The following is a 72,089-nucleotide window of genomic DNA, read 5'->3' on the forward strand; positions in this document are numbered from 1 at the left end:
GTGGCGGAGGGTACCTCGTACCACAACTAGCATCTTCTCTCCCTGTTCCACTCCCAAACAGAACGAGGCAAAAATGACTGCCTATATGCCTCTGTACGAGCCCTAATCTCTCTTATCTTATCTTTGTGGTCTTTCGGCGAAATGTAAGTTAGCGGCAGTAAAATTGTACTGCAGTCAGCCTCAAATGCTGGTTCTCTAATTTTCCTCAGTAGCGATTCACGAAAACAACGCCTCCTTTCCTCTAGAGACTCCCACCTGAGTTCCTGAAGCATTTCCGTAACACTCGCGTGATGATCAAACCTACCAGTAACAAATCTAGCAGCCCGCCTCTGAATTGCTTCTATGTCATCCCTCAATCCGACGTGATAGGGATCCCAAACGCTCGAGCAGTACTCAAGAATAGGTCGTATTAGTGTTTTATAAGCGGTCACCTTTACAGATTAACCACATCTTCCCAAAATTCTACCAATGAACCGAAGACGACTATCCCCCTTCCCCACAATTGCCATTACATGCTTGTCCCACCTCATATCGCTCTGCAATGTTACGCCCAAATATTTAATCGACGTGACTGTGTCAAGCGCTACACTACTAATGCAGTATTCAAACATTACAGGATTCTTTTTCCTATTCATCTGCATTAATTTACGTTTATCAATATTTAGAGTTAGCTGCCATTCTCTACACCAATCACAAATCCTGTCCAAGTCATCTTGTATCCTCCTACAGTCACTCAACGACGACAACTTCCCATACACCACAGCATCATCAGCAAACAGCCGCAAATTGCTGTCCACCCTATCCGAAAGGTCATTATGTAGATAGAAAACAACAGCGGACCTACCACACTTCCATGGGGCACTCCAGATGATACTCTCACCTCCGATGAACACTCACCATCGAGGACAACGTACTGGGTTCTATTACTTAAGAAGTTTTCGAGCCACTCACATATTTGGGAACCAATCCCATAGGCTCGTACCTTAGTTAGAAGTCTGCAGTAGGGCATCGAGTCAAACGCTTTCCGGAAGTCAAGGAATATGGCATCCGTCTGATACCCTTCATCCATGGTTCGGAAGATATCATGTGAAAAAAGGGCGAGTTGCGTTTCGCAGGAGCGATGCTTTCTAAAGCCGTGCTGATGCATGGACAGCAACTTCTCTGTCTCAAGGAAATTTATTATATTCGAACTAAGAATATGTTCGAGAATCCTGCAACAAACCGATGTTAAGGATATTGGTCTGTAATTTTGAGGATCAGTCCTTCTACCCTTCTTATATACAGGCGTCACCTGCGTTTTTTTTCAGTCACTTGGGACTTTACGTTGGGCAAGAGATTCGCGATAAATGCAAGCTAAGTAAGGAGCCAATGCAGTAGAGTACTCTCTGTAAAACCGAATTGGAATCCCATCAGGACCTGGCGATTTATTTATTTTCAACCCATTCAGCTGCTTCACAACCCCAGGGATGTCTATCACTACGTCCTCCATACTGGAATCTGTACGAGACTCAAACGGCGGTATGTTTGTACGATCCTCCTGCGTGAAGGGTTTCTCAAATGCTAAATTTAAAATTTCAGCTTTCGTTTTGCTGTCTTCCGTTGCCAGGCCAGACTGATCAGTTTCTGACTGGATGTAAGCCTTCGAACTGGTTACCTATTTTACGTAAGACCAGAATTTCCTTGGGTTTTCAGCAAGATCTTTTGCTAAGGTATGACGGTGGTAGTGGTTGAATGCTTCGCGCGTCGCTCTTTTTACAGCAGCACGAATTTCTGCTAACTTTTGCCTGTCCTCATTCTCCCGATCTTTGTTATACCACTAGTGCAACTGCCTTTGCTTCCTGAGCATTCTCCGAATTGCGCTGTTAAACCACGGTGGGTCATTTCCGTCCGTAAGCCACTTTTTCGGCACATACGTGTCCAATGCGTGGTTTACAATGTGTTTAAAATTTGCCCATAATTCTTCCACGTCCATCGTACCGGAAGTAAATGAAGTCGATTCATTTACTAAGTAGGGTGCTAACTACTGCTTATCTGCTCTTTCTAGTAAGAATACTCTCCTAGCCTTCTTGACCGACTTTTTAACTTTCGTAACCATAGTCGTAATGACAACATCATGGTCACTAATCCCTGTCTCAACACTGACACCGTCGATGAGGTCTGGTCTGTTCGTGGCTACCAGATCTAAAATATTTCCGTTATTCGTTGGCTGTCGATTTAGCTGCTCAAGACAGTTTTCGGATAATGTGTTCAAAAGTAATTCACACGACGGCTTGTCTGTAACACCTGTAATGAATCCATAGACATCCCAGTCTATACTAGGTAGGTTGAAGTCGCCTCCGACTAATATAGCATGATCCAGGTACTTCTGCGATACAGAGTGTAGACTCCCTTTGAATGATTCTAGAACTGTCACGGTGGAACCTAGTGGCCGGTAATAACACCCAACAATTAACTTTATTTCTCATAGCCCTGTTAAATGTGTCCAGATAACTTCACAATCACGCTCTACTTCGATCTCAGTAGACACAATATTTTTGTCAACTGCAAATGAAGACATCACCTCCTACGGTGTCTAATCTGTCTTTCCGATATACGTTACAACACTTACTAAATATTTCAGAACTTCCTATCTCAGGGTTCAGCCAGGTCTCAGTCCCGAGAATAATTTGCGCGCCACACGCTTCCTGGAGGGCAGTAAATTCAGAAACTTTATTCCGAACACTCTGAAAATTTACTGCTAATATCTTGATAGCTGAAGTGTCTACACTGAGCGCGTCCTGATTTCCCTGCATGCACGTCGACTGGCGAGTGTTCATCGGAACACCTCGCACTACTGCCTAGCCTAAATATAAACCATGTGCACGCCACAAGTACTCTGCTACCCGAGTAGCCGCTCCCTTTGTGTAGTTCACCCCTATCTAGGGGCGTCCTACAATTCGCCACCCAATAGCGCAAGTCTAGAAATCTGCAGCCAATACCGTCACAAAGTCGACGAAGCCTCTGGTTGAGACCCTCCACTCAGCTCCAAACCAAAGGACCCCGATCCACTTTTGGACCGATGCTGCAAATAGAGAGCTCTGCTTGCACCCAGCGTGCAAGGCCACCAAATCCGCCAGCCACCTGTACGAACTGAGGATCGCCGCAGAACCCAAGCGACAAGCATCATTGGTGCCGACGTGAGCAGCTACTTGCAGACGACTGCATCCCGTACGCTCGACAGCCGCAGGCAAGGCCGCCTCCACATCTTGGATGAGCACCCCAGCAGACAAACTGAGTGCACGTTGGATTTCTTTCCAGCCCTATACCCTATTTCCCTAAGGGGCTCCATCACCCGCCTAACGTTGGAGCTCCCAATAACCAACAAGCCTTTGCCCCCGTGTGCCTGCTCGGGCCCTGCTGAAGGAGCGGCCACCTGCCCACTGACAGGATGGTAGGTGGACCAAAACAAAATGTCCAGACACTCTGTGACCAAAATGGTACTGAAACAGAGGATGACAGACTAAAGGCCGAAATACTAAATGTCTTTTTCCAAAGTTGTTTCACAGAGGAAGACTGCACTGTAGTTCCTTCTCTAGATTGTCGCACAGATGACAAAATGGTAGATATCGAAATAGACGACAGAGGGATAGAGAAACAATTAAAATCGCTCAAAAGAGGAAAGGCCTCTGGACCTGATGGGATACCAGTTCGATTTTACACAGAGTACGCGAAGGAACTTGCCCCTCTTCTTGCAGCGGTGTACCGTAGGTCTCTAGAAGAGCGTAGCGTTCCAAAGGATTGGAAAAGGGCACAGGTCATCCCCGTTTTCAAGAAAGGACGTCGTACAGATGTGCAGAACTATAGACCTGTATCTCTAGCGTCGATCAGTTGTAGAATTTTGGAACACGTATTGTGTTCGAGTATAATGACTTTTCTGGAGACTAGAAATCTACTCTGTAGGAATCAGCATGGGTTTCGAAAAAGACGGGCATGTGAAACCCAGCTCGCGCTATTCGTCCACGAGACTCAGAGGACCATAGACACAGGTTCACAGGTAGATGCCGTGTTTCTTGACTTCCGCAAGGCGTTCGATACAGTTCCCCACAGTCGTTTAATGAACAAAGTAAGAGCATATGGACTATCAGACCAATTGTGTGATTGGATTGAGGAGTTCCTAGATAACAGGACGCACCATGTCATTCTCAATGGAGAGAAGTCCTCCAAAGTAAGAGTGATTTCAGATGTGCCGCAGGGGAGTGTCATAGGGCCGTTGCTATTCACAATATACATAAATGACCTGGTGGATGACATCGGAAGTTCACTGAGGCATTTTGCAGATGATGCTGTGGTGTATCGAGAGGTTGTAACAATGGAAAATTGTACTGAAATGCAGGAGGATCTGCAGCGAATTGACGCATGGTGCAGGGAATGGCAATTGAATCTCAATGTAGACAAGTGTAATGTGCTGCGAATACACAGAAAGATAGATCCTTTATCATTTAGCTACAAAATAGCAGGTCAGCAACTGGAAGCAGTTAATTCCATAAATTATCTGGGAGTACGCATTAGGAGTGATTTAAAATGGAATGATCATATAATGTTGATGATCGGTAAAGCAGATGCCAGACTGAGATTCATTGGAAGAATCCTAAGGAAATGCAATCCGAAAACAAAGGAAGTAGGTTACAGTACGCTTGTTCGCCCACTGCTTGAATAATGTTCACCAGTGTGGGATCCGTACCAGATAGGGTTGATAGAAGATATAGAGAAGATCCAACGGAGAGCAGCCCGCTTCGTTACAGGATCATTTAGTAATCGCGAAAGCGTTACGGAGATGATAGATAAACTCCAGTGGAAGACTCTGCAGGAGAGACGCTCAGTAGCTCGGTACGGGCTTTTGTTAAAGTTTCGAGAACATACCTTCACCGAAGAGTCGAGCAGTATATTGCTCCCTCCTACGTATATCTCGCGAAGAGACCATGAGGATAAAATCAGAGAAATTAGAGCCCACATAGAGGCATACCGACAATCCTTCTTCCCACGAACAATACGAGACTGGAATAGAAGGGAGAACCGGTAGAGGTAGTCAAGGTACCCTCAGCCACACACCGTCAGGTGGCTTGTGGGGTATGGATGTAGATGTAGATGAAGATGTAGGATGAACGGGCGGGGCCAGCCGGCCAGCCTCCACATTGGCCCTCGGCCTCGAGCGAGCCGAACGCGTTGCAGTCCGCCACTCACCCTGAGGTGAGGGCGGCGCCAACGCGCCGGGTACACTAGAAGGTGCCCCGGCGGCTGAGTCAGCGGACACAGCAAGCGACACCTGGGGTGTCTCAAGCGGCGCGCCAGACCCTCCGCCGTCGCTGCACCTCGAGGCAGCAGCCTGAAGGCGGCTGACCGTGGCCAACAGCACGCTCAGCTGCTCGCGAACCGCGGCCAGTTCCTCCAGCGCCCGCACACAGCACGCACTCACCCTATCCATCCTACTGCTAATATCTGACGACTCCGCGAATTTATACTCTACGGCTATCAATAAGCAATATTACTCCACTCAAATACGAGAATACGCAAGGATTTTATGTAATTAAATATGCAAGCGCACAAACACTCGGAAAGAAATTGAGAATCAAACTACAAAACAAATATGAAAGCTAAATATGCGACTCGCTACTGCACTGCTGCTGCACTGATACTTCACCAGCGGCTGCTCAAGGCTCACATAATGATCATCTTCAGTGCTTTAGCGTACAAATGAAAGCTCGTAGTCACTGGTTTCACAATGTTATTGTGATCGTTTCATAGCTTCTGTTACTGACAGTAACTAGACACCAGTGCCTATGAGCTTTAATTTGTACGCTAAAGCACTGAAGGTGATCATTATGTGATCGAAAATCGATTTTGCTGTTAATAAACCATCAAAATTACGGCCAACGCCGACCTTTCTTCTAACTTGTGTATAATGTTTCCATGTTGCAGCACAGAGAAGATCAGAAGAGGATATTCACTGATTCACAGATACGTCAGCTGTTGGAGGACACACACTCCGATACATCTCTAACCTCTGATCAGCTGCATGCGTCGCATTGTTGTCGTAAAGTGACAATACTCTTCTTGGGAAACAGGAGAGCTGAAATCTAGAGGGATCTTGTGGACGAACATTTGTGCTTATAAGATCATTGCCCGCAACATGAGCCTGAAAATGCAATTCCTTTATTGCCACTTCGATGTGCTCCCAGAGAACTGTGGTGCATTCAGCAACGAGCACAGCGAGTGGTTCCACCAGCACATTTCTGTCATGGGACAGCGGTGCAAAGGACGAGAGACTGCTGCTATGGTGGCTGGTTTCTGTGTGATACTACACAGAAATACTCCAGACACCACGAACAAGAGGGAGGCAAAGAAATGGCGTGAATAAACTAGGTAAGTGCAATTAGTGGATATATCCTAACGATTATGGTAACTATATACACTCCTGGAAATTGAAATAAGAACACCGTGAATTCATTGTCCCAGGAAGGGGAAACTTTATTGACACATTCCTGGGGTCAGATACATCACATGATCACACTGACAGAACCACAGGCACATAGACACAGGCAACAGAGCATGCACAATGTCGGTACTAGTACAGTGTATATCCACCTTTCGCAGCAATGCAGGCTGCTATTCTCCCAGGGAGACGATCGTAGAGATGCTGGATGTAGTCCTGTGGAACGGCTTGCCATGCCATTTCCACCTGGCGCCTCAGTTGGACCAGCGTTCGTGCTGGACGTGCAGACCGCGTGAGACGACGCTTCATCCAGTCCCAAACACGCTCAATGGGGGACAGATCCGGAGATCTTGCTGGCCAGGGTAGTTGACTTACACCTTCTAGAGCACGTTGGCTGGCACGGGATACATGCGGACGTGCATTGTCCTGTTGGAACAGCAAGTTCCCTTGCCGGTCTAGGAATGGTAGAACGATGGGTTCGATGACGGTTTGGATGTACCGTGCACTATTCAGTGTCCCCTCGACGATCACCAGTGGTGTACGGCCAGTGTAGGAGATCGCTCCCCACACCATGACGCCGGGTGTTGGCCCTGTGTGCCTCGGTCGTATGCAGTCCTGATTGTGGCGCTCACCTGCACGGCGCCAAACACGCATACGACCATCATTGGCACCAAGGCAGAAGCGATTCTCATCGCTGAAGACGACACGTCTCCATTCGTCCCTCCATTCACGCCTGTCGCGACACCACTGGAGGCGGGCTGCACGATGTTGGGGCGTGAGCGGAAGACGGCCTAACGGTGTGCGGGACCGTAGCCCAGCTTCATGGAGACGGTTGCGAATGGTCCTCGACGATACCCCAGGAGCAACAGTGTCCCTAATTTGCTGGGAAGTGGCGGTGCGGTCCCCTACGGCACTGCGTAGGATCCTACGGTCTTGGCGTGCATCCGTGCGTCGCTGCGGTCCGGTCCCAGGTCGACGGGCACGTGCACCTTCCGCCGACCACTGGCGACAACATCGATGTACTGTGGAGACCTCACGCCCCACGTGTTGAGCAATTCGGCGGTACGTCCACCCGGCCTCCCGCATGCCCACTATACGCCCTCGCTCAAAGTCCGTCAACTGCACATACGGTTCACGTCCACGCTGTCGCGGCATGCTACCAGTGTTAAAGACTGCGATGGAGCTCCGTATGTCACGGCAAACTGGCTGACACTGACGGCGGCGGTGCACAAATGCTGCGCAGCTAGCGCCATTCGACGGCCAACACCGCGGTTCCTGGTGTGTCCGCTGTGCCGTGCGTGTGATCATTGCTTGTACAGCCCTCTCGCAGTGTCCGGAGCAAGTACGGTGGGTCTGACACACCGGTGTCAATGTGTTCTTTTTTCCATTTCCAGGAGTGTAATTATGTGAAATTTGAAGTCCCAACATATTTATAACCCTGAGGTGTGAGACAGACAATTTTAGTTGTGCTATTTGTGTTCAGCGCACTGAGATCTGAAAAAAAAAGAAAAGACACTGCGGACCAGTGTTATTAAACCAAGTAAGTTCACTGTACCACAGTTTCTCAACATATACACGATATCTCATTCGATCGCAAGAAACGATCATTTCAGTCGTCATTTACGCCATCCGAGGTTAGCGGAGACGGATGCAGCACAGAATCACGGCGGATTCTTTAGGAGAGCGTAACACATTCCATACTGCCCGACAACGACCGAATAACTTCCCAAGTGCAGATACCTCGGCCTTATACAGTCGCTGTGCGGACGACAAAGGAAAGTCTTGCTAGAAAGTTGCTTCCAGCATCGGCAACAGTGCTCACCCAACACCTTTCTTGACTACAAACTTATTTATATCATTATCAGGTGAAGACCTACAACGATACCAATTTCTCTCTAAGTCAAGGTATACTCTCTAAGTCAAGGTATACTCTGTTTACGTTGTGTAAGATTCTGAACCCGAATACTTTCAAAGTTTATCCTTCAGAATTTTTCAGACGGAGCAGATGGTGTATAGTGGTCTCTGAATTGACTCTTTACCTGTTTTTGTATAGTGAATGTCGGTCCAGTTTCATTTTTATTTACACTGAAGAACCAAAGAAACTGATAAACCTGCCTAATATCATGTAGAGGCTCGCTGGCACACAGAAGTGCCGCAACACGACGTGGCATGGACTCAATAATATATGAAGTAGTGCTGGAGGGAACTGACACCATGAATCCTGCAGGGCTGTCCATAAATCCGTAAGAGTACGACGGAGTGTAGATCTCTTCTGAACAGCACGTTGCAAGACATCCAACATGCTCAATAATGTTCATACCTGGCGAGTTTTGGTGGCGAGCGGAACTGTTTAAACTCAGAAGAGTGTTCTTGGAGCCACTCTGTAGCAATTCTTGACGTGTGGGGTGGGGTGCTGCATTGTCCAGCTGGAATTTCCCAAGTACGTCGGAACGCAAAGTGGACATGAATGGATGCAGGTGATCAGACAGGATGCTTACGTTCCACATATCAGGGGTCCCATATCACTCCCACTGCACACGCCCCACACTATCACAGAGACCCCGCCAGCTTGAAAATACCCCTGCTGACATGCAGGGTCCATGATTCATGAGGTTGTCTTCATACCCGCACACCTCCATCAGCTCGATGCAATTTGAAATAAGACTCGTCTGACCAGTCAACATGTTTCCAGTCTTCAACCGTCCAATGTCGGTGTTGACGGGCCCAGGCTACATGTAAAGCTTGGTATCGTGCAGTCATAAAGGGTACACGAGTTGGTCTTCGGCTCCGAAAGCCCATATTGATGAATTTTCATTGAATGTTTCGCACGCTGACACTTGCTGATGGCCCAGCATTGAAATCTGCAGCAATTTGCGGAAGGGTTGTAATACTGTCACGATGAACGATTCTCTTCAGTCGTCGTTAGGCCAGTTCTTGCAGGATCTCTTTCCGACCGCAGCGATGTCGGAAATTTGATGTTTACTTGATATTCACGTTACACTCGTGGAATGGTGGTACGAGAAAATGCCCACTTCATCGCTACCTCAGAGATGCTGTGTCCCATCGCCCGTGCGCCGACTATAACACAACGTTCAGACTCATTTAAATGTTGACAATCTGCCACTGTAGCACCAGTAACCGATCTACGTAACTGTTCCAAACACTTGCAGTCTTATATAGGCGTTGCCAATCGCAGCGCCGTATTCTGCCTGTTTACGTATCTCTGTATTTGAATACGAGTGCCTGTACCAGTTTCTTTGGCGATTCAGTGTATATCAAATGCAGTGCTGGAATTTTAACTTTACATCTAATATAATAAGGTAATTTAATCAAACCAGTTTTTATTGGTTTAGGCACGAAAATTGGTTTTTACTTAATAATTCAAAATATGAAGGAGGCAGAATCATGAAAATTCTCCCAGACGTCTTTATGATAAACTGAACCAAATTCCAAAGGTATTTGATATTGCTCACTTTTAACATTTCCAGAAAGAGGATTAATTCGAAAAGTGGATAAGGTAACTTCATGAAAACCTGTACAGAATGTTTTTATAATCAACTGAACTTCATTCCAAAAGTATAATTTTCTAAGTTTAATATTACGTGGTTTTAAAATTTCGAAAAAACTGGATTTTTCAAGAATTAATTATCAGATCATGCTGAGACTCGCAACCTTTACCATTGTCTTTGTTTCACATAATCTACCCAAGTTTTGTAACCATATTCAAACATTTAATAAGAAATTACTACGCAGTCTCTTTGTTCACTCTGTTCATGACATGCATTAGGCACTGCCGTCTTGACCTTGCCCGAGCGTCGGATATAAATCAATATCTGCCACGCTACACTAGACATTTTGGTAAGTGATTGCTTCCGCATAATTGCTCGGATTAGAAGAGGGGGAAGGCAGGAGGAGGTAGGAGGAGATTAGTTTTTAACGTCTCGTCGCCAACGCGGTGATCAGAGACGATGCAGATGCTGGAATCAGGGAAGGATGGAGTAGGAAAGCGGCCGTGCCCTTTCGAAGGAACCATCCCAGCATTTGCCCTATACCGTTTAGGGAATTCACGGAAAACCTGAATCAGGATGGCCAGATGCTTTTTTATCTTTATACTTTCAGGCATCTGGGATTTGAGAAGAAACGGTGACAGAAATAATAGAAAGGCTCAGAATCGGGACTCAATTAAGGGCGAAAGGGTATGAATAATTAGATTCATTGAAGCCATTGTTATCCTTAGAGAAAAGACAGCCGAATTGGAGGACCTGTTGTATGTAATTAACAGTCTAATGAGTATAGAATACGGATCGAGAATAAAACGGAAAAGGAAACAAAAGTAATGAGACAGAGCAAAAATGAAAATAGCAAGAAACTTGGGAAACACTGACATGAAGAAGTGACATGATGACATGACATGTGTTAAGGCACCGGGGAATAAGTTCCATGGTACTACAGGGAGCCTAGCAGGGTAAAAACTGTAGAAAACGACAGAGATTGCATTACATCCAACAAATAATCGAGGACGTAGGATGCAATTGCAAGATGAGAAGGTTAGCGTGGGAGAGGATTTCGTGGCGGACCAGATCAAACGAGCCAGGACACTGATGGCACAAAAAGAGAAAAAAAATAAAGAAATGGAGGAGCATGCGAATGGCCACTTGGCAGTTAGACATGCCGGGCGCTGAAGTGCGGATGGAGTACGTACGATCTGAAATGTGGCGGCTCCAGGAACGGAAAGGTAAACAAAACGCGCGCATCACGACGACAAGTGTCGTTCGGAGCCCGAGCACGTGGTTTACCCACCGCGAGGGGCCTAACAACGCGGCGGCAGATAGGCGGCCGTTACGCAGACAAACTGCCCCCGATAACGGCGCGTCCATTCTTGCGCCCGGCGCGCCGCAGGTCCGTTCCGCTTTAAACTCCCCACACCGACGGCCACGGCCTTGCGCGCCCGAAAGAACAGCAAAGCAAGCGCGGGACGGCCGCAAACATTATTAGTCCCAAAGGTAGGGCGGCGCTTTATCGGTTATGGCGGCGGCCATTGTGAGCGGCGCGGTAATCCTGAGGGCGACAGCGCCGGCGCGGCGCGGCGCGCTCCACGCACGCCGTGGATTTACTGGACAGGGGTCGCCGGCCACGCCGCCCCCGCCTAACGGCAACTGTCACCCGCAGCCGCTGCGCCACCTAGGGGCTGTTCAAAACGTAGCCCAGTCTAATGGGATACTCATCGAGTTAGTAAAGTTGTTGGAAGCGCCATCGGCAGAGATACGTGTTGGTCCGTAAGTGCAGAACAACCATCCTAAAACAAAAACAGTCCTGTGTTTAACCATTCCAATCGCAACAACATGAAAAACATGTTATTTATCCTTGTCATCACAATAAGGAACGTCCACCCCTGGTAGCTGAGTGGTCAGCACGACAGCATGTCATAACTAACGGCCGGTGTTCGATTCACGGCTGGGTCGAAGATTTTCTCAGCTCAGGGACTGGGTGTTGTGTTGCCCATCATTTCATCCCCATCAACACGCAAGTCGCCGAAGTGGCGTCAACTCGAAAGGCTTGCAAGAGGCGAACGGTCTACCAGACGGGAGGCCGTAGCCACACGGCATTAACATTTATTTACAATAAGGAACGAATACAAGAATAAAGCGGCAAAACATAAACACTAAATTGTTTCCAGCAGGTGGCCTCACTTTGGAAAATGCTTTAAAAATGTATTACAAAGACTCTCGACCGCAATAAAACAGTTATTTACAACTGTTGCCTGTTTCAGTCAGACTGTGACCATCTTCAGACCGTGATGGTAGGCGTTGTCAGGTGTTATAGCCCCACGAACGGCAACAGCACTTGACGTCCGTGAAGTCATAAAACCTGCTCCGTTCACCGCCACGGCGAGCCATCGTGGCCTGAAGATGGTCACATTCTGACCGAAACCAATTACCATTCTAAGTAAATGTTTCATTGAGGTCAAGACTGTTTTTAATACTTTTTAAAGTACTTTGGGGCAGACCGCTCTTTCTACACGAGAAGTAGTTCAAAAATGGTTCAAGCACTATGGGACTTGACATCTGAGGTCATCAGTCCCCTAGAACTTAGAACTACTTAAACCTAACTAACCTAAGGACATCACACACATCCATGCCCGAGGCAGGATTCGAACCTGCGACCGTAGCAGTCGCGCGGTTCCGGACTGAAGGGCCTAGAACTACTCGGTCAAAGCGGACGGTATGAGAAATAGTCTCAAGAACTATTTTGGAAAATAAATTTAAAATTTTGCACAAAAGTAATCTTTAGTGCCATCGTAAGCAATGAATTCAAAAATAAATTGCGAAAAAGACAGCAATCAATTGTTTTAAGACGGTTGTTTCCTTTTGGAACCACCAGGACTTACAGTTTTCAATTACCCATCATTTCATGTTATAGGCTATATTTGAACCCAGGGAGGAGGAATAAAAACTCTGTGGTTTGCCGATGACCTTGTAATTCTGTCAGAGACAGCAAAGAACCTGGAAGAGTAGTTGAACGGCATGGGCAGAATGTTGAAAGAAGGGCATAAGATGAGCATCAACAAAAGCAAAACGAGGATAGTGGAATGTAGTCGAATTAAATCAGGTGATGCTGAGGGGATTAGATTATGAAATGAGACACTTAAAGGAGTGGATGAGTTTTGCTATTTGGAAATCAAAATAACTGATGATGGTCGAAGCAGAGAAGCTATAAAATGTAGGCTGGTAATGGCAATAAAAGTTTTTAAGAAAAAGAGAAATTTGTTAACATCGAGTATATTTGTATGGAGTGTAGCCATGTATGGAAATGAAACATGGAGGATAAACACATTAGACAAAAAGAGAATAGAAGCTTTTGAAATGTGGTGATACAGAAGAATGCTGAAGATTAGATCGGTATCACACATAATGAGGAAGTAATGAATAGAATTGGGGAGAAGAGAAATATGTGGTACAACCTGACTAAAAGAACGGATCGGTTGGTAGGACACATTCTAAGACATCAAGAGATCACCAATTTAGTATCGGAGGGAAACGTGGGGTGCAAAAATCGTACAGAGAGACCACGAGATGAGTACAGTTATTAGATTCAGAGGGATGTAGGTTGCAGTAGTTACTCGGAGATTAACAGTCTTGTACGGGATAAAGTATCATCAAGAGCTGCATCAGAGTAGTCCTTGGACTGAAGACCACAACAACAACACTTGAAACCAAATACGCATTTTTCCTAGACGCAGTCCCGCACCTTGAAACTTCTGTGAACTCATACTCCACAAAACAAATTATAGTGCTAAATAACAGACAAAAAGGGCCCTAAATTTTAATACATTTTGTATGAAAACTACATACTGCCCCAATGGATTCATTTAGAAATCACACATTTCAGCTTCAGATTAACGTTCCAATAGCTTTAAATATACTTACTTTCACAGTAAAAGATTTTATCAGTATGGCATCTATAAAAAAAATACACACATTTCGCAATCTCCTACAGTCAACATAGCACAACCACCGCGCCGCCTGTTGCGTTGAATGTAGTAATTAACTGCTACAGTGCAGCATATTCGTAGAAGTTACCTCATTGTAGCACTAGATGTCTCTACCTTGCAACTGTATCGATAGTTTCATACTAAAGACACCGGTGCCTCAAATAAATTAATTAAATTGTGGTTTTAGGCACTACACCGCAATCCCATTTTTGTGATTTTTTTTTTTGTGTTTATCATACTTGAAAGTCAGAACTCAAATATCTCTCCGCCAAAGCACTTCGACGCACCTCTCAAAAATTCTCGAGAAAATCGACTTTGAAGTCTTTTTAGAATGTTTAATATGCGAAAACCGAGTAATTTTATATATATATATATATATATATATACCAGCAGCCTGTCCGTTTGGTAGAGTACTTGCTTGTCACGTGCAGGGCCAGGGGTCGATTTGTGGCCGACGCAAATTTTTAAACAAAATTTCGTATTCTGCGTACATTTCCGTGAAGCATAGAGTACATAAAGATGGAAAAACTCGGTAGAGCTTGAGACTGGTAATTGCGAGATCGAATCTCGTTTCGGTCATTTTTTCGTTTTATTCCGTACAGTTCGAATCCCTACTGTAATATTTCCTCCTATTGTAATTATGTAGTTATGTAGTTCTCAATTCGTTCGAGCAATCAATCATTCATAATAGGAAAAACAGTCATAACTCAGTCACTCAAAATGATACAGAAATTTTACTTGTTAGAATGAAATCAGGCGATGATTCTTCTTCTCTGCAGGCTCGTGCTCTGCGGCAGTCTGCTAATCTGTACAAATAAAATGCCTCGTATTTTTGGGAGCATTGTATAATCTGTCGGGAATCCTCAGATCAAGCGGATATTTGGCTTTTATGAAGTTTAACCTTCCAAAGAGGTAATGGAGTTATGGATTATTAAATGCAGGTTCGTATCCAGTCTTTCGGAAGTTCCCTTCTGATTAACAAGTAGGCAATATATCGATGAATATCATTAATGCTCAAATGTGAAATAATTGAAATTGTTACACACCTTTTGTATGAAGGAGCAATATACACTCCTGGAAATGGAAAAAAGAACACATTGACACCGGTGTGTCAGACCCACCATACTTGCTCCGGACACTGCGAGAGGGCTGTACAAGCAATGATCACACGCATGGCACAGCGGACACACCAGGAACGGCGGTGTTGGCCGTCGAATGGCGCTAACTGCGCAGCATTTGTGCACCGCCGCCGTCAGTGTCAGCCAGTTTGCCGTGGCATACGGAGCTCCATCGCAGTCTTTAACACTGGTAGCATGCCGCGACAGCGTGGACGTGAACCGTATGTGCAGTTGACGGACTTTGAGCGAGGGCGTATAGTGGGCATGCGGGAGGCCGGGTGGACGTACCGCCGAATTGCTCAACACGTGGGACGTGAGGTCTCCACAGTACATCGATGTTGTCGCCAGTGGTCGGCGGAAGGTGCACGTGCCCGTCGACCTGGGACCGGACCGCAGCGACGCACGGATGCACGCCAAGACCGTAGGATCCTACGCAGTGCCGTAGGGGACCGCACCGCCACTTCCCAGCAAATTAGGGACACTGTTGCTCCTGGGGTATCGTCGAGGACCATTCGCAACCGTCTCCATGAAGCTGGGCTACGGTCCCGCACACCGTTAGGCCGTCTTCCGCTCACGCCCCAACATCGTGCAGCCCGCCTCCAGTGGTGTCGCGACAGGCGTGAATGGAGGGACGAATGGAGACGTGTCGTCTTCAGCGATGAGAATCGCTTCTGCCTTGGTGCCAATGATGGTCGTATGCGTGTTTGGCGCCGTGCAGGTGAGCGCCACAATCAGGACTGCATACGACCGAGGCACACAGGGCCAACACCCGGCATCACGGTGTGGGGAGCGATCTCCTACACTGGCCGTACACCACTGGTGATCGTCGAGGGGACACTGAATAGTGCACGGTACATCCAAACCGTCATCGAACCCATCGTTCTACCATTCCTAGACCGGCAAGGGAACTTGCTGTTCCAACAGGACAATGCACGTCCGCATGTATCCCGTGCCACCCAACGTGCTCTAGAAGGTGTAAGTCAACTACCCTGGCCAGCAAGATCTCCGGATCTGTCCCCCATTGAGCATGTTTGGGACTGGATGAAGCGTCGTCTCACACGGTCTGCACGTCCAGCACGAACGCTGATCCAACTGAGGCGCCAGGTGGAAATGGCATGGCAAGCCGTTCCACAGGACTACATCCAGCATCTCTACGATCGTCTCCATGGGAGAATAGCAGCCTGCATTGCTGCGAAAGGTGGATATACACTGTACTAGTGCCGACATTGTGCATGCTCTGTTGCCTGTGTCTATGTGCCTGTGGTTCTGTCAGTGTGATCATGTGATGTATCTGACCCCAGGAATGTGCCAATAAAGTTTCCCCTTCCTAGGACAATGAATTCACGGTGTTCTTATTTCAATTTCCAGGAGTGTATATATATATATATATATATATATTGTACGAATAAAAGGGAGATATATATATATATATATATATATATATATATATATATATCCCATTTAATCGTACAATTTCGTATCAGTTATCTTTTGTCATAAATCTCAATATTCAGATTACAATTCTTCAAACAGTGCTCAGGCTAATCGGCACGAAGACAATCTCGGAAGCTTTCTTCTAACAACCACCAGAGAGAGTACTACAAAGAATAATTATGCACTCATGGCATAGCTATTGTATGAAACTACTTTGCCGCATGGATTCTGCGAGTATGAAGATAGAAAATTAGTAAACGTCATTCAAGAGTAGAATTGTATCAGAATAATCCATCTAATATAAAGAGATATTACACGATGTTACTTTAAATATTATTCATCAAATATATCCTAGTTAACACATCTAACTGGCGTCTTAAGGAAAAATGCTCGTTTTATTATTTCTAAATACATGATGCACACACAAATCCAGCTTTTATTGCAAACATTAATTCGTAATTATGGATCGTTTATAAAACAATGTTAATCGTGTAACGCTGGAAATGCATATCCTCCTATTTCCATCTAATTTACTATGAATTTTTTCCTTTTATTGTTACCTGAAGATATGACATTTCTCTGTCTTTATATATTGTAATTGTTTTACTATTTGTATATATATATATATATATATATATATATATATATATATATATATATATATATATATATATGCATTTATGTCGATGTATAATTGGTTTGTTTTGTAAATATTCTTTGTATTTTTACACTGTGTCTTGCCTAGGGAAAACTATGCTATCGAACCATTACATCGATAGGTCGTGTGGAGAACCAAAGTGTTTATGATCTTTGAGAGTGTGAACTCTGCCGCGCAGAGCGCAAGCAGAGGGGAGTCTGGTGGGAGTAGGGCAGTGGAGCAGGTGTATTTTGTGACGCTCCCGCGAGCTGCCGCGCTTTCGGGGTTTGGCAGCATGTAATTGCTTGCATCGACTTGCTATGTTAGTTTCTGACATTGTGTCGCGGACGGAAGGCGTTAGCTGGCACACATCAAGAGCCCGTTTTGGCTGGAGACCGTGTCGAGAAGAAGGCACGCCAATATCCAGCTTCTGCAACAGCGCCGGCCGACAATGAGTGACTGTCGCCACCTCCTCGATCGACGACTTCAAACCTTCAGTCAACCAACAAGGAAGACTGGTAGCACGTAAGGGTTTAGAACTGTATGGAAGACCTCAGCTTTTCAAACTTTTAAAATTTTTGCATCACAAAATTACAGCAACTTAGCATGAACGTTTGTTGCTCATTGTCCCAATTGCATTACCAAGCAGGGTCCCTTCCTTTTCCGGAATGAACCCGAGTGTCGTTGAAATTCAAACGCCAGCATCATTCCACTTCACTACTTTAATTTCAAAGTTCAGTTAAAGTATTCATAGCTGGCTACAATATTCAGATTACACAAGCAGAAATTAAGAGTGTGATTTTTGTTACCGTATTTTAGCTTACCTGTGACTGCAGCTCAGCTTGGTACATACTAAATTTTACTATTGTTAATTGTTCAGAATCATTTAATTCAAGTTCAAAGTTAAATCTCTTATTTCTAAATTGCGTAGATTCAAGTAGCTTTTGAAATGATTGTTGAGGTAGCCCAAGACTAACCATATTTTACTGAATTTCGTCCAGCACGAACGCTGGTCCAACTGAGGCGCCAGGTGGAAATGGCATGGCAAGCCGTTCCACAGGACTACATCCAGCATCTCTACGATCGTCTCCATGGGAGAATAGCAGCCTGCATTGCTGCGAAAGGTGGATATACACTGTACTAGTACCGACATTGTGCATGCTCTGTTGCCTGTGTCTATGTGCCTGTGGTTCTGTCAGTGTGATCATGTGATGTATCTGACCCCAGGAATGTGTCAATAAAGTTTCCCCTTCCTGGGACAATGAATTCACGGTGTTCTTATTTCAATTTCCAGGAGTGTAACTGTTCCAAACACTTGCAGTCTTATATAGGCGTTGCCAATCGCAGCGCCGTATTCTGCCTGTTTACGTATCTCTGTATTTGAATACGAGTGCCTGTACCAGTTTCTTTGGCGATTCAAGTAGCTTTTGAAATGATTGTTGAGGTAGCCCAAGACTAACCATATTTTACTGAATTTCGATGTGCTTCAGAAACAAAGCTCACTATTAATTTCAGTCACTAAATTAACTTTCGATTTTCCGGTTTTATTAATTCTTTTGCTAAATTAAGTCAGAGTGTAGCGAAATTTATGACTTCTGACAAACTTTCAGTTTTAACACTACACGTGTCAACCTTCAGTTGCCACGCTTCTAGTGCTAATTATATGTGTAATAACCTTTCTTTTTCAGTAACTATAGTAATTGTCCTTAGGACTGTCGACCGTAATTTCCCCCAAATCTCAAATATCTAATTACCGCTAGTTAATTGTTAACGTAACGGCCACACATTTACTTTCTTTATTAACTTTACCCTTTTTCAAAGTTAATTTCCACCAGTTTCATTAGCACTTTTCCTTTCACTTAGATGTAACCCTTTCCTCCCTCTTTACCGACAGATTAACTTCGGTGACGATTGCTTTTCCCAAATTTCCATTAGGTACACGTGGTTTAATTCTTCACTGTCATTATGGTCGATAAGTGAGGGGGAGGTTACAATCGACACAGTTTATGTGGTATCGTAGATGGATATCACCCCCACCAGCGTCTCATAGTTGGCACGCTTCCGGCAGACGCCGATAACGGTCTCACTGAGACCAGGCGGATCCGATGACGCAAACCCTCTAAGCCACGCCTTCAGCAGCTTCGACTACGAGCGCTCTCTGCCGCCGCGACGTGGGATGGCTGGCGGCAGCCACGCAGCCTATCCTTAGTCCCAGTCTCCTACGGTCTTGAGTCTTCTCAGTCAGCCTTCAGTAGCTCGTTCCTGCATTAGTAGCGGGAGTCTCACATTGCACGATGCTCTTTAGTTTGCTTGTTGCAATAGCTGGAATTTATTGTTCTTTTCTAAAGGTCATTCACGACACATTGAAAAAGCTAGAAGTTAAGTGAAAAGTCTATTTAATGTATTTATGTGTTTGCTAATATTTTGGCTCCTGTGCAGCTTGTCTACGATGACAGCTGCTGCTCCTCTTTGTAGCCCACCCACTGGGTACGAAGTCGTACACAACAGTTTATATCTGAAAAAACATTACAAATTCATTTTTTCCCATCTTTCTGTATTTTACCTTTGCAGAAATACTCGTAGAACATGCACCTTAATTTGATCCTACCAATGAATCGAACCCAGTCCTCTGAAACTTCAACACACAGCTAATGGCACACTTTCTTCTTCCAGCTCACTCCCGTCAACCCTCCCTTCCTGCACCAGATTTCTCTCCCCTTGTCCACACAGTTCTCTCATCTTCCCTAGCAACTATTCTCATTTTCATTTCGATTCTCTCCTGTCTTCATTATACCTTCCATTTCTTCTAATACCAAATAAGTCTACAGAAGTGCTAAACTAATCAACATCATTCTTAATGCCTCCATTATTTTATTATTATCTGTTATTATTATTATAAATTATTACTTTTCCAAGAATGGAGATTACTATTATTGAATTTGTTATGTAAAAAATAATTAACAACATTCTTAATTTCTCCATTATTTTATGCTCATTTTCAGTATTATTATTATTATTATTATTATTATTATTATTATTATTATTACCTGCCACATTAGGCGAGAGCGCTAATGCGCTGCTTCCTGGACTCAAATAGGCACACCAGCTCCGGATCGAGTCCGCCTGGCGTATTAACGACGAGGGCCGGTGTGATGGACAGCGTGGATGTGGTTTTTTGGCGGTTTTCCACATCCCACTAGGTGAATTCTGGGATGGTCCCCACGTCCCGCCTCAGTTAAACGACTCGCAGGCACCTGACACGCATTCGCACTCTTTAATGATTTACACTAGACGCAGACAGCTGGGGTGCACTGATTCTGTCCCGGGGAGTATGGGGTGGTGACAGGAAGGGCATCTGGCCAACCCTTCAAATTAACCATGCCAAATCCGAATGTAACCATGCCGATCCTGCGGACACTGCGGGACTCAGGCACTAGTAGAAGAAAGATTATTATCTTCTTTCCTTTCTCAGACCTTAGGTCTGGTTAAAAATGGAAAGTGACACGGACCTTGATCAAGCGTGACTTCCTTTTAACTGTACGGTATATGTTACATTGCCTTTAGGAACTTTCGGGTAATTGAACATGTATCAATAATTACAGATTTCTGTAGTTGTATACATAAGTTTTGATGTAGCTGTATTGTGTTGATGTACTGGTGGATATTGTGTGGTATGACTCCTGTAGTTGATGGTATAATTCGTATAATGTCAACTTTATCCTGATGCCACATGTCCTTGACTTCCTCAGCCAGTTGGATGTATTTTTCAATTTTTTCACCTGCTTTCTTCTGTATATTTGTTGTACTGTGTATGGATATTTCGATTAGTTGTGTTGATTTCTTCTTTTTATTGGTGAGTATGATGTCAGGTTTGTTATGTGGTGTTGTTTTATCTGTTATAATGGTTCTGTTCCAGTATAATTTGTATACATCATTCTCCAGTACATTTTGTGGTGCATTCTTGTATGTGGGAACGTGTTGTTTTATTAGTTTATGTTGTATGGCAAGGTGATGTATTATTTTTGCTACATTGTCATGTCTTCTGGGGTATTCTGTATTTGCTACTATCGTACATCCGCTTGTTATGTGATCTACTGTTTCTATTTGTTGTTTGCAAAGTCTGCATTTATCTGTTGTGGTATTGGGACCTTTAATAATATGCTTGCTGTAATATCTGGTGTTTATTGTTTGATCTTGTATTGCAATCATGAATCCTTCCATCTCACTGTATATATTGCCTTTTGTTAGCCATGTGTTGGATGCGTCTTGATCGATGTGTGGCTGTGTTAGATGATACGGGTGCTTGCCATGTAGTGTTTTCTTTTTCCAATTTACTTTCTTTGTATCTGTTGATGTTATGTGATCTAAAGGGTTGCGGAAGTGGTTATGAAATTGCAGTGGTGTAGCCGATGTATTTATATGAGTGATTGCTTTGTGTATTTTGCTAGTTTCTGCTCGTTCTAGAAAGAATTTTCTTAAATTGTCTACCTGTCCATAATGTAGGTTTTTTATGTCGATAAATCCCCTTCCCCCTTCCTTTCTGCTTAATGTGAATCTTTCTGTTGCTGAATGTATGTGATGTATTCTATATTTGTGGCATTGTGATCGTGTAAGTGTATTGAGTGCTTCTAGGTCTGTGTTACTCCATTTCACTATTCCACATGAGTAGGTCAATATTGGTATAGCGTAAGTATTTATAGCTTTTGTCTTGTTTCTTGCTGTCAATTCTGTTTTCAGTATTTTTGTTAGTCTTTGTCTATATTTTTCTTTTAGTTCTTCTTTAATATTTGTATTATCCATTCCTATTTTTTGTCTGTATCCTAGATATTTATAGACATCTCTTTTTTCCATCGCTTCTATGCAGTCGCTGTGGTTATCCAATATGTAATATTCCTGTTTAGTGTGTTTTCCCTTGACTATGCTATTTTTCTTACATTTGTCTGTTCCAAAAGCCATATTTATATCATTGCTGAATACTTCTGTTATCTTTAGTAATTAGTTGAGTTGTTTATTTGTTGCTGCCAGTAGTTTTAGATCATCCATGTATAGCAAATGTGTGATTTTGTGTTGGTATGTTCCAGTAATATTGTATCCATAATTTGTATTGTTTATCATGTTGGATAGTGGATTCAGAGCAAGGCAGAACCAGAAAGGACTTAATGAGTCTCCTTGGTATATTCCACACTTAATCTGTATTGGCTGTGATGTGATGATATTTGAATTTGTTTGGACATTAAGTGTGGTTTTCCAATTTTTCATTACTATGTTTAGGAACTGTATCAATTTAGGTTCTACTTTGTATATTTCCAAAATTTGTAGTAACCATGAATAGGGTACACTATCAAACGCTTTTAGGTAATCAATGTATGCGTAGTGTAGCGACCTTTGTTTAGTTTTAGCTTGATATGTCACTTCTGCATCTATTATCAGTTGCTCTTTACATCCTCGTGCTCCTTTGCGACAGCCCAGCAACAGTAAAAGAAAGATTATTATTATTAATATTATTATTATTAGTACTGTTATTATTATTATTATTAGTACTGTTATTATTATTATTACTGTTATTATTAATACACAAAGGAATTCAGTGTTTTAGCTGCCAGTGGGCAGTGATTTATATCAAAGGGGCAAGAATTTGTGTGGCGAATTGGGATTTGGACCTGGGTTTCCCACTTACTAAGAAGTTGCGTTGACCACTACTGCATCCAGACACAGTGGTTACCATGACCACACAAAATACCCTACCATGCCTCTCATCAGACCAAAATTCTCAACTTATACCACAGACCATTGATTTATCGCCCTTACTTATTAGCCTCATTACTACTGGTATCTCATCAATACCTGTAAGAGTTCGAGTTTGGTTCGCATCTGCACTGAAGGGATCATTGGCCATCATCACCTTAACTATATATGTGGTGTATGTTCTTTCAGGCGTGTCTGAAAGAACAGACACCATTTTGATATTATTATTATTATTATTGCAAATAATTTTTATTAATACTGTAAATTATTATTATGATTGTTATGTAACATTGTTCCTGATCAGATGCAAGGGGGCCCTAATCTGGTAAGGTTAAATAAACAATAAAGAAGTAAATAAATAGAGGATATTTGTCTGGTGGATTTTTCTTAAGTATCCAGATTGTTTTCAACCAAATAAATCGTTTCTAGAACGAATTTTCACTCCGCAGCAAAGTGTGTGCTGATTTAAAACTTACTTGCAGATTAAAACTGTGTGCTAGATCGGAACTCGAACCTAGGACCTTTTGTGTCTCGCAGACCACTGCTCTCCCAATTTTGTTTCCTTCTTCTTCGAAACTAAAAGTGTTTCATTACCTCATCTCCTACCTACAAAACTACACAGAAGTTCTTACACGCACGTTTCGGTAGTAGCAGTGGATTGGCAGAAGTAAAGTCGTGAAGGCGGGTCACGAGTTATGCCTGAATACCTCAGTTGGTGGAGCACTTGCCTGCGAAAGGCATTGGTCCCAAGTTAGAGTGTCGGTCCAGCAGGCAGTTTTAACCTGCCAGAAGTTTCAGTTAAATATGTTTTGGGAAAACTGGACCTCTCGCTGATCAGTTTGATACTCTATTTGTCCATTTTTCTCTCTTCACTTGGCTTTGAAAATTCGGACAAAAATCCGTTGTATAATTTGTCCCCAAATGAGTAATTAAAGCGAAGAAAGCCAGCAAAGTTCTGTGTTCTGGCACAGCTCAGTCTAATAGATACTGACCGACCGTCCGCCATGTCATCCTTCACCAAACACATAATTAGGATGCTGTGTGGAGAGGCATGGAGTCAGCACACTTAGACATGGGGTCATCACACCACTCTCCCAATCGTTGTACTGTGTCTTGACCGTGGAACCGCTACGTCTCACTCAAGCAGCTCCTCGATTGGTCTTCACAAGGCTTGAGTGTACGCCATTCCAGTCCTTCCGCCAACGAAAAAATCCACGACAGTACCGGAGATTGATGCCGGGTCCTCCACGTAGTAGCCAGACACGTTGACCACTGAGCTACGGAGGCAGAACAAATCACTGATTATGTTTTCTTTAATTTTTTTTTTTTTTTTTTTTTTTTTTTTTTTTTTTTTTTTTTTTTTGTCATCAGTCTACTGACTGGTTTGATGCGGCCCGCCACGAATTCCTTTCCTGTGCTAACCTCTTCATCTCAGAGTAGCACTTGCAACCTACGTCCTCAATTATTTGCTTGACGTATTCCAATCTCTGTCTTCCTCTACACTCTCTCTACAGCTCCGTCTAGTACCATGGAAGTCATTCCCTCATGTCTTAGCAGATGTCCTATCATCCTGTCCCCTCTCCTTATCAGTGTTTTCCACATATTCCTTTCCTCTCCGATTCTGCGTAGAACCTCCTCATTCCTTACCTTATCAGTCCACCTAATTTTCAACATTCGTCTATAGCACCACATCTCAAATACTTCGATTCTCTTCTGTTCCGGTTTTCCCACAGTCCATGTTTCACTACCATACAATGCTATACTCCAGACGTACATCCTCAGAAATTTCTTCCTCAAATTAAGGCCGGTATTTGATATTAGTAGACTTCTCTTGGCCAGAAATGCCTTTTTTGCCATAGCGAGTCTGCTTTTGATGTCCTCCTTGCTCCGTCCGTCATTGGTTATTTTACTGCCTAGGTAGCAGAATTCCTTAACTTCATTGACTTCGTGACCATCAATCCTGATGTTAAGTTTCTCGCTGTTCTCATTTGTACTACTTCTCGTTACCTTCGTCTTTCTCCGATTTACTCTCAAACCACACTGTGTACTCATTAGACTGTTCATTCCGTTCAGCAGATCATTTAATTCTTCTTCACTTTCACTCAGGATAGCAATGTCATCAGTGAATCGTATCATTGATATCCTTTCACCTTGTATTTTAATTCCACTCCTGAACCTTTCTTTTATGTCCATCATTGCTTCCTCGATGTACAGATTGAAGAGTAGGGGCGAAAGGCTACAGCCTTGTCTTACACCCTTCTTAATACGAGCACTTCGTTCTTGATCGTCCACTCTTATTATTCCCTCTTGGTTGTTGTACATATTGTATATAACCCGTCTCTCCCTATAGCTTACCCCTACTTTTTTTCAGAATCTCGAACAGCTTGCACCATTTTATATCGTTGAACGCATTTTTTCCAGGTCGACAAATCCTATGAAAGTGTCTTGATTTTTCTTTAGCCTTGCTTCCATTATTAGCCGTAACGTCAGAATTGCCTCTCTCGTCCCTGTACTTTTCCTAAAGCCAAACTGATCGTCACATAGCGCATTCTCAATTTTCTTACACTGATTAATTTCAAGCAATTAAATATCTTTTTGTGTAACTCGACCTCATACTAGTTACTTTGATACCCCATTTGTCCATTTCCCACTCTATGTCTGGCTGTGAAAATTCAGACAAAATCCATAGTGTAATTGATAGTATGGTTTTGTTTTTGCTCCAGTCAGACATTTCACCAACAAAAACAGATGCATAAGCAGACGTATAAAGTAGCATTATTCCATTCCATTGTGGGAGGGTGCTACAGCAACCACTTTCGAATTATTCCAGAATAAAAACAATCTTGGTGGCGTAAATATCTAACACCAATGACGCATTTTGACCCTTTTGAGCCATTATCAGATACTTCGATATGCAACCCATCCATTGTAAAATCGTATAAAACGGAAAATGGACGCAACAATATCTGAATACGTTACTTGTGTGTCCATTTACCATTTTATATTCGGTTTTATGACGGTTGGGTTACATACCCAGCTACTTTTACACAATCTGCTGATGGCCAAAAGGCTGAAGCAATTCATTGATATTAGATAATTACGCAACCAAGACTGCTTTTATTCTGAATTAGTATGAAATGACAGAGGCGAAATTCACGTGGGTGTTACCAACGTAGCGGCCATTTTGCAAGCCGCCATCTTCAATGCATCTCGTGATTTTGCCAGTGGAGACGGGTTTATGTGACATGTCAAATAGATGGAGAATTGCCATAGAACAGAATACCGGGTGGTTACAATTGTTAAATGGCATCTAGTCACAGAAATACAGTCATTTAGTCACAGAAATACAGTGTGGACTGTAATTATCGGACGGCAACGAAACATGGTAAATATTCCAGTGTGTTCAACGCGCAGTCGACTTACGCTGGATATAAATTAGTTCTAATTTTGGCCACCAGAAACAAATCTGTTGCTGTGAATGCAGGAAAGACGTACAGAAATATGTCCACGTGTAACTGATAAGGAATAGCTCGTGGGCATAAAAGGTAAAAACAAGTGATAAAGGCATAATATTTATGTTATTATTAACCGTCGCTCCGCAATTTGTGCAATATGAGCACAGGAGACATCGACGAGGTGCTGTACAGCGCCAGATTTGTACCAGCTGGCCATAATTCGAGCTAACTTTTCCAGTGTGAATTGGCTCCTCAGTAACGCATTAGCATATTTTCCAAGTTTCGCTGACAAACGATAATCATAGCCCACACTGGACCTCTGTGAGTAGCTGCACTTAAATTATAGCCACCCGGTACAACGACTTCTTCCAGCTGTGCATAGTTTTATTAATTTCCGAGCTGTGTCGCGTTTTGTATAGAACAAAACAAATGTTGGAATGACACATAAAGACTACAGAATGTGCTCTATGTACTACTCAGCACGCTGTAAGGTTGTTCCTATCTATTTAATTGGCAGATCACAGTGTTTAAGCAATATGATTACCGGAACGCGAGTACGAGCCTCAACAACCCACACCCTGAAGTGTGCGAATTTCAGATCTTCAGCGCATACCTAACATATAGAAATGTAGTTGTGTAGGTTAAATACAGTCTTCGCAATTGTCATGAAAGTCTTATTAAGGCCAAACGCGTTTAGCTTTATTCCAAATTATCTTCAGTGGCCACTGTAACAATACGGTTTTTATCTCTTACAATTTTGTTTAGTAAGATCATGAGCAGTTCATATGCTTTAACTTTCTAACATAAACAATACTAATTCTTATTGTTACTCATGGTTTGCCGGCCGCGGTGGTCTAGCGGTTCTGGCGCTGCAGTCCGGAACCGCGGGACTGCTACGGTCGCAGGTTCGAATCCTGCCTCGGGCATGGGTGTGTGTGATGTCCTTAGGTTAGTTAGGTTTCAGTAGTTCTAAGTTCTAGGGGACTTATGACCTAAGATGTTGAGTCCCATAGTGCTCAGAGCCATTTGAACCATTTGAACTCATGGTTTCTTTCTTGCTTACGTCATTCTTCCTTTTCTTCCACGTATTTGTGTTAGGTAACAGCACACAGCACTTTCACCAACACTAAACATATCCACGTTTTTGTGTGCTGTGAAGAACCACTGTCATCCCACCATTACGTGCGTTCGCCTTTTGTTTGTTTTTGTAGTGGTGGGAACAACTATTGGTCTCTCACTCTGTCTGTCTCTCTCTCTCTCACTGTGTGTGTGTGTGTGTGTGTGTGTGTGTGTGTGTGTGTGTGTGTGTGTGTGTAAAGGGAGCTAACATACAGTAGCGGCTTGTGGGCATACATTCTGGGTGTTGAAAAATTTTCAGATTGAGATAAACATAGGAGTGTGAAATCAATACCATCTCCTGTATAACAGTTACGTTTATCAACATATTTACACAACTACAGACACTGCCGATAATAATAATAATACACTCCTGGAAATAGAAATAAGAACAGCGTGAATTCATTGTCCCAGGAAGGGGAAACTTTATTGACACATTCCTGGGGTCAGATACATCACATGATCACACTGACAGAACCACAGGCACATAGACACAGGCAACAGAGCATGCACAATGTCGGCACTAGTACAGTGTATATCCACCTTTCGCAGCAATGCAGGCTGCTATTCTCCCATGGAGGCGATCGTAGAGATGCCGGATGTAGTCCTGTGGAACGGCTTGCCATGCCATTTCCACCTGGCGCCTCAGTTGGACCAGCGTTCGTGCTGGACGTGCAGACCGCGTGAGACGACGCTTCATCCAGTCCCAAACATGCTCAATGGGAGACAGATCCGGAGATCTTGCTGGCCAGGGTAGTTGACTTACACCTTCTAGAGCACGTTGGGTGGCACGGGATACATGCGGGCGTGCATTGTCCTGTTGGAACAGCAAGTTCCCTTGCCGGTCTAGGAATGGTAGAACGATGGGTTCGATGACGGTTTGGATGTACCGTGCACTATTCAGTGTCCCCTCGACGATCACCAGTGGTGTACGGCCAGTGTAGGAGATCGCTCCCCACACCGTGATGCCGGGTGTTGGCCCTGTGTGCCTCGGTCGTATGCAGTCCTGATTGTGGCGCTCACCTGCACGGCGCCAAACAGGCATACGACCATCATTGGCACCAAGGCAGAAGCGACTCTCATCGCTGAAGACGACACGTCTCCATTCGTCCCTCCATTCACGCCTGTCGCGACACCACTGGAGGCGGGCTGCACGATGTTGGGGCGTGAGCGGAAGACGGCCTAACGGTATGCGGGACCGTAGCCCAGCTTCATGGAGACGGTTGCGAATGGTCCTCGCCGATACCCCAGGAGCAACAGTGTCCCTAATTTGCTGGGAAGTGGCGGTGCGGTCCCCTACGGCACTGCGTAGGATCCTACGGTCTTGGCGTGCATCCGTGCGTCGCTGCGGTCCGGTCCCAGGTCGACGGGCACGTGCACCTTCCGCCGACCACTGGCGACAACATCGATGTACTGTGGAGACCTCACGCCCCACGTGTTGAGCAATTCGGCGGTACGTCCACCCGGCCTCCCGCATGCCCACTATACGCCCTCGCTCAAAGTCCGTCAACTGCACATACGGTTCACGTCCACGCTGTCGCGGCATGCTACCAGTGTTAAAGACTGCGATGGAGCTCCGTATGCCACGGCAAACTGGCTGACACTGACGGCGGCGGTGCACAAATGCTGCGCAGTTAGCGCCATTCGACGGCCAACACCGCGGTTCCTGGTGTGTCCGCTGTGCCGTGCGTGTGATCATTGCTTGTACAGCCCTCTCGCAGTGTCCGGAGCAGGTATGGTGGGTCTGACACACCGGTGTCAATGTGTTCTTTTTTCCATTTCCAGGAGTGTAGTATGCATAACCTGTTTGACATAAGAAAGAACTGTTATGGGTAATTTTGTTATTTTGTACATAATTAAGTACAGTTTGGGGCAAGAACTAAATAACGTGTAAGCTTTCATTACTCTCCATTTCGTATTTTTATGGAAGGGGGGTTTTCGTGTTTTTTTTTTTTTTTTACATATTTACAAGACCCATAACACGTTTATTAGTTTACGAATTAACTTGCGGACTGAAAATCAGACATTCTACACTTCTTTTTTCGCTTGTAATCACGCTTGTTTGATTTCGTCACTTTCTCAGTCAGTGGATTGAGTCTGGGAGGCCCTAATTCTTTTGCAGCTAACTTTTCCTGGTAATTTTCTTTTCTGTTACCAGTTAAAACGGAATCGACAGAGTACATGGTGACAGTAGACACGAAAGCAGATTCCAGCACAGTAAACAACCATCTCCAAACACAAACTCTTTGTAGAAATGATTACATTAATGTAGTACTGTCTACCAACATGATCAGTTGACTAGAATAGAAATGAGGTGCTGAGAACCGAAAGGGCCAAAAGCACACTCCTGTTGACTTCACGTTTTACTGAATATCAAAGAAACCAGTGAGATAGCTGTCGTTAATATTCATATATACAATGTGGGCCTAAAGGACAGATAAACCTGACCCACCACAAGATCAACAAGTGTCAGATGCAAGAATAAATGCTATAGTCTCACAATCGAGGATGATGTGCCTCAAATGGATTACTGTATCACAAAATCCAAAACTTAATATGTTATATCTCATTCACACTCCCAACAAATAGGTTTTTCTATGAGTTATAACTATAACTTGTATTGATTTCCGATCTAATTTTACTATAAAGTAAGTCAGTTGGCATATGTGAGGAGTGTTCTACCGTCCAGCGGGATTTAAGCGAAGCGAATGGGGATAAAAGTTTGCTGGAGTGTGCTGACACCTGGTGGCACTGGCGTAAATTTGCGGTTGAGTGGTGAGGGCTGGCAGCGCACGCCGTCAACCGTGCGCTTAGTTTGTCAAATCCGTACGTGTTTGATCTCTAAGTAAATTAAGACGCGCCCATAGCGCATACGCAAAAACTCCTTAACGTGCTCAACCGAAAGTGTGCTCGCGACCCTGATGGCTGGTTTCAAGGAGTATAGGGGCGTTGAAATAAAGCATAGGGCGGTAGATTTAGCGCCGCATATTTCAAATTACCGCATCTACAATACGTTCAACAGCATTCCATGAAAAATAATAACTCTGAAAGGTATCAAAAGATGAGAACTCACGTGCTCTTGTGTTCTTCTACAACAGCCGCCACTGCTAACATGTCTAACTACTGCGCATGTAAATATTGCCTTACTGTGGTACGTAATGGTTGCCCAGTGTGAGATATTATTTTCTGGTGCCTAGAGGGTTGTTCTTTCTTTACAGTATGTTTTACTACTTTAAATAAAGTACGGTTGCTGATGTTTGTCAGCTCATTTATTAAATGTTTGTTCTCTATTATTGCGATAAAATATAAAAACACACACACAGAAGCACACACAGACACACATACAATGTCTGCTGAGAAACATAAATATCCACACAAGTTCACACTAGTTGGAAATTATAAACACACACACAGACAGACAGACACACACACACACACACACACACACAGCAATAATAGAACCTCCCACCACTACCAAAACAAACAAGAGACATGAAATGGCGAAATGAGAGTGGGTCTTCACAAGACACAAAAGGGTGAATATTTTAGTAATGGGGCAAACTATGTTTCAGCGCTTTTTGTTAGTGTGGGTTGCTACATCAGGGGCAGGTATGCACTCAGGGGGAAAGCCATGTTCTCTTTTGATTTACAGGTCCTTAACTTATAGTTCTGCTTAAAGGATCCTTCCTTCCACTGACAAGCACTTAACCTATTGTTCCCCCAGCCCTCCCACATCCCTTCTCCCCCTGATGAAAACTCTCCCCTCTCTACTACAGGTACACTTTCAGGTCTCAGTTATTGGAATAGCCCCTCTCACTCTCATCAATTTGATTAACTACTTAATTAAATTGATCAATTAATTAACCTCTCCCATCTGGTAAACCCCACTCCCCCTCCTCTACACCCCCCATCACAGAAAATGGCGAAAAGTTCAAAATTTTATATGGGGAAAAGGTCACTTGGGTTACATCCACTAACCTAAGAAGATGACGGGAAAATAGCTCACTTGAGCTACCTCCATTACCCTAAGTCATTCGACCGCCACCTCTTCCTAAGAATTGGTGGGAAAAAGACTCAGCATGTGCCGGGCTGCTGGAGAGAGGAAGGAGTGTACTTTATTTATTTACAGACAGATTTCACGTAGTTTATTTACTACACTGATACAAAACACTCGCTATGATGTGCTTGGGATTCACTGATGTGTAGACATTCTCACTAAACATGTAAAAGGCTCTGCAAACACGTTTGCTAATCGTCACCTGTCCAAATCATGCATTGTACAACCCGCACACCTTTTCACAAAATAATGCAACAGACACAAACACAACTTGTAAATTGTCGGAAGTTAATGCATGTGCAACACTATGCAAACACGCCCACAATGCTTAAATAGCCAAAAATAATGCAGTGCACAAACACTCATTGCACGTAAAAACACTTTCGAACTATCTTCAACCACGACGTATCAGCATACTGCCCCCCTACAGAACTCCAGGGCACCCACACCAGGTGGCACTCTCATGCCAGTCCCGTATGCAAGATGTCTCTGGGCCGCACATGCGTGTTTACAGTTGCTGGCGCAATATCTCTCTACCTGTGGATACTGACATCACAGGTCGAGCCATAGAAATCTGTTCCACTGCTTCTCAGCAGGGCACAGGGTACATTGTTCCTAGCGATCATAACGGGACCTACGAGCAGCATATATCCATGCACTCGTGTTTACCTGCCCAGAGTAGCTTATGCATCACCACGAAATGTCGGCATAGTGACTTACCACATAGCAGGTGCATTTAAAAGGTTCTCAATGTTATACGGACATCACTTGGCTATGTAAATAAATGCCAAATCAACCTCTTGGAAACTGTAAACTGTGGCAGGAATAGTTAACGGTCGCTTTTGTAGGAGCTTTCGTGATGTCTCAGCTTGTCCGCATGGAAATTCTTGTTCTAACAGAACCTGTTTACGAAAATAGCCCAGAATAACGCCGATTGCATCCCTCCTGATGGTCCTAACGTAGCACATCATCCATCACGTGTTACCCTTCCTGGAAATCGTTAAGTCCTACTTTCAACAAACATCTCCAAAATGCAAATGTTCTGACCACCATGTAGAGGCTTCTAAGTCCCGCCACAAAGGATGTCTTGTGAATGAATGGAGCGTTATGATTGGCTCTTACTGAATTTACCAGAAAAATTACTGATGCCTCCAGTGAAGAAGCATTGTCCACCTTTTCTTTTTTCTGCAGAGGAGACTTCCAACAGCAAAACAATTTTGTACAGTTCGCCATATTGCACTGACAAATAAACCCTGCAATGTGTCCTACAGATCGTTAAATACAAAAAGAATCTTACTCAATTACGCTGCTCTGCCACTAAGTATGGAAGCTTGAATATTAGAGTGTGAGACCGATCTCCATCTCGACAATATGTCATCATGTACCATGTGGATGTAGTAAATATAGAATTCGTATCCTGCGCCATACAAAATCGCCCTTTTTGGATCATGCATATAGCTATCGACCGCCAGACACTTGTACATATACCGCTAATACAGACAACGTAAGCACATGTACCATAAGTATACTCCTCGCTGCACTAGATATTTCCTGCGAGGTCAGGCGGTCATCCACTCCCGGCACATGACCAGAGCACCCTCAGCAGACTGAAGTCACTCTCAGAACTGTTGTACAAATTTGGTGTGAGTCTTTCTCAGCACGACGGCGTTACTGTTTCTGGCCCCGACCTGCTTGCTTGCTTGCTTGCTTGCTTCCTACACCTATCTCCAGACTCTGGGATTAAAAGAACATATGTATTTTCACATGGTTTGTCAGAATATCATACCATTTACGCCATACTTCTCGATAACAAGCACATAGCAATATCGCTTTCATAGCATATACAGGAAATTATTTCTTTAGAAACCTGAAACTTTAGCGAGGTGGAGCGTGCTGTAAACCACTGAGTAACTAGTAACTTATCCCATGTGCAAAGGCCTTTACGTGAAAACTCGAAAAAAATAGAGGAAACTGATACTTCCACTTTAAAATACCGATGTCGGTGATGTAACAGATTCCAAACCATCCCTATAATTTACAACGTCATCTAAGGTGTTTCTCATGTCTAAATAGCCAGCAAACGTGTCTTCTACCTGTCTTTCACCTGCTAGATGCACACAAAAATGGTTCAAATGGCTCCAAGTACTATGGGACTTAACATTTGAGGTCATTAGTCTCCTAGACTTAGAGCTACTTAAACCTAACTAATCTAAGGACATCACACACATCCATGCCTGAGGCAGGATTCGAACCTGTGACCATAGCAGCAGCGCGATTCCAGACTCAAGCGCCTAGAACCGCTCGGCCACAGTGGCCCGCTAGATGCACACACCAAAATCGATGTTCTGTCAACTAAATAAAGGTGTGAAATGTGCAAAAGCAGTCAACTGGACAATTTACATGGGAGGGAATAATGGTCCAGGGCAAACACACGTCCATATTGAATCTTCTCAAATTTCTATGTGACCACGAAAGCTGTCTAACACAAACTAAGTATTGGTTCGCTATTTGGCCATATAGAGTACGACACGGTTTGGTCAGCTACATTCCCGCATCCCAACATGCCTCTCCATTCAGACAGCTCCTACTGTTAGCCAGAAACGTGAATCATTCCCACCACAGGCCGCCACCACTGCGTGACATGCTGCATAGACAGAATCCAAATCTTCCCAGGAAACTGGTCACATATGTATTTTATAACTGCACTTACAATTAAATGTTATGATCATGTCTCAATTGGACGACATTCGACATTGAGTGAAGTATTGGAAATACACCCTGATTTCAAATGTGATTGACATCGTTTTGTTTGAGACAGAGCAAGAGCTTCGGTGGAGGGGCAACACCTTCTGGGGATGGCTAGCACTGAAACAGTGATCACGTGCATGACTGAAATATGAAGAATCACTCGAAATGGAACGCAGAACCATGAGCTATTGCGTCACTGTGACAGATGAGTTTAAATGTAGAGGTCGTCAATCACCTTCAGACAGCAGTTTGGAAACTATCCACAACGCAGCCAAACTTTTCCACTTTCCTTAAGTTGTAACTGTCTTTGTGTGTTGTGTTATGGTAGCAGCAGTAACAATATGATTTACACCGTCTAGTTTTCTGTGAGAAGAAATGGATCAGAACGTGTTAATGTCAGTTTTGAACCTGACATAGACCTCAAAGCCGTGTCGTAAAAAAACAAAAATGTATGGCAGTGTACAAATCGTGTTACAGCAGAAAGTACAATGTTTCAAACAACGACACAGGGTCACAGGGAGGGTCTCTTCGACTTATACTATAGTTTGTGGGATACAGTCATCCTCGTACAGTACAGAGGATTCAACTTTAAACTGGTCTGTGCAATGGATCAATACCTGTATAATTAATAGGATCATCACATGTGCTCAGTGCCGGCATGCAGACCGTATTTGTTTTCAATGTATGGGAGGAGAGAGATGCAGTAAAATCTTATCAAGTTCTTTATTATATGAAGTTAGTGGAGTTTTTGTAGTTCGTAATTTTTCTCTGTTGGATGGTATAGAATAATGATGATAGCATGTAGGGATTATAGACGTGAATGGGCCCTGAGGGCCTGTATGAGTTTAGGGATGCACCGCAGTGCGGTAGCAAAATCCTCATCCTTCTCCCAATTGCCATATTGTCTTTTCTACTACCTCGTGTTGCAGGAGTAGGCTTCATTTGGCGCTGACCTTACACATCGTACACTGTTGGCAGAGCTATGACAACTTGTTCCCATTTTCACCCAATGGTCAAAACACGGTCCTGTCGCACTAACTCAGGTCACTCTGTTTCTACACAGGTTGCAGAAGGTGGTAGATACAGCTCTCTCCGAGTTTTGCTCAGTTACGACTTAAATATTGGAACGATCACATGGGCAAAGCTGCAGAAATGGCAGCAGTTGCAAGAGGCACAGGGACTATCTGAAATTTTATTGTAGCAAATAGGTTCGAAAAAGGGGACTCGTTTCGAGATATCAGAGTGCCAGAAATATGATTCACTACTGGCTGTAATCCTTAAAGGACTTCTCCATCGGATACAATGCAGGTATGTGGTTGAACAGAAAGACTTGATTCCAAATCATTGACATCATTTCTACCAGAAAGTGTAGCACTAGAGATCTGAAACGCCAGTATACATTTCGTACGACCTCAATCAGCACACCATCTACTGTTCGTGATCCTCCTCAATCAACCATCGCCTATAAGCCAGACGATATATCACTGAACCTCTAACGCGCCATCAAGACAGAATGCATTAGAAATACTGGAGAAATATCTAGCGGCAGCGTGAGGGAGTCGCAAATACCGACTTCATAAAACGTTCCTTAGCCTAATCACTTTCTAAATTCGGTAATTTTATTACGAGGTTGCACCGTCGACTACGTCTAACCGCACTGTTGGTCTGATAACACAGACTCCGGCAGTCACCGTCTATTCTGTGTCGCAGAATTTGTCTGGAGAAACCACTTTATTCGGAGGTAACGTCATAGCTGGTTTTATAAAGCCAGTAGAGATTTAACGTGGATATGTGTGTGCACCTGTAGAACCAAGACCGCTAGTGATAGTAATTTGGTCATGTTTTTTAACATCTGGCGGTTTGTAAGATGATTACGTCTCTCTTTCTAAGACACAGTGGTACCACCCGCAAGAAAAACTTATGAGACATATCCACCCATCGCTGATTTTCGGTCAGTATTATTTCGTATCGCCGACAATTAGTTACTGGCCAAGTATTATACTTAGTAGGAGGGGGTGAGTGACAGGTTTGCCTTGAGCATGAGGCTCATAAAGTATGTGTGTGAATGTTCTGACATGTACACTGGAAATGACTATGTCCAGTAGTAAGGAAGGTCTGGATTAGATGTAGAATACGGTGACAGCAAAGTGAAGAGTATGTCAAGTCATAAGAATGATACAGATGTTTCTATCTCCAGAGCCACAGCCATCAGCAGGGTGTATTTCTGATACTTCACTCAATGTCGAATGTCGTCCAATTGAGATGTGATCGTAATATTTAATTGTAATTAAAGTGATAAAAACATATGTGGCCAGTTTCCTAGGAGGATTCTGATACTGTCTATGCAGCAGTGGTGGCCTGTGGCGTGAATGGTTCACGTTTGCGGCTAACAGTAGGAGCTATCTGAGCGGAGAGGCCTGTTGGGATGCAGGAATGTAGCTGACCAAACTGTGTCGTCCTCTAGACGACCGAATAGCGAACTAATACTTATTTTATTATGTGTTGGATAGCTTTCGTGATCACGTGGAATTTGGGCAAAATTCAATATGGACGTGTGTTTGTGCTGGACCATTATTCCCTCCCATGTAAATTGTCCAGTTGACTGCTTCTGCACATTACGCAACTTTATTTAGTTGAGGGAACATCGACTGCGGTGTGTGCATCTAGCAGGTGAAAAACATGTTTGCTGGTTCTCTAGACATGAGAAACGCCTTAGTTGACTTAGCAAATTATAGGAATGATTTGGAATGTGTTACATCACTGACATTGGTATTCGCGAGTGGAAATATCAGTTTCCTCTATTTTTTTCGAGTTTTCACATAACAGTCTTCGAAGATGCGATAAGTTTCTAGTCACTCAGTGGTTTACAGCACGCTCCACCTCACTGAACTTTCGGGTCTATAGAGAAATAAGTATCATGTAAGTGGTATACTATTCTGGTAATCCATGTGTGAAGACATGTGTTCTTGTAATCCCAGAGCCTGGAGATACGTTTAGAAAACAAGAAAGCAAGCAACTCAGGACCAGAAACGGTGATGCCTTTGTGCTTTTGTACAACAGTCTTCGCAGTAAATGTACGAGTGTCTCGCGAAAATGGTATGATATTCTGGCAGATCATATGAAATTACATATGTTCCTGTAATCCCAGTATGTAAATGGGTGTGAAAATCAAGCAAGCAAGCAGGTTGGGGCCAAAAACAGTAATGCCTTTGTACCAAGGGCAGCTGACCCAGACTTTGTACAACAGTTCTGACAGTAACTTCAGTCCACTGAGAGAGCTCTGCTCACGTGTTGGGAGTGGATGACCGCCTGACCACGCAGGAAATATCTAGTGCAGCGAGGAGTATACCTGTGGTACATGTGCTTAGGTTGTCTGTCTTCACGGTATATGTACGAGTGTCTGGCGGTCGATAGCTATATGCATGATGCAAAAAGGGCGATTTTGTATGGCGCAGGATACGAATTCTATGTTTACTACATCCACATGGTACATGATGACACATTGTCGGGATGGAGATCAGTCTCGCACTCTAATATTCAAGCTTCCATCCTTAGTGGCAGAGTAGCGTAATTGAGTCAGATTCTTTTTGTATTTAACGATCTATAGGACACTTTGCAGGATTTATTTGTCAGTGCAATATGGCGAACTGTACAAAATTGTTTTGCTGTTGGAAGTCTCCTCTGCAGAAAAAAGAAAAGGTGGACAGTGCTTCTTCACTGGAGGCATCAGTAATTTTTCGGGTAAATTTACTAAGAACCAATCATAATGCTCCATTCATTCACAAGACATCTTTGTGCCGGGACTTAGGAGCCTCTACATGGTGGTCAGAACATTTGCATTTTGGAGATGTTTGTTGAAAGTAGGACTTAACGATTTCCAGGAAGGGTAACACGTGATGGACGATGTGCTACTTTAGGACCATTTGGAGGTATGCATTCGGCGTTATTCTGTGCTATTTTCGTAAACAGGTTCTCTTAAGACAAGAATTTCCATGTGGACAAGCTGAGACATCACGAAAGCTCCTACAACAGCGACCATTAACTATTCCTGCTTCACTTAACAGTTTCCGAGAGGTTGACTTAGCTCTTATTTACATAGCCATGTGACATCTGTATCACACTGAGAACCTTTTTGATATGCCCACGATGGTAAGTCACTACGCTGACATTTTGTGGCAATGCATCAGCCACTCTGGGCAGGTAAAACGAGTGCATGGTTAGACACAGCTTGCATGTGCCATTAGGATCACTAGGCACAATGCACCCTGTGCTATACTAGGAAGCATTGGAACAGATTTCTATAGCGCAACCTGTGATGTCAGTGCCCACAGGTAGAGAGATATTGCACCAGCAACAGTAAACACGAATGCAGCCCAGAGGCGTCTTGCATACTGGACCGGCGTGAGTGTGCCACCCTGTGTGGGTGCCATCTGTAGGGGGACAGTATGCTGATATATCGCGGTTGAAGATAGTTCAAAAGTGTTTTTACGTGCAACGAGTGTTTGTGCACAGCATTAATGACAGTGGCACATAAAGTGCCCTCCGCCACACACCATTGGGTGGCTTGCGGAGTATGAATGTACATGTAGATTATTTTCAGCTGTTTAAGTGTTGTGAGCGTGTTAGTATAGTATTACACATGTATTATCTTTTGACAATTTACGAGTTGTTTTCATGTCTGTTGCATTATTTTGTAAGCAAATGCGCCTGGGTCATTCCATGCCAAACTGAGCCTGAGGCTTATTTTTTGAAAAAATGCCAAATTTAACAATGTTATAGTTTCTCGAATCTACAAATGTTGAATTTTACTGTCCTGATAAAATTATAAAAATTACATAATTAGCTGAGGAAATATAGTTAAACAAAGTTGTCGATTCTACAGATGAGGATGGAAAACAAAAGATTTGCTTTTTGTGTTGGCAGCTGTTTAAATTTGGGTTGCAGCGATTGTTGATGTTTTAATTGTTAAATTTCAAGAGCAGAATCTTATCTTTCTGACAAACTTCAGATTTTAAAGAAAGAAAAGGTATTAAGTATGCAGCTAATTCACAAAAGTTACTATGTATTTAGTGTCTCACCCGTGACAAAAAACATAAAAATGTTTACCTTCTAACTTATCAATTATAGTAATTCAAAATTCAAAAATGGTTCAAATGGTTCTGAGCACTATGGGACATAACATCTTAGGTCATCAGTCCCCTAGAACTTAGAACTAGTTAAACGTAACTAACCTAAGGACATCACACACATCCATGCCTGAGGCAGGATTCGAACCTGCGAGCGTAGCAGTCGCACGGTTCTGGACTGAGCGCCTAGAACCGCGAGACCACCGCAGCTGGCACTATAGTAATTCTATATATTTTAGGTTAGAAGTAAGAGAAACAAATAAAAACATCCAATGAACCATAAGGCACCTTCTAAGTTGCAAATGATCATTTATAAATGTTAAAAGAAATTGTTTCCCACCCGTGACAGTTTTTTGGATGTTACTCAAATCTCAACCATGTAACACTTCTTGTTATTGTTAAGTTAAATTGGTTGATATAACAAATGCTTGAATGGTTTACACTAAATAAAAACTTACTTGCTTATTCAGAAAATCGGGAAAACAACATCAGCAGAGCATATGAGAAAACTTCGAGAAAAACTGAAGAAAGATACCAGCAAGTACAATGTCCATAAAGAAAAAGAAAGAGAGCGGGATAAAAGAAGAAGGGAAAATATGAAGATGAACGTATCCTCCAGTGAAAAATCTTTATTGGAATATCGAAAGAAGGAAGCTGAAAGAAAAAGGAAGTACAGACTTAAATTAAAATCTGTATTAATTGAAGATAAGTCTGAGACCTGTATTTCCCAGTTAGGATCATATAAATGTCCTCAGTCCCTTGGCAAAGCTGTTTCTCGAGTAAAGAAGGTGCTTCCTTCAAGCCCCTCAAAAAAATCAGCAGTAATAAAAAAGCTTGTAAGTGAAAGCTTACCTAAAAAGGTAGTAAAGCAGATTTTCCCAGCAGTGAAGAAAACATCTCGTAAACTTACAGGTGATAATCTGCTGAAAATACAAAATTTTTTCACAAATGATGAAATCAGCAGGCAGACACCTGGTATAAAGGATGTAAAGTCTATTGTAGACCATGAAACTGGGAAAAGAGTTAGCTTGCAGAAGCGTCACATGAATATGACAGTTAAGGAAGCATTTTTTCTTTTTAAGCAAGACAATCCAGATATTGATATCAAGATTTCCAAATTCTACGAGTTGCAGCCTAAAAATGTTGTTCTAACGTCTCAAATGCCTCACAATGTATGTGTGTGCAGATATCATGCTAACTTCAACTTCATCATTGAAGCCATTCACAAAGAGATAGCTAGTTTCCCTGTTACTCTCACTCACCTTATGAATCTTGTTTGCTGTGATGTAGAAAGTGAAATATCCATGACAAGTCAATGCAAGAAATGCATATGAATTTACACACATTAATAGATGGAAAGTATGATTTGTGTGACATAATATAATTTGGAGAAAATGGACTGAACATGAGTATCACACTAAACAGACTACTACCAGTGGAACACTTTGTGAAGCTCTCTCTGAACTTCAGTCTCAACTAAAAACATTCAAGGAGCATTTCTTTGTCAAAAGGATGCAATCTGGAGCTTTCAAGACTGTGAAAGTATCAGCTAGTGATGATGAAGTGATATTGCAAATAGATTTTGCAGAAAACTATGTAGCACTAGCACAAGATGAGATAAAAAGTGCCCAATGGAGTCATACACAGATTACAGTGGTCACTATTTGTGTTTGGATGAAAACAGGGCTACAGTCATTTGCAATTGTGAGTGATGAACTGTGTCATGACAAGTACTCAGTTTATGCATGTTTGAAGAGTATAATAAGTAAGCTGTAACAAGACCTTCCCAATTTGACCTCGATACGAATTTTTTCTGATGGTTGCGCAGGTCAATTTAAGAACAAATTCACCATTTCTAACCTCTGCTACATGATGTAGGACTTTGGAGAGTCTGGAGAATGGTTTTTCTTTGCAACATCACATGGGAAAGGTGCATTGGATGGCATTGGAGCTGTCACAAAAAGGGCTATTTGGAATAAAGTTAAGCAAGAATTTTTAGACTGTGCCAAATCATCTGTTTCTGGAATAAACTTTCTTCTTCTGACAAAAGATCATATTGATGAAAACAGAAACATTCTGGATGGCCGCTGGAAAGCTGTTAAAAAAATAAAAGATAGTCGCAGCAAGCATTAATTCAATGGTTACAATACCTGTAACGTAGTATGTGGTAGAAATCAGATTTAGAGAAAGTGGAGGTTTTCCCACTTGCACCGAACATATATTCACTAATCTACACAGATTCTGAGATGAGTGATGAGGAATCATATCCTGATGTCCTGTTGACACCCAACTCCCAAGACGTTACAGGTTCAGAACCAGCTGTGGAACACATCATGCCAGGAACATTTATTTTAGTTGAGTTCCAGACTGCAAGAAAGAAATCCACTACATACAGATATGCTGCAATTGCACAGAGAAGTGTAGAAGACAATGGGGAAATACAGATTATGTGTATGCGATCTGTTGGGGACTCAGCAAAGGTATTTAAAGCTGACGAGCAGGATGTATCCTACATAGAGTTCAAACAAGTTCTTGCTATTCTCCTGAATCCAAATGTCAAACATGTTAGGGACACGTTATATTATGAGTTTCCTGGCAATTTAGACATTTTCGAAAGTGGGTGAGAGGTCAAGTGTATTTTTTCAAAGTGGTACATTCTTCAATTGAAATAATTAAGTACTCAGAACTGTAAACTAATACTATACCAAAATTTATATTATTTATAAGCAACAAAAATGTTCTACAAAGTTAGTAAAACTTAAAGTGCCCCCTAAGTATATGTTACCTACTGATTCATACCTAACTGACATAATAAAATCAGTTTAAATAAAAAAAACAGATTGTACTTCACATGAGTCCCACCCATGACAATTCCTTGTCCCACCCATGACAGTCTTTGATTGCAATTATTGTAAGTAAGTATTACTAATCTAATATTTATTGATATTGTGTCATATAGTGAATTGTTTTATCAATGTGAATTCAATATTTTCAAAAGAAAATAAGTGCATAAATCACAGAATTCTTCTAAAATATTGGTGGTTATTCAATGCTATGTCTATTTACTGTCCCACCCGTGACAAAGTTTTAAAGATGAATAATACCTCAATTTGTAAACTTCTGACATTCAGATTTAAAGGGAAGGTAAAACAATTATTTGTAAGGCAACTAGTCAATCTTTACTTTATTTCTATTTATACTTCATGTTATATCAGCATCTGACTGTTGAAAAACATAGTGCAACTGTTCCACCCGTGACAATGGAATCCATGACAGTGGCACATAAAGTGCCCTCTGCCACACACCATTGGGTGGCTTGCGGAGTATAAATGTAGATGTAGATTATTTTCAGCTGTTTAAGTGTTGTGAGCGTGTTAGTATAGCATTACACATGTATTATCTTTTGACAATTTACGAGTTGTTTTCGTGTCTGTTGCATTATTTTGTAAGCAAATGTGCAGGTTGTGTGTGCAATGCATGATTTGGACAGTTGACGATTAGCAAGCGTGTTTGCAGAGCCCTTTACATGCACAGTGAGTGTGTCTGCACATCAGTGAACTGTATTATTTCAGTGATTTACGAGTAGTTTGCAGGCCTATAGGCTGCGCATTGCGACCCCAAGCACGTCAGAGTGAGTGTTTTGTATCAGTGTAATAAATAAACTTTGTGAAATCCGTCCCTAGATAAACTGTTACAAAATAAATGCAGTACACTCCTTCCTCTCTCCAGCACTAGCTGAGTTCTTCTCCCACCAATTCCTAGGAAGAGGTGGTGGTCGGATGACTTAGGTTAATGGAGTGAGCTATTTTCCCGCCATTTGTTAGGTTAGTGGATGTAGCCTAAGTGACCTTTTCTCCCCACCAAATGTTGAACTTCCCACCATTTTCTGGGGAGAAGGGAGGGTGAAGGGGAGGGGGAGGGGAAGGAGGGGTTTTACCAGATGGGAGAGTTTAATTAATTGATCAATTTAATTAAATAGTTAATGAAATTGATGAGAGTGAGAGGAGCTATTCCTGTAACTGAGACCTGAAAGTATACCTGTAGCAGCAAAGGGAGAGGTTTCCTGAGGGGGGAGGGGAGTAGGTTAAGTGGCTGTCAATCAAAGGAAGGATCCTTTTAGCAGAACAATAGGTTAAGGACCTGTAAATCGAAGGAGAACAATAGGTTAATGACCTGTCAATCAAAGGAGAACAGTAGCTTTGCCCCTGAGTACATACAGGCCCTTGACATAGCAACCTGCACTAACAAAATGCGCTGAAACCTAGTTTGCCCTACTACTTATGTTTAGAGTTGTTGAAAGCGCTATGTGCTAAAATCTGACACAGGAAAAGTGACATAAACAAGAAAGAAACCATGAGTAGCTATACGAATTAACACTATTTATGGTAGTAAATCGGAGCATTCGAACTGTTCATGATCCAGGCATACAAAATTGTAAGAGAAGAAATATTGATGAATGGTGCAGATACTGGCAGCTGATCTTGAACATTTTTAGAGTGGACACTGAAGATGCCTTAGAGTAAAGCGAAACCGTTTCGTCTTAATGAGACTTTCATTACAGTTGCCAAATATTGTATCTAACCGGTTGTTGTTGTTGTTGTGGTCTTCAGTCCTGAGACTGGTTTGATGCAGCTCTCCATGCTACTCTATCCTGTGCAAGCTTCTTCATCTCCCAGTACCTACTGCAACCTACATCCTTCTGAATCTGCTTAGTGTATTGATCTCTTGGTCTCCCTCTACGATTTTTACCCTCCACGCTGCCCTCCAATGCTAAATTTGTGATCCCTCGATGCCTCAGAACATGTCCTACCAACCGATCCCTTCTTCTAGTCAAGTTGTGCCACAAACTTCTCTTCTCCCCAATCCTATTCAATACCTCCTCATTAGTTACGTGATCTACCCACCTTATCTTCAGCATTCTTCTGTAGCACCACATTTCGAAAGCTTCTATTCTCTTCTTGTCCAAACCAGTTATCGTCCATGTCTCACTTCCATACATGGCTACACTCCATACAAATACTTTCAGAAACGACTTCCTGACACCTAAATCTATATTCGATGTTAACAAATTTCTCTTCTTGAGAAACGCTTTCCTTGCCATTGCCAGTCTACATTTCATATCCTCTCTACTTCGACCATCATCGGTTATTTTACTCCCTAAATAGCAAAACTCCTTTACTACTTTAAGTGTCTCATTTCCTAATCTAATTCCCTCAGCATCACCCGACTTAATTTGACTACATTCCATTATCCTCGTTTTGCTTTTGTTGATGTTCATCTTATATCCTCCTTTCAAGACACTGTCCATTCCGTTCAACTGCTCTTCCAAGTCCTTTGCTGTCTCTGACAGAATTACAATGTCATCGGTGAACCTCAAAGTTTTTACTTCTTCTCCATGAATTTTAATACCTACTCCGAATTTTTCTTTTGTTTCCTTTACTGCTTGCTCAATATACAGATTGAATAACATCAGGGAGAGGCTACAACCCTGTCTCACTCCTTTCCCAATCACTGCTTCCCTTTCATGCCCCTCGACTCTTATAACTGCCATCTGGTTTCTGTACAAATTGTAAATAGCCTTTCGCTCCCTGTGTTTTACCCCTGCCACCTTCAGAATTTGAAAGAGAGTATTCCAGTCAACATTGTCAAAAGCTTTCTCTAAGTCTACAAATGCTAGAAACGTAGGTTTGACTTTTGTTAATCTTTCTTCCAAGATAAGTCGTAAGGTCAGTATTGCCTCACGTGTTCCAACATTTCTACGGAATCCAAACTGATCTTCCCCGAGGTCGGCTTCTACCAGTTTCTCCATTCGTCTGTAAAGAATTCGCGTTAGTATTTTGCAGCTGTGACTTATTAAACTGATAGTTCGGTAACTTTCACATCTGTCAACACCTGCTTTGTTTGGGATTGGAATTATTATATTCTTCTTAAAGTCTGAGGGTATTTCGCCTATCTCATACATCGTGTTCACCAGATGGTAGAGTTTTGTCATGACTGGCTCTCCTGAGGCCATCAGTAGTTCTAATGGAATGTTGTCTACTCCCGGGGCCTTGTTTTGACTCAGGTCTTTCAGTGCTCTGTCAAACTCTTCACGTAGTATCTTATCTCCCATTTCATCTTCATCTACATCCTCTTCCATTTCCATAATATTGTCCTCAAGTACATCGCCCTTGTATAAACCCTCTATATACTCCTTCCACCTTTCTGCTTTTCCTTCTTTGCTTAGAACTGGGTTGCCATCTGAGCTCTTGATGTTCATACAACTGGTTCTCTTCTCTCCAAAGGTCTCTTTAATTTTCCTGTAGGCAGTATCTATCTTACCCCTAGTGAGACAAGCCTCTACATCCTTACATTTGTCCTCTAGCCATCCCTGCTTAGCCATTTTGCACTTCCTGTCGATTTCATTTTTGAGACGTTTGTATTCCTTTTTGCCTGCTTCATTTACTGCATTTTTATATTTTCTCCTTTCATCAATTAAATTCAATATTTCTTCTGTTACCCAAGGATTTCTATTAGCCCGCGTCTTTTTACCTACTTGATCGTCTGCTGCCTTCACCACTTCATCCCTCAGAGCTACCCATTCTTCTTCTACTGTATTTCTTTCCCCCATTCCTGTCAATTGTTCCCTAATGCTCTCCCTGAAACTCGCTACAACCTCTGGTTCTTTCAGTTTATCCAGGTCCCATCTCCTTAAATTCCCACCTTTTTGCAGTTTCTTCAGTTTCAATCTGCAGTTCATAACCAATAGATTGTGGTCAGAATCTACATCTGCCCCAGGAAATGTCTTACAATTTAAAACCTGGTTCCTAAATCTCTGTCTTACCATTATATAATCTATCTGAAACCTGTCAGTATCTCCAGGCTTCTTCCATGTATACAGCCTCCTTTCATGATTCTTGAACCAAGTGTTAGCTATGATTAATCTAACCGGTACAACTTGTATATCTGCAACTGCGAAAAAAGGCCAAACAAAGAAGACAGTATATACAAAAACCTAATTGACTTAAATTTAGGGAACGTGGTGGTCATTCCACCGAACCTTCTTGATCTCTCCATCAATGGGCAAATCGGATATCCTGGTAAGACCCAAAATGAGGTGGGGAAAAACATTTCTGTAAAAAACGTCCAGCCTTCAGACACCAGCGACAGTAGCAAATCCTTGTCTAGGAGCAGCTAATAACGGGCTGATGTTAATGTGCCCTGTACGAAAAAGGGCCCGGCAAGCCGAGAACCTCATATTTCACACCAAACCATCACTTTCGATGCGACTACTACTTTCGATATTTAACGATGAAATTCGCCAACAGCCGCTCAGTTGAGACGTTATTTTATTTTATTTTCACTACTAGTTTCAGCATTGCATTACGCCATCTTGAGGCCCCATATAGACCTCTCAAAAAGAAACGATATCGTCATACTGGGCCATATGTTCCTGGATGTAGTGAATTCTAAACCGTATCCCAAGTGCTTCCTTCGAATACTTCAATGCAATCAAAATAGCAGATTTTGAGATAACTGGCTGCGGAATAGACGAACAACTACAATTCATCTGTAGTGGGGAGGCATAATGAGCAGAATATAGCTGTGACATCCCACAGAGATAATGTTAAAGAACTTTTTGCTCTTCTGTCACCTGTTTATCGTAGGTCACCAAAGCAACGAAGGTTACCTAGCAACTGGAAAAAAACGCAAATCATTTCCGTTTTTACGAAGTGTCGTAGACATCAAGCTGCTGTAGAAATCTGGAACACGTTTTATACTCATCTATTATGAAGTTTTTGGAGAACAAAAGTCTCCTTTACAGAAATCAACATGGATTCCGCAAATAGATATCCCGCGAAACTCAGGTCGCTCTCTTACGCCATGACATCCACAGCGCCGTAGATGTAGGCTCTCAGGTTGAGGCGGTGTTCCTCGACTTCAGGAAGACATCTGAAACTATCCCGCACTACCGTTTAGTGAGACAAATACGAGCTGCCGAGTATTGTACAAGATTTCCAACTGGACTCAAGATTTACTTACAGATAAAACTCAACACGTCTCTTAACAGGACAAAATCGACAGATGTAGAGGCAGGGAAGTGTGATGGGACCGTTTCTACTGACACCGTATATAAATGCTCTAGTAGAACGCGTCGGAAGGTCTTTAAGGCTGTTCGCAGATGACACGGTTGTCTATAAGACGGTAGATATGCCAGAAGCCAGTGACTACGAGGGCAGTTCAATAAGTAATGCAACACATTTTTTTTTCTCGGCCAATTTTGGTTGAAAAAACCGGAAATTTCTTGTGGAATATTTTCAAACATTCCTGCTTAGTCTCGTATAGTTTCCTTGACTTCCGACAGGTGGCAGCGCTGTACGGAGCTGTTAAAATGGCGTCTGTAACGGATGTGCGTTGCAAACAACGGGCAGTGATCGAGTTTCTTTTGGCGGAAAACCAGGGCATCTCAGATATTCATAGGCGCTTGCAGAATGTCTACGGTGATCTGGCAGTGGACAAAAGCACGGTGAGTCGTTGGGCAAAGCGTGTGTCATCATCGCCGCAAGGTCAAGCAAGACTGTCTGATCTCCCGCGTGCGGGCCGGCCGTGCACAGCTGTGACTCTTGCAATGGCGGAGCGTGCGAACACACTCGTTCGAGATGATCGACGGATCACCATCAAACAACTCAGCGCTCAACTTGACATCTCTGTTGGTAGTGCTGTCACAACTGTTCACCAGTTGGGATATTCAAAGGTTTGTTCCCGCTGGGTCCCTCGTTGTCTAACCGAACACCATAAAGAGCAAAGGAGAACCATCTGTGCGGAATTGCTTGCTCGTCATGTGGCTGAGGGTGACAATTTCTTGTCAAAGATTGTTACAGGCGATGAAACATGGGTTCATCACTTCGAACCTGAAACAAAACGGCAATCAATGGAGTGGCGCCACACCCACTCCCCTACCAAGAAAAAGTTTAAAGCCATCCCTCAGCCGGTAAAGTCACGGTTACAGTCTTCTGGGACGTTGAAGGGGTTATTCTGTTCGATGTCCTTCCCCATGGTCAAACGATCAACTCTGAAGTGTATTGTGCTACTCTTCAGAAATTGAAGAAACGACTTCAGCGTGTTCGTAGGCACAAAAATCTGAACGAACTTCTCCTTCTTCATGACAACGCAAGACCTCACACAAGTCTTCGCACCCGAGAGGAGCTCACAAAACTTCAGGGGACTGTTCTTCCTCATGCACCCTACAGCCCCGATCTCGCACCGTCGGATTTCCATATGTTTGGCCCAATGAAGGACGCAATCCGTGGGAGGCACTACGCGGATGATGAAGAAGTTATTGATGCAGTACGACGTTGGCTCCGACATCGACCAGTGGAATGGTACCGTGCAGGCATACAGGCCCTCGTTTCAAGGTGGCGTAAGGCCGTAGCATTGAATGGAGATTACGTTGAAAAATAGTGTTGTGTAGCTAAAAGATTGGGGAATAACCTGGTGTATTTCAATGCTGAATAAAACAACCCCTGTTTCAGAAAAAAAATGTGTTGCATTACTTATTGAACTGCCCTCGTACTTGCAGTGAGACCAACAGAATGCTGATGAATGGTGCACATACTGGCAGCTGACCTTCAACATAAAAAAATGCAACATATTCCACATACATAGGAAAAGAAGTCCACGACTGTACAGCTACATTATTGATGGCAAATTGTTCCAAACAGTGACTACCGTAGAATATCTGGAGTATCAATCCGGAGCGACTTTAATTGGAATGAGCACATAAGATAAACAATAGGAAAAATAGGTGCGACACTGAGCTACATAAAGAGTTCGGAAATGTAATCCATACACTAAAAAAACGGCTTACAAGGCGCTTGTTCGACAGATTCTTGAGTATTGGGCTGTCAGTTCGACTAAATATCTAGGAATTACAATTATGAGCAACTTAAATTGAAAAGACCACATAGATAATATTGTGGGGAAGGCGGAACAAAGACTGCATGCCGGCCGCGGTGGTCTAGCGGTTCTGGCGCTGCAGTCCGGAACCGCGGGACTGCTACGGTCGCAGGTTCGAATCCTGCCTCGGGCATGGGTGTGTGTGATGTCCTTAGGTTAGTTAGGTTTAAGTAGTTCTAAGTTCTAGGGGACTTATGACCTAAGATGTTGAGTCCCATAGTGCTCAGAGCCATTTTTTGAAAGACTGCATTTTGTTGCCAGAACACTCAGAAGATGTGACAGACCCACAAAAGAGACAGCCTACATTACACTTGTCCATCCTCTGCTGGAATATTGCTGCACGGTGTGGGATCCTTAGCAGGTAGGATTGACGGAGGACATCGGAAAAGTGCAAAGAAGGGCAGCCCGTTTCGTGTTATCGCGCAATAGGGGTGAGAGTGTCACTGATTTGATACGCGAGTTGGGGTGGCAGTCATTGAAACAAAGGCGGTCTTCTTTGCAGCGAGATCTATTTACGAAATCACCAACTATCTCTCCCGTATGCGAAAATATTTTGTTGACAGCCGCATGCGTACGGAGGAATGATCATCATAATACAATACGAGAAATCAGAGCTCCAACGGAAAGATTTAGGTGTTCCTTTTTCCCACGCGCCATTCGAGAGTGGAATAGTAGAGAAGCAGTATGAAAATGGTTCGATGAACCCTCTACTAGGCACTTAAGTGTGATGGGACTCTTACCAGGTATGATTGTTAGAAGAGATAGGGTAGGTCCAACGAATAGTGGTGCGTTTCGTCACGGGATCGTTTCGTCCTCGCGAGAGAGTTAATAGGGCTGCTCAACAAACTCGATCGGCAGACGCTACAAGAGAGGCATGTGCGTCACAGTGAGCATTACTACTGAAATTTATGAAGAGTACTTTCTTAGAATATCCGGATAACATATTACTTCCCCCGACATACGAATCGTAAAATGACCACAACAAGAAAATTCGAGAAATTATATCTAATACAGAGGATTACCGGCGGTCATTCTTCCCACGTTCCACACGCGAATGGAGTAGGGAAGGGGGGCTCAGATGGTAGTAACAGAAGTACCCTCCACTACATGCCTCCAGATAGCTTGCGGAGTACTGAGCAGATGTAAATGTGGTTGTGTCACAGGTAAATGTGCTGGGACCCTTGCTGTTCAGTCTTTATATTAAGGGGAGTTGGAACTCCCTACGCCAACAATGTTAAATTTAGTGACCTGGCTTCCCAGTATTTCAGGAACTACTGTAGCCATTGACATGGAACTTTTACAGGACATTAAAGTGTATGTTTTGAGTCTACTGAACTACAATAATTGCATTTCAACCACTGCTTTCGGATACAAAATTTTTAAACTCAACAGTTAAAATTTTGTGTACTTTTTTGTACGTTATCCTAAATAATTTTAATTATACATAACATTATGTTCTTCTTTTAGTTCACTAGACTCAGGATAAGTATCTTCATCTACATCTACATCCATACCCAGCAAGCCACCTGACGGTGTGTGGCGGAGGGTACCTTGAGTACCTCTATCGGTTCTCCCTTCTATTCCAGTCTCGTATTGTTCGTGGAAAGAAAGATTGTCGGTATGCCTCTGTGTGGGCTCTGATCTCTCTGATTTTATCCTAAAGGTCTCTTCGCGAGATATACGTGGAAATAAAGATTGTCAAATGGCTCTGAGCACTATGGGACTCAACATCTGAGGTCATAAGTCCCCTAGAACTTAGAACTACTTAAACCTAACTAACCTAAGGACATCACACACACCCATGCCCGAGGCAGGATTCGAACCTGCGACCGTAGCAGTCCCGCGGTTCCGGACTGCAGCGCCAGAACCACTAGACCACCGCGGCCGGCAAGAAAGATTGTCGGTATGCCTCAGTGTAGGCTGTAATCTCTCTGATTTTGTACTCACGGTCTCTTCGCGAGATATACGTAGGAGGGAGCTTGACTCCTCGGTGAAGGTATGTTCTCGAAACTTCAACAAAAGCCCGTACCGAGCTACTGAACGTCTCTGCTGCAGAGTCTTCCACTGGAGTTTATCTATCATCTCCGTAAGGCTTTCGTGATTACTAAATGATCCTGTAACGAAGCGCGCTGCTCTCCGTTGGATCTTCTCTCTCTCTTCTATCAACCCTATCTGGTACGGGTCCCACACTGCTGAGCAGTATTCAAGCAGTGGGCGAACAAGCGTACTGTAACCTACTTCCTTTGTTTTCGGATTGCATTTCCTTAGCATTCTTCCAATGAATCTCAGTCTGGTATCTGCTTTACCGACGATCAACTTTATATGATCATTCCATTTTAAATCACTCCTAATGCGTACTCCCAGATAATTTATGGAATTAACTGCTTCCAGTTGCTGACCTGCTATTTTGTAGCTAAATGATAATGGATCTATCTTTCTATGTATTCGCAGCACATTTCGCTTGTCTACATTGAGATTCAATTGCCATTCCCTGCACCATGCGTCAATTCGCTGCAGATCCTCCTGCATTTCACTACAATTTTCCATTGTTAGAACCTCTTGATACACCATAGCATCATCCGCAAAAAGCCTCAGTGAACTTCCGATGTCAACCACAAGGTCATTTATGTATATTGTGATAGCAGCGGTCCTACGACACTCCCCTGCGCACACCTGAAGGCACTCTTACTTCGGAAGACTTCTCTCCATTGAGAATGACATGCTGTGTTCTGTTATCTAGGAGCTCTTCAATCCAATCACATAATTGGTCTGATAGTCCATATGCTCTTACTTTGTTCATTAAACGACTGTGGGCAACTGTATCAAACGCCTTGCGGAAGGCAAGAAACACGGCTTCAAATGGTTCAAATGGCTCTGAGCACTATGGGACTTAACAGCTATGGTCATCAGTCCCCTAGAACTTAGAACTACTTAAACATAACTAACCTAAGGACAGCATACAACACCCAGCCATCACGAGGCAGAGAAAATCCCTGACCCCACCGGGAATCGAACCCGGGAACCCGGGCGTGGGAAGCGAGAACGCTACCGCACGACCACGAGATGCGGGCAAGAAACACGGCATCTACCTGTGAACCCGTGTCTATGGCCCTCTGAGTCTCGTGGAAGAATAGCGCGAGCTGGGTTTCACACGATCGTCTTTTTCGAAACCCATGTTGATTCCTAAAGAGTAGATTTCTAGTCTCCAGAAAAGTCATTATACTCGAACATAATACGTGTTCCAAAATTCTACAACTGATATACGTTAGAGATATAGGTCTATAGTTCTGCACATCTAGAGACCTACGGTACATCGCTGCAAGAAGGGGGGCAAGTTCCTTCGCATACTCTGTGTAAAATCGAACTGGTATCCCATCAGGTCCAGCGGCCTTTTCTCTTTTGAACGATTTTAATTGTTTCTCTATCCCTCTGTCGTCTATTTAGATATCTACCATTTCGTCATCTGTGCGACAATCTAGAGATGGAACTACAGTGCAGTCTTCCTCTGTGAAACAGCTTTGGAAAAAGACATTTAGTATTTCGGCCTTTAGTCTGTCATCATCTGTTTCAGTACCATTTTGGTAACATAGTGTCTGGACATTTTGTTTTGATCCACCTACCGCTTTGACATAAGACCAAAATTTCTTAGGATTTCCTGCCAAGTCAGTACATAGAACTTTACTTTCTAATTCATTGAACGCCTCTCGCATAGCCCTCCTCACACTACATTTCCCTTCGCGTAATTTTTGTTTGTCTGCAAGTCTTTGGCTATGTTTATGTTTGCTGTGAAGTTCCCTTTGCTTCCGCAGCAGTTTTCTAACTCTGTTGTTGTACCACGGTGGCTCTTTAACATCTCTTACGATCTTGCTTGGCACGTACTCATCTAACGCATATTGTACGATGGTTTTGAACTTTGTCCACTGATCCTCAACACTATCTGTACTTGAGACAAAACTTTCGTGTTGAGCCGTCAGGTACTCTGAAATCTGCTTTTTGTCAATTTTGCTAAACAGAAAAATCTTCCTACCTTTTTTAATATTTCTATTTACGGCTGAAATCATCGATGCAGTAACCGCTTTATGATCACTGATTCCCTGTTCTGCGTCAACTGTTTCAAATAGTTCGGGTCTGTTTGTCACCAGAAGGTCTAATATGCTATCGCCACGAGTCGGTTCTCTGTTTAACTGCTCAAGGTAGTTTTCAGATAAAGCACTTAAAAAAATTTCACTGGATTCTTTGTCCCTGCCATCCGTTATGAACGTTTGAGTCTCCCAGTCTATATCCGGCAAATTAAAATCTCCACCCAGAACTATAACATGGTGGGGAAATCTACTCAAAATATTTTCCAAATTATGCTTCAGGTGCTCAGCCACAACAGCTGCTGAGCCAGGGGGCCTATAGAGACATGCAATTACCATGTCTGAGCGTGCTTTAGCCGTGACCTTCACCCAAATTATTTCACATTTCGGATCTCCGTCAATTTCCTTCGATACTATTACACTTCTTATCGCTATAAACACGCCTCCCCCTTCACTGTCCAGCCTGTCTCTGCGGTATACATTCCAATCTGAGTTTAGGATTTCATTACTGTTTACGTCTGGTTTCAGCCAACTTTCTGTCCCTAGTACTATATGGGCATTGTGAGCGTTTATTAATGAGAGCAGTTCTGGGACCTTTCTATAGACGCTTCTGCAGTTTACTATTAGCACATTAATATTGTTGTTATTCCCTGTTGCATTTCGCCTACTCCTACCTTGCCGCGTCTCAGGAGGCGTTTTGTCGGGCCTAGGGAGGGAATTCTCTAACCTAAAAAACCCACATGTGCACTCCTCATGTACTCCGCTACCCTTGTAGCTGCTTCCGGCGTGTAGTGCACGCCTGACCTATTCAGGGGGACCCTACATTTCTCCACCCGATAGCGGAGGTCGAGAAATTTGCACCCCAGATCTCCGCAGAATCGTCTGAGCCTCTGGTTTAAGCCTTCCACTCGGCTCCAAACCAGAGGACCGCGATCGGTTCTGGGAACGATACTGCAAGTAGTTAGCTCTGATTCCTCCTCGCGAGCGAGACTTTCCCCCTTAACCAATTCCGCCAACCGCCTGGACGAACTGAGGACGACCTCTGAACCCAGACGGCAGGAGTCATTGGTGCCGACATGAGCAACAATTTGCAGTCGGGTGCACCCAGTGCTCTCTATCGCCGCCGGCAGGGCCTCCTCCACATCTCGGATGAGACCCCCCGGCAAGCAGACAGAGTGAACACTGGCCTTCTTCCCCGACCTTCCCGCTATTTCCCTAAGGGGCTCCATCACCCGCCTAACGTTGGAGCTCCCAATAACTAATAAACCCCTCCCCCCGTGTGCCTGCTCGGACCTTGCTGAAGGAGCAGCCACATGTCCACTCACAGGCAGAGCGGGCGATGCCACACGGCCAGCTTCCACATTTACCCTCCGCCTCGTGCGCCGCGAACGCTGCTGAACCCACCACTCCCCTTGGGGAGAGGGTGGCCCAACCGCGCCCGGTACCCGCGAAGATGTCTCGACAGCAGGGACAGTGGGTGAAGCATGTAACACCTGGGGTGAACCTTGCGACGCACCAGACTCCCCACTGCCGCTACACTCCGAGGCAGCAGCCTGAAGACGGCTGACCGCGGCCATCAACACGTTCAGCTCGTATTGTTTATGTGCAGTTAGTATTGAATAAAGTTACATTTTGTTGTGAATATTATAATTTAACGGGCACTGCAGTTGAGTGAGTGTTAAGTTCTTGTTATAGTTGACAATAAATAACTTTTTTGCGTTATATCACACACCTGAAGCGCTAAACCGCAGGTCTAATTTTTGTTGCTCGTAACAGAAAATTCATGTAGTGTAAATTATGTTAAGTGATTTAACCGTATTTTTAAGCATGTGATCTGTGTTGCAATGCGTGATAAGTGTGGATGTTGGCGTAGGACAGTCAAGGAGGAAGTGTTATGTGGAGATTGTGGGTTGGAATTTCCCTGCGAAGACTGTGGCGGGGAACTGAATGAGGAACTCAACGTGGCTCTCCCATGGAACTGTAGGATGTGCAGCAAAAGACAAGAGAATCGCTAAACAGGAGGCAAAGAGTTGTACCCTTCAAGCTGAAGGAGTTAAAGCGAAATTTGAATTAGGTCGATTGAAGAGGGAAAGAGATCTTGGGCACTAAGTATAGGTAACAAACAATGAGGGAAAGGAGAATAGCTCTTCAACTTCATCTACATTTGAGCTAACAGTATCGAGTAAATTTTACTTGTTACCTACAGTAACCTAAGTTACCTAAAGGAACCTAAAGTAACCTAAGTCGAAAAAAGGCCCCAGGAGAAGACAACATTCCACTAGAACTACTGAGATAGCCTTGGGAGAGCCAGCCCTGACAAAACTCTACCATCTGGTGAGCAAGATGTATGAGACAGGCGAAATACCCTCAGAATCAAAAAGAATATTATTATTCCAATCCCAAAGAAAGTAGGTGCTGACAGATGTGAAAATTACCGAACTATCAGTTTAATAAGTCACAGCTGCAAAAAACTAACACGAATTCTTTACAGACGAATGGAAAAACTGATAGAAGCCGAGCTCGGGGAAGATCAGTTTGGATTCCGTAGAAATGTTGGAACACGTGAGGCAATACCGACCCTACGATTTATCTTAGAAAATGGATTAAGGAAAGGAAAACCTAAGTTTCTAGCATTTGTAGACTTAGAGAAAGCTTTTGACAGTGTTGACTGGAATACTCTCTTGCAAATTCTGAAGGTGGCAGGGGTAAAATACAGGGAGAGAAAGGCTGTTTACAATTTGTACAGAAACCAGATGGCAATTATAAGACTCGAGGGGCATGAAAGGGCAGCAGTGGTTGGGAAGGGAGTGAGACAGGGTTGTAGCCTCTCCCCGATGTTACTCAATCTGTATGTTGAGCTAGCAGTAAAGGAACGAAAAGAAAAATCCGGTGTAGGGATTAAAATCCACGGAGAAGAAATAAAAACTTTGAGGTTCGCCGATGACATTGTAATTCTGTCAGAGACAGCAAAGGACTTGGAAGAGCAGTTGAACGGAATGGACAGTGTCTTGAAAGGAGGATATAAGATGAGCATCAACAAAAGCAAAACGAGGATAATGGAATGTAGTCGAATGTAATCAGGTGATGCTGAGGGTATTAGATTAGGAAATGAGACGCTTAAAGTAGTAAATGAGTTTTGCTATTTGGGGAGCAAAATAACTGATGATGGTCGAAGTAGAGATGATATAAAATGTAGACTGGCAATGGCAAGGAAAGCGTTTAAGATAAATTTGTTAACATCGAGTATAGATTTAAGTGTCAGGAAGTCGTTTCTGAAAGTATTTGTATGGAGTGTAGCCATGTATGGAAGTGAAACATGGACGATAAATAGTTTAGATAAATAGAGAATAGAAGCTTTGGAAATGTGCTGCTACAGAAGAATGCTGAAGATTAGATGGGTAGATCACATAACTAATGAGGAGGTACTGAACAGAATTGGGGAGAAGATAAATTTGTGGTATAACTTGACTAGAAGAAGGGATCGGTTTGTAGGACATATTCTGAGGCATCAAGGGTTCACCAATTTAGTATTGGAGGGCAACGTGGAGGGTAAACATCGTATAGGGAGATCAAGAGATGAATACAGTTAACAGATTCAGAAGGATGTATGTTGCAGTAGGAGATAAAGAAGCTTGCATAGGATATAGTAGAATGTAGAGCTGCATCAAAGCAGTCTCTGGACTGAAGACCTTAACAACCTAAAGTAGGAGGGAAAAGCCTCATCTAGCTGTAGATCAAAGTTGGGTGCAGCAGACTTCTAGCAAAGAAACCCGATACAGGTCGGTACCGAAAGAGAGTAGGAAGAAACTAGTCTTGGTGCTAGGTGGTAGCCATGGTTCTTATATTTGGTGAAGCAATGAACACCCTGGCTAAGGACTGTAATTACGGCGTTAAGGTTGACCTGGATGAAATAGGAGAAGCAACTACACACAAAATGTGAGTTCTGTGTAGGAGTTGCAGAGCAATGACCAGCGCTGGGTAAACACTGCTGTGAGCTGCGTCAACTCTGAGCTGGCTGCTGCTGACTCATACGAGTGCAGCACCAGTTGCTAGGATTGCAAGATGGAAATATACCAGACATGGCCTACACCTGGACAGGAGAAGGAAAGATAGGTCGGCTGAGATTCTTGCGGATAATATATGGGGGAGGGGGGCAGGGTCACGATCACACTCAGCAAGATCCCTGTGTTAACTGGTGTCAGAGGGGCATCCTTTTTAGGTTAGAATCAGGATTCGGGCACACTGTTTTGAAATAAGTGAAAATAACGTAAGAAACCCATAAAATGCTTAGAAAAGTAAAGTTAACTTATTTATTCAAAATGTTAGAGGATTAGGTAATAAGGTAGAAGTACTTCTTGTCTGTTTGGAAAATTTAGAGAGCTCAGAAAAGATAGGCATCCTTTGCCTGTATGAGCACCAGATAACCATGGGGTTGATAAATTACATATAACATATTACACAATTGCAGCTTATTAATGCAGAAATAACTTAGGAAAAGGAGGAGCTGTTACATACTTAAGACAGAACACAAGTTCAAAAACATTGAGATAAGTAGATATTGTAGTGATCATCACATTGAAATATATGCTTCTGAAATCATGCTGAAAAATAGTTCCCTTTTAATTGTGACCGTGATAGGGTCCACTGGGAAATTTTGAACTACTTATAAGGAATCTGTATTCCTTACTGTGCTATCTATCTGGCAGCAGCAAGCACTTAATAGTCTGTCATGACTTCACTGTAGATATTCTAAAGGAATCTGATATAAAAATGATCTGAAACCTTATTTGTATCTTACAAATTGGTCTCAGTAATTAATTGTCCATTACTGGTGAATAAAGACAGTAGGACCCTAACTTATAATGTTATCTTTGATGAAACTCGAAGTAAGAAAATAACAGTTTACCCAGCAACAAATTCTCTCTCTGATCATGATACATCGTTAGTTAGGATAAATAACATAGCGTCTTACCGTATGGATACTCCAGAGTGAAATCAGTCAGAATTATTAATGACTCCAGGACAAATGTTTTTAAGAATAGTTTATAGGAGATTACCTGGCATGTAATTTATAATTAACCAAATGCTAACATAAAATTTATTCTCTTCCATGATAATTCATATCAATATTTGAAAATAGCTTTCCACTTAAGCTAATCAGAAAAGAACACTAAACAGCCAAGTAAAAACCATGCATCACTAGAGGGATTAAGGTTGAAAGGAAAATGGAATTGTATCTTTTGGCAAGAACATGTAGGGATCCTACAGTATTTGCACACCACAAGAACTACTCACATTTACTAAGAAAGGTTATTAAACATCAAAGAACATGCACATAAAGCCAGAAATCGGTACTTCCGACAACAGAACAAGACAACATCACTAGTAAACTCAGTGGAAGGGCTGTAAATGATGAATTACAGGTAGCAAATGAATTTATAATCATTTCTTAAATATAGTGGAACAGTTCAAGAGCAAAATCACAGCAGTATGTTGAAAATGTAACTTTCATAAAATTCAATCATATGGATGTATCACCAAGTTCTCCTTCTGAAATTAAGATAATTATACGTTCTCTCAAAAACAAAAGCTTATCTGGTTTTGGTGTTACCAACAAAATACTAAAAACTTGTTCCCATGTAATATGCCCAGTTTTATCTGAAATATGTAATACATCACTAACTCAAGACATTTTTCCAGAGAGACTGAAATATGTCGTTACTGAACCCCTCTTTAAGAAAGGTGATAAGAGAGATGTCAGTAACTACCAACTGTTCCACTGCTGACATCATTCTGCAAACTTTTTGAGAAAATGATATATTCTAGAATGGTATGTCACCTCTGGAACAGTAATGTCCTCAGAAAATCACAGTTTGGGTTTCAGTATGGCTAAATCTGCTGAGAATACCATTTACTCAATCACTCACCATATTTTACAAGCATTAAACAATGAAATAGCGATAGCTGTTACTGTCTGTAAGGCGTTTGACACAGTGAATGACAGTATCCTCCTAGATGAATTAATGTTTTGTGGGATTGGCAGTATAGCCAACGAACGGATAATGTCATATCTAACTGAAAGAATGCAGAGAGTTGTTATTCGTATCTCAAGGAATGTAGTCCAAAAACGAAATTGGCTAGGGAGAAACCACACTACGTTGGGGCTTCCCCAAGGTCAAATGTTAGGTCCACTACTGTCCCCCGTGTATGTAAACGGCTTTCCTCCCAGTATACAACAAGCAGAATTAGTTCTTTTGCAGATGGCTCTAGTATTGTAATCAATCCAAGCTTATGCACAGAACTAGAAGAAATGATAAGCAAAGTTCTTAAAACTATCATTGACTTTTTTCTGAAAATGGTCTCACCCTCAATTTCAAAAAGACTCAACATATTCAGTTCTGCACACCCAGAGGTACTACTCCAGTGATTAGTGTGACAAGTGGACAGAAAATAATAAATAGGATGGCAATTTCAAAATTCTTAGGGGTACATACTGATGAGAATTTAAATTGGAAAAAGCACATTTTGGAACTCCTAAAACAACTTAATACAGTCACATTTGCGCTTAGAATCATTGCAAATCTTGGGGAGAGACAAATCAGTAAGTTGACATATTTAGCATATTTTCATTCAATAACATCACGTGAAAAATGTTGTGGGGTTACTCATCTTTAAAAAAGAAAGTACTCACTGCACATAAACGTGCTGTAAGAATAGTATTTGGTGCTCATCCACGATCATCTTGCAGACACCATCTGCTTGATTTGTTCCATATCATGTTGCACACTTCTGTACCTCGGACGATTGAGTGGGCCGGCCAGTGTGGCCGAGCGGTTCTAGGCGCTTCAGTCTGGGACCGCGCGACCGCTGCGGTCGTAGGTTCGAATCCTGCCTCGGGCATGGATGTGTGTGATGTCCTTAGGTTAGTTAGGTTTAAGTAGTTCTAAGTTCTAGGGGACTGATGACCTCAGAAGTTAAGTCCCAATAGTGCTCAGAGCCATTTGAACCATTTTTTTGATTGAGTGGATCAGTGAAGCTACAATGCAATACAATTGGTTTAAATAGTTGGGCATTCTGACTACTGCTTCAGAGTGTATTTATTCTCTCGTGAAATATGCTGTAAATAATCCACTACAGTTCAAAAGGAACAATGAGGTACACAATTACAATACCATAAGGAAAAAATACATTCATTACTTCATATTAAGACTGTCTTTAGCACAAAAAAGGGTGCACAATGCTGCGACAAAAATTTTGGATCACTTACCCAGTGATAAAATATGCCTGGCAGACAGGAAAGTAAAATTTGATAACAATCTGAGAAAGTTTCTTCTTGACAATATTCCTTCTATTACATAGGAGAATGTCTATTACTGCAATGAGTAGTGGTGGGTAGAATTTACTAACTAGTGTGTGTGTGTGTGTATGTGTGTGTGTGTGTTTTCAGAATGTAACCGTAGGAGCAAATTAATTTGCGATACGAGTCTAAAATGGATGGTGTCTTGAAGGGAGGATATAAGATGAACATCAACAAAAGCAAAACGAGGGTAATGGAATGTAGTCGAATTAAGTCGGGTGATGTTGAGGTATTAGATTAGGAAATGAGACACTTAAAGTAGTAAAGGAGTTTTGCTATTTGGGGAGCAAAATAACTGATGATGGTCGAAGTAGAGAGGATATAAAATGTAGACTGGCACTGGCAAGGAAAGCGTTTCTGAAGAAGAGAAATTTGTTAACATCGAGTATAGATTTAAGTGTCAGGAAATCATTTCTGAAAGTATTTGTATGGAGTGTAGCCATGTATGGAAGTGAAACATGGACGATAAATAGTTTGGACAAGAAGAGAATAGAAGCTTTCGAAATGTGGTGCTACAGAAGAATGCTGAAGATTAGATGGGTAGATCACATAACTAATGAGGAAGTATTGAATAGGATTGGGGAGAAGAGAAGTTTGTGGCACAACTTGACGAGAAGAAGGGATCGGTTGGTAGGACATGTTCTGAGGCATCAAGGGATCACCAATTTAGTATTGGAGGGCAGCGTGGAGGGTAAAAATCGTAGAGGGAGACCAAGAGATGAATACACTAAGCAGATTCAGAAGGATGTAGTTTGCAGTAGGTACTGGGAGATGAAGAAGCTTGCACAGGATAGAGTAGCATGGAGAGCTGCATCAAATCAGTCTCAGCACTGAAGACCACAACAACAACAACACGAGTCTAAAATGACTCGTTCCACATCACTACGATCTATCGTGCAAAATGATTCGTGGAAGATGCAGCTAACTTCGTTGGAAAACAAGTTCGTTGCTCCGAAACGTTACGGAAGCAACACTATCGGTAGCGCGGCAAAAACTGCCCGGGGCTGCGGCGGCCGGAAGATGGCACGGCACGGCACGGTTCGGCTCGGCTGGGCCCGGGCCAGTGGTTTACAGTGGGCGTGGCAGCTAGCGCGCCGTGTTCCGCTAATCGGCCATTCGCTTGCTAACGGCGCCGCACCGCGCTTATCTCTGACTGACGGCGCCGGCCCACGCCAAAGCCAGCAGCGGCGTCACGGCTGAACGGGAGCCGTCCGCAAGCGGCGGCGTGATGTAGGGGGCGCAAAACAGAAACAACGGAACCAGTATCCCGGTCCAGTGCGAAGTGGCATGCCTGTTGTTCATTTATAGTTCGTTAGCTTAAAAATGTAGGTCATTAAAACCTAGAAACAGGACATATTACAACCAATACACAGAAATCATATGCGTAGCAATCTTCGACCATAAATATAATAGACTGGCCCTGACGTCATTTTCGTGGCTCCAACATCTCTGGGCTGAAGTCACGTGAATGTTCGCAAAATATGGTTGTTTGGTGTTGCGCTTATGTCTGTACTCAGCGTTTTGTCGGGGAAATGGCATTACATTTCACGTGTAAGTGTTTCTATGATAGTGCAGATGCGTTTATTGAAATCTGCTGAAGTGACTTTTATATGTTTTTTACACTTGAAATAGAGTATCACGTAAATTAAAGTGTTGAAAGTGATGCCTGTAAAGTCAGACTCATATTACATTTTGGAAAGTATCTGTGATAATTCGGTTACAGAAGTAAGTATAATCGTTTCTCGTCCCTACTCATAGGTTCCGTAAGGATGAAAACCGAAGGCAGCTTTGAATACGGGCCCTGAAACGGAAAAACTTTAAGCCGTTTGCACATACGCGCCTTTGCTCGAAGCACTTCGCGGAGAAGTTTTTTGATAGGTTAGTTATTATTTACAATGCATATCTATAATTTGTATTTACAGTGTCTGTCATTTTTAAACCTAGGCTCCAAAATTATTTTCTGAAACTGCAAAGTCTCACCTTTCATCTAAAATATCATTTTTTTTAAACTGATAGTTTAAACTTTTGTAAAAATAATGGGAACTGAACATTTGAAGTGCACCTAAAATTGATACTCTAAAATGGACCTGCTCCTAAAGTAAACAATTTTGACACCTATAGTTGACATAATTCCCATAGCCCATTTTCTTTTATAAGTGACTAGAGCTCGAAACGTGGCGAATACAATGTTTAAAGTTTTGACACGAGCCCACTCTTACTGTTTAAAAGAATTTTAACGACATTTTACTATAATTGATAGTTTATAGTAATTTCGTCCCGCTGCCCACCAGAGTGGCGTTCGATGTATTTGTTAGATTTTATAAATGGTACTTTCAACAAATCCAGGTCAAATGTAGTTCTGGCATAATTTTTCACAAATAAAAAAGTAGTTTTTGTTGGAAGCGTTTGGCAGTCAATTGAGAAATGTGGGGAAAATCCGATACAAACATAGGATGGCAGACCGCTGATTTGAAATCCCGCCACGTTTTGCCAACAGTCACGTGGTTTATGTTGGAGCCACACTAGCCCCATAGCTTCTGCACAGCAAAGCCAGTCTACTAATATCTATGGTCGAAGGTAGCAATAAGAGGTGATTTCCAAGAATGATTGCCTATCGAAGTGGCGGGGTCCAAACGATACATATCGAACGTGCGATCATGCGACTCTGGTGGCAGGCGTTATGAGTATACTTATGGTGGTGCTACAGCAATGACAAAAGAAAAGCATTAAAAAAATACTTCTAATTGCAAAGGAGACGACTTACCTTACTCGTCATCGGTGTTGCCGTCATGTGAAACTCCATTACGATGGTCTGGATGGATAATTTGGAAGAGTCGAACCATGTATTCTTCGTGATGCTCGTTCGTTTTCCGCACTGTACACAAGGAAATCGTAAACGGTATTTCAGCATCGAAACTGTTCTTACGAAATTTTGCACACTTCGCACCGCCACAGTCTACACAGTCCCTTCTTTCCTCGTCCAGTAGTACTCCATATTTGCGACAAAAAGTCGATCAATTTGCTACACTGGATAAACATGGAATTAGATTTTTCCATGTGAGAGAATCCGCCGAAGAAACGTCAAGAGCACTAGACATCCCACTCACTAACCACATAAATTGTCTGGGATTCCCTAACAGTTCACAAATAATTCGCGGAGGTATGTAATTTAGAGCAACTAAGGGAACGACGGGAAAGCGATAAAAATGACGATCACAAATAACTGAACACAACGCCCGCCACCAGAGTCGGATGATCGACTTACGGTCGCACGTTTGATATGTATTGTTTGGGCCCCGCCACTTCGATAGACAATCATTCTTGGAAAATACCCAAAAAGAAACAAAAGTTATATACAGTAGGGATATAAAATTAACTTCTATGTTACATATTACATGAAAGGGAAACGAAGCCATAACGCTTAGTCAACAATAAAATAATCCGCACACACACACACACACACACACACACATTATATGTACTATGGCTTAGCCACAAGGCTTAGTCAATAGTAAACTGATCCATGAAAAATGTAAGACAGATGGGCATCATATACGCAAACATATAACTAAGAGGACAGAAGATTTTGTTATGTTACTGTTTCTGTAATGTTATTTTAATGTAATTCTTATTAACATGGCAGTTGTCTTTTGTGGTTGGCACCGCTTGTTATGTGAGCGTCACCTGCGTGTAAGTTCCCTGCTGGCTTGTCCCTTCGTTCCTGTTAGTCGTCTATTTGTGTACATGATGCACGCTTGTCTTATATTTTACATGGGTCAGTTTACTGTTGAGTAAGCCTTATAAGTATTCCATAGCATTTATATGGATCATTTTGCTGTTGACTAAGCCTTTGTGACGGTACGTCACATAAATGGACATTTAGAGAAAGGGAAAAGAAGTTTTTTTTATGAGATGTGTGAACCATAAATTATCTTAAGACTAAGTACGTCTGCGCGATGTATAACAAATAGTAAAGATTGTAAATTATTATTATAAAAACACAAATATCGATGTAATTAACAAAAAACAGTTTTTTGTATAATCTCTGTGTAACATAGGCCATGAGGATCAGAGACAATGCTTTGATTGAACTAGCGCTCCTGTTTTTGTTCCGTCTAGAGGTAGGCCGCCATTGTAGCGCTGCATAATATTTAATAACTTCGTAGTGCAGGGAGCTCATCTCCCCTAGCAGGATTTAGTCGGCCATTACGCTGACTATCTCGAAAAGGGTAAAACTATTACAGGCGCATATTATTCATCGTTATTGGGCCGTTTGAAAACCGAGCTGCAAGAAAAACGCCAGCGATTGGGCCGCAAAAATGTCCTTTTTCATCACGACAATGGACCAGCACACACCTCAGCAGTTGCGATCCAAAAATTAATGTAAATAGGATTCCAACTCGTTTCACATTCCCCCTATTCTCCAGACTTGGCGCCCTCGGACTACTATTTGTTCCCCAATTTGAAGAAATGGCTGGCGGGACAAAGATTGTATTTGAACGAGGAGGTGATTGCGGCAACTAATAGCTATTTTGCAGACTTGGACAATTCCTATTATTGGGAAAGGAACAACAAATTAGAACAGCGTTGGACGAAGTGTATAAGTCTAAAAGGATAGGTTTACCCCAAACAGGTAAACAGTTTTTATTTTTACACGAACTTTTCAAATGCTCCTCGTACGGTTGTTAACCATTAGATACAGGGTCTTTCCCACAGAGCTCGTTCAGGCGATACTCCACTAACTACTGGCAGATATGTCGCCCTTTCCTGGTCTTAGAAGAGGTACCAAATTGCCTATTTCTACGAGGCAGGTAAGTGACCTGAATGCCATATTAAATTAAAACATTCGAGGAGGGTTTCCCTTGACCCTGCAGGCTAATGTCGAAGCATACAGATCTGGACGTGGCCGGCCGCAGTATCACTAGTCTTAGTGTGAATTCGAGCTCCCATTTTTTTTTATTTTTTTTATTTTAGCTTACCTGTGACTGCAGCTCAGCTTGGTACGTACTAAATTTTACTATTGTTAATTGTTCAGAATCATTTAATTCAAGTTCAAAGTTAAATCTCTTCTTTCTAAATAGCGTAGATTCAAGTAGCTTTTGAAATGATTGCTGAGGTAGTCCAAGACTAACCGTATTTTACTGAATTTCGATGTGCTTCAGAAAGAAAGCTCACTATTAACTTCAGTCACTTAATTAACTTTCGATTTTCCGGTTTTATTAATTATTTTGCTAAATTAAGTCAGAGTGTAGCGAAATTTATTACTTCTGACAAACTTTCAGTTTTCACACTACACTTGTCAACCTTCAGTTGCCACGCTTCTAGTGCTAATTATACGTGTAATAATCTTTCTTTTTCAGTTACTATAGTAATTGTCCTTAGAACTGGCGACCGTAATTTCCCCCAAATCTCATATATCTAATTACCGCTAGTTGATTGTTAACGTAACAGCCGCACATTTACTTTCTTTATTAACTTTACCCCTTATTCAAAATTAATTTCCACCAGTTTCATTTGCATTTTTCCTTTCATTTAGATGTAACCCTTTCCTCCCTTTTTACCGACAGTTTAACTTCCGTGACGATTGCTTTTCCCAAATTTCCATTAGGTACATGCGGTTTAATTTTTCACTGTCATTAAGGTCGATAAGTGAGGGGGAGGTTACAGAGGGGCAATGCTTTACCTCAGTTACGATTCTGCCCAGCTTGAAGAAATAAACAACCTTCAATTTAACTCCATATACTCACATCTTAGGACATCATACCAAAATCGTGTCGTCAAAACAAGAAGTCTTTTCATCTTTTTAGACATGTTGCCACATCTTCAGGCCAAAACAGCGTCTTTCCACATCTTAAGAAAACATACTTTCTCTACGCGCCAAACGGGGTGTCTTTCAGCTCAAAACATAGTAACAGTTCTTCAGAACCAGTCGCGCCACAACTTTGCCTGTTCCCACCGTCAGACGTCTACACACTTTATCGTACCGCAAAAACCAGAGTATTTCCGCTCAACGGAACCACAGCTATCAAAGTCTTTAATATTCGTCGACCTGCAACTTTGTGAGAACAGTGATCGCTCATCATTTAAAACAAACTAAATAATTTCACAGTTCTGTCCCTCAATACAAGTTTTTACAAGAATTTCCTCGTCAATAACAGTCTTTACAGCAAACAAACACATCACAAATTTAACAAACTGGACATACAAAAGCTTACGTTTATTAACACATCAGATTGATTTTAAGATGTCGCACTGTTTGATTGATATGGTCTGTAATTACAAGCGCCGCCTTGTAATGGCCAGTGATCCAATCACATTAATTGCTCTACTTTAATAATATATAGCTCATGTGTACTGTTTATGTCATGCATACACTCATTCATCCGTAGACGTATATGCGCCTCACTGCTTCGGCCATAGTTAGCGAATGGAATGTGATTCCTTGATACGTGACACCCCCAGTCATTAATAAATATCATGGTAGTGAATCGAACTGTTGGTGTCAGTCAGTTTTGTGGAATGAGATCAGTTAGATGGGTCTGCCTGGAGACGTGATGAATGGCGGAAAAGAGGTATCGTGTTTGGACTAGAGATGGGGGATCCGCTCTTGAACTAATTCATAGAGTTCAATCTTTCAAAGGAGTGAACAATCAGTGATTCAGAAAAAAAGAACGGTAGCTCCAAACGTTTCCCACGGCAGAGAGAGAGAGAGAGAGAGAGAGAGAGAGAGAGACGGAGCATATCAGCAGCGCCTCTGCTGGTCAGAACACAGTGCACGCCACACAACACAGCCAGCGCCGGCCTCTGCCCTGCTTCTACCTTGGCTGCCTGCATTGTGCAGTGCCCCATTGGATTTTGTGTTTCACATATGCCGTGCCGTCTCTGTGTGTCGTCTGCTGTGTGCACTGTGCAGTGTCTGGCGCAGCTTAACTTCGCATCACACTCTGTCAGCGATCGTTTCAGTCGCACGTCCTGCCCTCTGGGCAGTTGATGCGAGCAACAGGACAGAGAGCCACCTAGCGGATAACATAGGAACTACTTGCAAAAACCTGCTCGCAAGGGAACGGGCGATTTGTCTCGGAGCGGCTGAGTTCACCGCTCCCCCCCACCCTCGGAACTCGCCCGCTCAACGCTCACCCCACCGTCTCGACTCTAGCCAGAGCGTCGAGCAAAGCGACTCAGGTGTCACTCTGGTCTCTGCGGTCTCAGCTCACGCAGTAATACAGCTCGCGGCTCGACCTGCTCGACTCAGCGCCTCTGCATCGGAGTTCGTCCCTACTGGATATTGTTCTTCGTAGTAATACCGCTATGTATATTACATTATTATGTTATGTATACATCAATTGTTTTTATTTTATTTTTATTTGTTTAAACTGATTAGATTAGGTTCCTGATGACTCCTCTTACTATAGGATTTTTATTATGGACACTCGAATTTACGCTTTAATTACGAGCGAACCGATAAACGTATCGCAAAATGTGATACACCAATATTTTCCTTGTTTTATTCTGCGTAAGGCTATATGCAGCACTTTCGTTTTACAGTCAAATTTATATTTTTTTTTCTTATTCTGGTACGGATTTTGCGATTTTAGGCGTCTTCGAAAGGAAACGTTCACTTTAAAAATATATGGCTTGCGATGTATTTGTATGAGGTTAATGAAATTTTAATACATTATAGCCAAATATATTGTTAATGTAAATCTCAAGTTACAACATTTTCCGATCACCCAAAAAACCACGATAGTGCAAAATAAATCAATAATCAAAAACTTTGTCATATCGTGGAAATTTCAATAAACAATACAAAATTCTTACTCATTATCTGTGTTACTTCAAAATAGGATCAAATAAGATCAAAATACAGGTATAGTACTGGAATAAACCAAGTTTAAAGGGCAATGTGCCTTCCATTTATTTGCTATTGTAAATGAGTGGTGAGTCATGAAAAAGAGCTAATTCATTTCAGGGAGTGAACAGTTCTGATCCAATCTCTGAAAAGAACAGTTTTGCCCATCTCTAGTTTGGACATGCCTATGCCTACACCATCAATGAAATTGACCAGTTTGTTGATGGGTCAATGTAGACTGTCCAACATATCTGCAAGGAATCACTGGGTGAAGAGAAGGGCTCTAGCCTCATCCTTATGTGCTATATGCTTTGCAGACTCAGCAGCCGCAGTGGTGAGACTGCAGATGCTGTGGACAACTCTCGTTGATGTCGTAGACGGTGCCCTGGAAAGGCGCCCGAGAGCTGCGCACAAGGTTTCTGTAGTCGTGAAGAGTTATTTCAGTGCCTCACAGCGAGAGAATGGCCAGTGACACAGGTTTCTGCTTGCAGGTGAAGGCTGGTGGCTGCTAATGGTAGTTGCCAGCTCACCAGGTGCCATCATCTAGGCCTTCAGCTGGCTCGGTGGCAGGAGGCATCGAAGTATTCTCGTCAGGGAAGGTGACGTCAAGAAGTCAGTCCACGGCAGCCAAGTCCTTCGTGCATCGTAGATCGAAGCCATCTAGGCAGATGCAGATGGAGCATCAAATGTCTCACCTCAGGACTGTTTAGCTGCAAACGAGAACTGGGCTTTCCAGGTCAGAGTATTTGTACCAGTCTGTCTACGCCAATCACGTTATTTGTGGCAAGAATGACCGTATGTGGCCTAGTTTTCTAGACCCGTCAGACTGAAAACCTGAACAAAGTTTCGAAATTCCTCTAGTATGGCCAAAAATGGGTATAATGTGGTTTATGACTCTTCTCATAACGATTTTTATGTACAAATTGAAAAATTCGAAATGGCGGATCCAACATGGTGAAAAGTATCTGGAAAAATGAATGAAATGGACAAAATTATTTTCGATGAACATTCATAATTTTAACGATAAGTTTTATTACAAAACTGTCTCTTTAACTGTCTTTACTCCACACAATATACATTAGTAAAAAAATTTTAATTTTATGTCTTCTTAATTTTTTTCCTCTAATGCTTCTCGCCCTTGATCTCCATTTCTTTCTTCATCTTCTTCCCCGCCGACATTTGTATCCTCTTCATCACCCACAGCATCTGATTCCCTGTAATCCTCTTCAGCAGGTACCAAGAGGGCAACAGCTTCCAACGACAAAGTTTTTTTTTCCTTCTTTGGAGATGGTTTTCACAAAAAAGAAATATAAAAATCGGTTGTTGCCAAAAGTCTCCTGAACATACCCTCCACATTCTTCATGCGAGATGACTTTTGGGCAAAGCTTACACGATACTGCCTTATGAACTCGATTGTTGATTACTGTGCATCTTCCGACAGCTGATACATAGGTAAAATTGTAGAAGCAATTAAGTCCTGTTCACGGATCAACATTATATGGACTCCTGTTGGCATATTGTACCACGAGTACTCTTTGACATAATGCCTGACTGTTGCAATGACGCAGCTTTGAAACTTTTTGTCGTGAGTTCGTATTTTCTCAGTGTAAATAACAACGTTTTGTAACTGTCGCTTAAAAATGGCTCAAAGCCAGAGTTGCGGTAGTAGCTAGTAGCTGGATTTTACGACAGATTCGAGAAGATAACAGTACATATTTAAGTATGGAATGAGAAAGAAGGCGGAATATCGTGGAATGTAGAGCTATGTAGAGCTCTTTTCCACTCGCGTTTTACAATTTTCTTGCTGGCATTCCGGTAATAAGTTGGTTAACAAAAACCAGTTGTTAATTAATGATTAAACACTGAAATAAATGTTCATAATAAACTACATACCTTCTGGAATATCTTCCATTTGAAAAATAAATGTCGGTCTGATTTCACTGAACGAAATAGTTCTTCCAAATTATGCAGTACTTTTCCAACCCCGCCAGCTCAGAGCGCAACTCACAAGTGATTACGGCATTGGAGAAATTCTACTTTCAGAAGAAACAAACGGCTGCTTCTAATACTGGGAATCAATAGTCCCAACATTACTCTAGATAATCTATTAAACGAAACTTGTCATTTCCAAACTTTTTTTTCTTATGATCACTTTTTCGGGCTTCTGACCCAATGTGCATCGCAGTTTCATAACTCTTCTCCTAAGGCTTTCAGTTTTGTTATTTCAGCAGTGTCTGTGTGCTATAAAGCCATTCTTGAATGTGACTTACGCATCGTAACTTCACAATGTATTGTCAACAGAATGGCGTTATGCTCATTTTCCGTGAGGTCACTCTATTGCGTGAGCACCTTGGTTGTCCATCTCGGATGGTGTGTGGCATTTAACTCGGTGGTGTGCCCATGTTACACGCAATATCTACACTCCTGGAAATGGAAAAAAGAACACATTGACACCGGTGTTCAGACCCACCATACTTGCTCCGGACACTGCGAGAGGGCTGTACAAGCAATGATCACACGCACGGCACAGCGGACACACCAGGAACCGCGGTGTTGGCCGTCGAATGGCGCTATCTGCGCAGCATTTGTGCACCGCCGCCGTCAGTGTCAGCCAGTTTGCCGTGGCATACGGAGCTCCATCGCAGTCTTTAACACTGGTAGCATGCCGCGACAGCGTGGACATGAGCCGTATGTGCAGTTGACGGACTTTGAGCGAGGGCGTATAGTGGGCATGCGGGAGGTCGGGTGGACGTACCGCCGAATTGCTCAACACGTGGGGCGTGTGGTCTCCACAGTACATCGATGTTGTCGCCAGTGGTCGGCGGAAGGTGCACGTGCCCGACGACCTGGGACCGGACCGCAGCGACGCACGGATGCACGCCAAGACCGTAGGATCCTACGCAGTGCCGTAGGGGACCGCACCGCCACTTCCCAGCAAATTAGGGACACTGTTGCTCCTGGGGTATCGGCGAGGACCATTCGCAACCGTCTCCATGAAGCTGGGCTACGGTCCAGCACACCGTTAGGCCGTCTTCCGCTCACGCCCCAACATCGTGCAGCCCGCCTCCAGTGGTGTCGCGACAGGCGTGAATGGAGGGACGAATGGAGACGTGTCGTCTTCAGCGATGAGAGTCGCTTCTGCCTTGGTGCCAATGATGGTCGTATGCGTGCTTGGCGCCGTGCAGGTGAGCGCCACAATCAGGACTGCATACGACCGAGGCACACAGGGCCAACACCCGGCATCATGGTGTGGGGAGCGATCTCCTACACTGGCCGTACACCACTGGTGATCGTCGAGGGGACACTGAATAGTGCACGGTACATCCAAACCGTCATCGAACCCATCGTTCTACCATTCCTAGACCGGCAAGGGAACTTGCTGTTCCAACAGGACAATGCACGTCCGCATGTATCCCGTGCCACCCAACGTGCTCTAGAAGGTGTACGTCAACTACCCTGGCCAGCAAGATC

The sequence above is a fragment of the Schistocerca cancellata genome, unplaced genomic scaffold, assembly GCF_023864275.1.
Source record: "Schistocerca cancellata isolate TAMUIC-IGC-003103 unplaced genomic scaffold, iqSchCanc2.1 HiC_scaffold_732, whole genome shotgun sequence".
NCBI lineage: Eukaryota > Metazoa > Arthropoda > Insecta > Orthoptera > Acrididae > Schistocerca > Schistocerca cancellata.